Source organism: Oncorhynchus gorbuscha, linkage group LG04, assembly GCF_021184085.1.
Source record: "Oncorhynchus gorbuscha isolate QuinsamMale2020 ecotype Even-year linkage group LG04, OgorEven_v1.0, whole genome shotgun sequence".
In the NCBI taxonomy this organism is placed as follows: domain Eukaryota; kingdom Metazoa; phylum Chordata; class Actinopteri; order Salmoniformes; family Salmonidae; genus Oncorhynchus; species Oncorhynchus gorbuscha.
Genome location: NC_060176.1, coordinates 5217753 through 5279206, shown reverse-complemented (window position 1 = coordinate 5279206; position 61454 = coordinate 5217753). Strand labels below are relative to the sequence as shown.

Here is a 61454-nt window from a genome sequence, read left to right as displayed (position 1 = left end):
AATATATATCCCGACGAAACATAAACAATACAATTCCCACACAGCTTTACTTCAAAGAAGAACTCTGAGAATAAACACATGATGCAGGGAGCTGGAGCCTCCAGCAGTGAAATTGGAAGTTTTTTTTTTTTCTTCTGTTGAAGTACAATAATGCAACACTTGCTGAATCAGTGGAGAGAGAGAGACAGCGAGGGAGAGAGAGAGGGAGAGAGAGCGAGAGTGAGAGAGAGACAGAGTGAGAGAGAGAGACAGAGGGAGAGAGAGTGAGAGAGACATACAGAGGGAGAGAGTGAGAGAGACAGACAGAGGGAGAGAGAGAGCGAGAGAGAGTGAGACAGAGAGACAGAGGGAGATGGAGAGTGAGAAAGAGAGAGAGACAGAGGGAGAGAGAGAGCGAGAGAGAGACAGAGGGAGAGAGTGAGAAAGGGGGAGAGAGAGAGAGACAGAGGGAGAGAGACAGGGGGAGAGAGAGAAGGAGAGAGGGTGAGAAAGAGAGAAAGACAGAGGGAGAGAGCGAGAGAGAGAGAGAGAGAGGGAGAGAGAGAGACAGAGGGAGAGAGAGTGGGAGAGAGAGTGAGAGAGAGACAGAGGGAGAGAGAGTGGGAGAGAGAGTGAGAGAGAGACAGAGGGAGAGAGAGTGAGAGAGACAGACAGAGAGTGAGAGAGAGAGGGAGAGAGACAGACAGAGAGTGAGAGAAAGAGAGGGAGAGAGAGAGGGAGAGAGAGACAGAGGGAGAGAGAGGGAGAGAGAGACAGAGGGAGAGAGAGAGAGAGAGACAGAGGGAGAGAGTGGGAAAGAGAGAGAGACAGAGGGAGAGAGAGAGTGAGAGAGAGTGAGACAGCGAGACAGAGCGAGAGAGAGTGAGACAGCGAGACAGAGCGAGAGAGAGTGAGACAGAGAGACAGAGGGAGAGAGAGTGAGAAAGAGAGAGAGACAGAGGGAGAGAGAGAGCGAGAGAGACAGAGGGAGAGTGAGAAAGAGAGAGAGAGAGAGAGAGAGAGAGAGAGAGAGAGAGAGAGAGAGAGAGAGAGAGAGAGAGAGAGAGACAGAGGGAGAGAGAGAGCAAGAGAGAGAGAGAGAGAGAGGGAGAGAGACAGGGGGAGAGAGAGAGGGAGACAGGGTGAGAAAGAGAGAGAGACAGAGGGAGAGAGAGAGCGAGAGAGAGGAGAGAGAGTGAGAAAGAGAGAGACAGAGAGAGACAGAGGGAGAGAGAGGAGAGAGGGTAAGAAAGAGAGAGAGACAGAGGGAGAGAGAGACATAGGGAGAGAGAGAAGGAGAGAGGGTGAGAAAGAGAGAGAGACAGATGGAGATAGAGTGAGAGAGAGAAATGTATGTATCTGCTCCCTTCCAGAAGAAGAATCCCCTTTCCCTCATCAGAGAGCTCCAAACATCCCCCTTTCTGGTTCATTTATTATCTAAGCCCCATGCATTCATCCTTTGGCTACTGTACAGTCTACCTTCTCTAACACAACACAATGGACCGGGAATTCAATTCCATTCACAGAAGCTTATTATCCCATTCTTCCAACAATAAATCAATGCTTACACCCCCATCTGTGTGTGTAGAATAACTCTTTATTATAATAGTGTGCATATTTTGACTTCTTCATAGATAGTTGTCACTCACGTTCAACAGGACTTTTGTATTGTACACAGTGTTCTGTAAACGTAGCTCAGGTAATGCCAGGGTTCTACATTCACGTTGCAAAGTTACCCCGGTTACACTGGAGAACACATCTGTAAATAGATTCATCTTACCTACATCAAACACAATGATATAACAGTAACAGTGGACAGTTACGTTTAAAATACTTTACATTCACGTTTCGTTTATAAACAATTTGATAAATACAAGATTAGATATATAACAAAAGAATATATTTATATATTTTTCCATGTCTTATACTCCACATACAATATAATTTTTGTGTGTGGCTTGCTTCCTGCCATTAATGTTATTTCACAATAAGAAAATTTAAATTACATTTCAACTCCATTTGAATAAATAAAGAAACAGAAAAGAGAAACAGAACAAAACAAAAACGAAAGACAAAAACATCTCTAAAAAAGGGGTGAACAGTTTGGCACTTCCTTGGTGGTGAATTGTCAAGCTTGACAAAAAATAAGCTTCGACAGATGACAATGTAACATATAAATACACCATAAATGATTTAACACAACAATCATTGTACAATGAATGAGGCATTTCAAACTTAAAATACACTAGCTATCCTTACACACACACACACGTACACACACACACACACACACACACACACTCACACACACACACACACACACACACACACACACACACACACACACACACACACACACACACACACACACACACATACACACACACACACACGTACACACACACACACACACACACACACACACACACACACACACACACACACACACACACACACACACACACACACACACACACACACACACACACACACACACACACACACACACACACACACACACACACACACACACACACTTTGAAGGAGAAGCTCCTGATTTCCCTCACCCATATGTACCACAAAACAATGAATTGGAAAGATGCAACATAACAAAGAGAACATTGTATAAAAAGTAAAGAAATCACTTGTTTTGTTGAGTCTACCTGTGTTAGTGCTGTTAGTCAGTTAAGCTTTTGATAAAACAGGGCATTTCTTGCATGCCTGAAAACATTCCCTAAAACACTAAGAGTGCTTACCTCTCCATAGAAAACTGAAACAAGTACTTCTGTTAAAGACTTCTTTCAAGTGCTGGATTCAACTTAATTTAATCAAAGCCTCCCTTTGTGTCTCTTCCCCACTGTTTAATACTACTGTTTATCCACCAGCACGGCGAAGGCAAATCATTGGATCAAGGGCACAAGCCTCTCTGAAGAGGATGCTAGTACTATGCAACACATTAAAGTTGGTACACACAGTACCATTAGTAACCATAGCAGGACAATGTAGACCACTGCTCTGTGTAAAGGCCATGTGTAAAGCATAAGGACGACCACTTGCAAGACAAAACACTTCTGAGTCTCAACATAAATTGTTCCCTTTTCTGTGAGACAGGTGACAAAAGCTTCAGATCTGTTTCAGGTAGGTTTCAAAAGATGGAGAAGGCAACTGGGAAAAACCTCTACTGCTGTAAGATGAATATCTAAAGGACATTGTCATTCGAACTGAATTAATAATGTATGTTGGTAACCATGAAGTGTATCTATCATCCACGAGCTCTGATCTGCAGGAGGATTCCTGAGTCGTCGGGCAAAACCTTTCTGTATGGACCAATGAAAACATTTACCATTCTGTATGGACCAATGAAAACATTGACAGGTTGGGAAGTGTCTAGCTCGATAAGGCACTGACACAGTTGAGCTGCTGTTATCTTGAGTAGTGACTAGGGACCTACTCAGTCAGACATACAAAGATGACAATGAATGAAACAAGATGTCTTCCCTTTCTCATTCACCTAAAAGCTTGAGGGGCCTCTTTGAAAAGAATCAAGAAGATAAAAAGCAATGTGAGTCATGTTTGTCTCCCCCTGCCTAGAGCATACATGATGACAGAAGTGGTCATTTGGTACTTTTTGACTTGGTTTAAGTGTCTAACCCATGTATAACTAATGAACACAGAACAGTCATCGTAAAAAAAATGATATGAAAAACAATAACTGTGTCCATGAACACAGAAAACACCTGTACATGCTCTGCATGGAAGGTCTCCATCTTATGAGTTGTATTCACGTTTAAAAAATGACGACGATGACGATGTCACATGGTAAAAAGTTGTCAATAAAAAGATACTTCAAAAGCAAAAACATGGAGGATACTGAGTTGACCCTGTAGGCAGAGGTTGGTGAGAGAATCTGTAGTCACTCGACAGAGAGAGAGGGAGATGAGGGGCCGAGTGGGAAAGAGGGGATGGCAGGTCGCAGGTTGGGTCAGAACCAACAGAACACAGAGAGAGAGGGAGATGAGGGGCCGAGTGGGAAAGAGGGGATGGCAGGTCACAGGTTGGGTCAGAACCAACAGAACACAGAGAGGCAGTAAGGAGCATGGCGTTATCCCTGTCCATCCTCCAGTAGCAGGAGGCTCAGCAGCAGGAACATCTGCCGTCGAAACACAATGACTCCATCACCCCGGAATTGTGAGTAGTGGGGAAGGTTGGGTGACATCAGGTTGTCAGATAGCCAACCAGTGCTTGAGCTGAAATATAAAAGGGTGAATTTGATAAAGCTTCATTGCCAATGCAGTATGGAGCATCATTAGAGGTCACATGCATTCATAGTTTTCCATTCTGGTCATCACTCTGTCTACCTCCACTATGCCTTTATGTTTTACAGCCCTTACAGATGTAGAACCTTAAACACACTACAAGTTTGCATTTCCTGCTGTGCAAGAAAATAGTCAGCAACAAAAGAGCGATCAAAATTTCAGACTTAATTTGCCATAATAAAAGATATATCAACCCCTACGAAAATGTCCATTCATTATAATACACATAATAATTCAAATGTCCTGTTGCTGCAGGACTATTTTCCTGCTCTAGCACACTGGCTCAAATTAAGATCCAACATCTGTACTCACCGTGAACTGTCTGATGGTAGCTCCCTCCGCCACCAGATGATGTTCGTGTTCTGGTGTGATGCAGTAGGCGATCCTCTGAAAAATAAACCATTACAGTACATAACTCATACCTTACAATAAACACAGTCTTACACTGCATAAAACAGAATCCAAAGAGTTTAGATGCACATTGTCCCAAGCACAAGAGACATGATCTTAAAGCTTGTAATAAACTAGCACTTTAATCTATGGTCACAGTTTATTCTATAGATACACCATTTCCTCTATAGATTAGGAACTTCGAGATAGCTCAAATATGTCAAACAGCATTCTGATTCTGATGTGATCAGGCTGGACTGGATGTACACTGTACTGTAGTGTGTACTGCATGACCTCTGATGTCTCTTCCAGATTGCCCCCATCCTCATATCTGACTGAGTGCACTTGGTGTGATAACAGTATGATAGACTGTGATCTCAGCTGGAGGAAAAGCATGGGAGATAGTCATGGAAGGAGTCTAAACACTGCCAGGATATCAGAAGGAAATGCCACGAGGAGTGAGTAGGAAAACACAAGGTAACACTGTTTACTGCTCAGGATGATAATCAAAGCTGTGGAATGTTGTTTTTATGATTGTACTGTACACTGTTCAGTCTTTGAACCCTCAAGATCTCTAACCAGCGTCCCAAAAGTACTGACATCATCAACCATCAACCATTGAAAAGGAAGAAGTCCGTTTATGAGTCAGTTCAATGTCAAGCCGTGAAGACTCCAAGCTAAATGCTTTCCATTGATCTAAGATTATCTTTGCATAAAATAAACACATACTATACCAGGGGGGCAACCCTGGTTGAAATGACGTCATAATCTGGTTATAAGGATGGCATTTCAACCAGTTTTGACCGCTGGGATACAGATAAGAGGTTGCTATTTACCACAGCATTCAAGCTACATGACTTCAAGCTACAGTACATACCGTACCTGCCAACATTAACACACTACATGTTAAAAAAAATTCATGTATGTCAATTGTAAAGTCTTTTGTCTGTAATGTCTTTTATGTTATATGTCGGACCCCAGTAAGACTAGCTGTCGCCATTGGCGTTGGCTAATGGGTATCCTAATAAATCAATCTAAGGTTATCTTTACATTACATAAACAACAACTATGCAGATGAGAGGGATTTGTTTTTCCACTGACCTGTTTGAATGTCCCTGGCATACTGAGGAACTTGTAGATGGCGTAGATGGGCACAAACATCATGGAGGACAGAGCTACGCCCCAGCCAATCACATTGGACCATGAAGGAAAGACATAGTCATCATAACTCAGGCCCGTGGATGTCACGATGCTGGCTATCACCACGACCTGGTGAGAGGAGAGAAACAACAGAACGGATAGCTAGGTCATCATATAAACTGGGGACAGGAGAAACAACAGAACAGATAGCTAGGTCAGCATATAAACTGGGGACAGGAGAAACAACAGAACAGATAGCTAGGTCATCATATAAACTGGGGACAGGAGAAACAACAGAACGGTTAGCTAGGTCACCATATAAACTGAGGACAGGAGAAACAACAGAACTGTTAGCTAGGTCACCATATAAACTGAGGACAGGTGAAACAACAGAACAGATAGCTACGTCACCATATAAACTGAGGACAGGAGAAACAACAGAACAGATAGCTACGTCACCATATAAACTTAGGACAGGAGAAACAACAGAACAGATAGCTACGTCACCATATAAACTGAGGACAGGAGAAACAACAGAACAGATAGCTACGTCACCATATAAACTGAGGACAGGAGAAACAACAGAACAGATAGCTACGTCACCATATAAACTGAGGACAGGAGAAACAACAGAAATGTTAGCTAGGTCAGCATATAAACTGAGGACAGGAGAAACAACAGAAATGTTAGCTAGGTCAGCATATAAACTGAGGACAGGAGAAACAACAGAAATGTTAGCTAGGTCAGCATATAAACTGAGGACAGGAGAAACAACAGAAATGTTAGCTAGGTCAGCATATAAACTGAGGACAGGAGAAACAACAGAACAGATAGCTTCGTCACCATATAAACTGAGGACAGGAGAAACAACAGAACAGATAGCTACGTCACCATATAAACTAAGGACAGGTGAAACAACAGAACAGATAAACCATGAGGACAGGAGAAACAACAGAACGGTTAACATATAAACTGAGGACAGAATAAACAACATAATGGTTAGCTAGGTCAGCATATAAACTGAGGACAGGAGAAACAACATAATGGTTAGCTAGGTCACCATATAAACTAAGGACAGGAGAAACAACATAATGGTTAGCTAGGTCACCATATAAACTGAGGACAGGAGAAACAACAGAACGGTTAGCTGGGTCACCATATAAACTGAGGACAGGAGAAACAACATAATGGTTAGCTAGGTCAGCATATAAACTGAGGTCAGGAGAAACAACATAATGGTTAGCTAGGTCACCATATAAACTAAGGACAGGAGAAACAACATAATGGTTAGCTAGGTCAGCATACAAACTAAGGACAGGAGAACAACAGAACGGTTAGCTTGGTCACTATATAAACTGAGGACAGGAGAAACAACATAACGGTTAGCTAGGTCACCATATAAACTGAGGACAGGAGAAACAACAGAACGGCTAGCTAGGTCAGCATATAAACTGAGGACAGGAGAAACAACATAATGGTTAGCTAGGTCACCATATAAACAGAGGACAGGAGAAACAACAGAACGGTTAGCTAGGTCACCATATAAACTGAGGACAGGAGAAACAACATAATGGTTAGCTAGGTCACCATATAAACTGAGGACAGGTGAAACAACAGAACTGTTAGCTACGTCACCATATAAACTGGGGACAGGAGAAACAACAGAACAGATAGCTAGGTCAGCATATAAACTGAGGACAGGAGAAACAACAGAACAGATAGCTACGTCACCATATAAACTGAGGACAGGTGAAACAACAGAACAGATAGCTATGTCAGCATATAAACTGGGGACAGGAGAAACAACAGAACAGATAGCTACGTCACCATATAAACTGAGGACAGGAGAAACAACAGAACTGTTAGCTAGGTCACCATATCAACAGAGGACAGGAGAAACAACAGAACTGTTAGCTAGGTCACCATATAAACAGAGGACAGGAGAAACAACAGAACTGTTAGCTAGGTCACCATATCAACAGAGGACAGGAGAAACAACAGAACCCTTAGCTAGGTCACCATATCAACAGAGGACAGGAGAAACAACAGAACCGTTAGCTAGGTCACCATATCAACAGAGGACAGGAGAAACAACAGAACCGTTAGCTAGGTCACCATATAAACTGAGGACAGGAGAAACAACAGAACTGTTAGCTAGGTCACCATATAAACTGAGGACAGGAGAAACAACAGAACTGTTAGCTAGGTCACCATATAAACTGAGGACAGGAGAAACAACAGAACTGTTAGCTAGGTCACCATATAAACTGAGGACAGGAGAAACAACAGAACTGTTAGCTAGGTCACCATATAAACTGAGGACAGGAGAAACAACAGAACTGTTAGCTAGGTCACCATATAAACTGATGACAGGAGGAACAACAGAACTGTTAGCTAGGTCACCATATAAACTGAGGACAGGAGGAACAACAGAACTGTTAGCTAGGTCACCATATAAACTGAGGACAGGAGAAACAACAGAACTGTTAGCTAGGTCACCATATAAACTGAGGACAGGAGGAACAACAGAACTGTTAGCTAGGTCACCATATCAACTGAGGACAGGAGAAACAACAGAACTGTTAGCTAGGTCACCATATAAACTGAGGACAGGAGGAACAACAGAACTGTTAGCTAGGTCACCATATAAACTGAGGACAGGAGGAACAACAGAACTGTTAGCTAGGTCACCATATAAACAGAGGACAGGAGGAACAACAGAACTGTTAGCTAGGTCACCATATAAACTGAGGACAGGAGGAACAACAGAACCGTTAGCTAGGTCACCATATAAACAGAGGACAGGAGAAACAACAGAACTGTTAGCTAGGTCACCATATAAACAGAGGACAGGAGGAACAACAGATCCGCTAGGTCTTGATGCTGACTATCTCCACAAAGTATGAAGAGGAGAAAAAACAACAGAGTGGTTATAATATTCCCAACGAGACATCAAACAGAGCTTCTGTAGAAATAACGAATACTCCTCCTCCACTCCGCCACTGTTCATTTTGACAAAACAATGAAAGCATTGCAGAGATGAAATTGAGTTGAATAGAACAGACTAGGGCATGGTCGCTCCCTCTGGGGTTTGAACATACTATAATAGACTTTCACTGTAAGTACTCTGGTTCACCAGGCTGCTGTAGACCAGAGACTGGAGGCCCATCACCACTGAACTGTAGCTCTGTAGCTTTGTAACTGTTGCCCCAGAGAGCAGAAAACATCACTAGTAGTTATAATACAACACTGGAAGGTCAGGGAAGTGTCTCTTCCTCGTCTCCGACTTAATATCAAAGGCCAACAACATTCTTCCATGTCCTTCTTCTACAAATGCCATCTATGCAACAGCCAAAGATGCGTGCTATCTTCCTGACATCTGCTGTTTCTGCCTTGCTTCTGGAGGTAAGGCTAGCAGAACCATGGTAGCATACACTACACGTTAAAACTAAACAATGATAGCTCCCCTCAGACATAAGGTTTAAAGATCATGGTGATATAGTGGCTTACAATCTAATCTACCTCTTGTCCTGGCTTTCAATCTTCCTCTGCTCTTTTTATTTCCTGTTTGCCATATAAAACATATACACTTCCCATCTGGAAGGAAGAATATTGACTTATGACTGATCATAATCAATAGAAAAGCATTAAGGGAATAGCATCATTTCCCACCAAGACAGATAATTTGCTTTTGACCTATCTATACAAGCCCATACAGTATCTGTGCTTCATTGACATAGCATATTTCTAATATTATAAAATATAGAGACCTACACATCCTTAACTAATTCCTAGAGCACTGAACATTATGTAAATCAATATGTTCAGTAAGTTGTAGTTCAATCAATCAAGCAAATGTATTTATAAAGCCCTTTTAACATCAGCCGATGTCACAAAGTGCTATACAGAAACCCAGCCTAAAACCCCAAACAGCAAGCAAAGCAGATGTAGAAGCACTGTGGCTAGGAAAAACTCCCTAGAAAGGCAGGAACCTAGGAAGAAACCTACAGAGGAACCAGGCTCTGAGGGGGCCCAGTCCTCTTCTGGCTGTGCTCTGGATAAGAGCGTCTGCTAAATGACTTAAATGTAATGTAATGTAATGCTTGGTTGAGATTATAACAGTATGGCCAAGATGTTCAAATGTAGTTATATTGTATTTTAATCCATTTTCATGCAGAGTTCATGTGATGCTAATCTATTCTTGGAGATACAGTACTTCTAACATGGAGGCGAACAACCTTTATAAAAACATAACAGGAAAACATATTTCCTGTGGCAAATTCCAAATTGCTGGCACATAATAGGAGTTCAAAAATACTATAGTACAGTATATAGCAGCCAGTAACAATTAAGAAACCTCTGTTGTGAATTTCCTCATTTCCTCCTTCAAGCACAATTACATACCATAGATCATGATTCCTATAATTTGTTTAATACCTTAGGCTTGTGTCAGGTACTTTTCCCTCCCATCCCTACTCCCAGCACCATGCCAAAGGCTTCCACCCCACCCCAGTCCCCCAACCAGCCCTTTCTTGCCCCCCCCCCCCCGGGGGTCTCACCAGTAGGAAGGTGGGGCTGACAAACTTCCAGCACAGCCTCCAGTAGAGACCTGGCTTGAAGCCCATCATGCGCTCGATATCCTCACTGAAGCGGTCTACGCCTGGAGAGGAAACACAGGGCAGAAGACCAGGGCTTGAACTCACGCACACAGAACCAGACCCATAAACCCACTGCAGATCTGGGTTCAAATAGTACTTGTTTTCTTACAAACACTAAAGCTGAGCTTGATTGATTGAGCTTGCCCGGTGCAATACAACCAATAGTCCCGAAAGTATAACCCATGTCCATCTGGTACTATGGGAAGGTTGAATCAAACACTCAACGTACTTGAAAGAAAACAAATACTATTTTCACCCAGGTCAGACCCACAGTCCGCTTTGCTTCTGATGTCTCAAGTTCACAGGAGACCTAACGCTCCTCTCATCAATTTCCATACATAACAGGTGGAGCATTGGCTGAGAAAGAGCTTCATGGCACACAACTCCAATTTCTTCTATAGTTATGAGTTCACACAGTAGTAAAAATGCAGCTCAATGATATCTGTTTCATAAAAGTCTCTGAGCCTTCCAAGTATGTTATAATATAATTTCACACAGGGTTAAGTCTGCCTATAAGGAGATGGACTGTGTCCCAAACGGCACTATATAGTGCACTACTTTTGACCAAAAGTAGTACACTATATAGGGAATATGGTGCCATTCGCTACACAACCATGATGTTTCTATAGCTTGGACATAATGTTTCTTTATCAGAGCAGCCCAGGCCTGTTAACATCTACAAGAAGACCCTCTCCTTTTATCTCCTCCCTAGAACAGCTCAGCATCTGGCGTGCTCTGCCTGTCTCACCTCCTCTTGAGGTTCAGTTTCAACAGTTAATGCTGACTATAAATCATGGTGTACATTGAGGGGCTGTAGTTTAAAGATAAAGCACAAGTCATCTTGTCGAAGTACAGTATTATCTCTGTGCAATACATAAAACACTAAGCAGACTGCATACAACTGTTCACACACCATATAATCATTCACTACTCTCCCTCACACAGAGAGATGGAGATCTATGAGTGAAGAGAGGCAGTCTAGAAGATAAGAGGAGGGAGGGAGTGTATGGAGAAATGGAAAGAGGAGTATTGGGAGAGATGGAGATCTATTAGTGAAGAGAGGCAGTCTAGAAGATAAGAGGAGGGAGGCAGTGTATGGAGAAATGGAAGGAGGAGTATTGGGAGAGATGGAGATCTATTAGTGAAGAGAGGCAGTCTAGAAGATAAGAGGAGGGAGGGAGTGTATGGAGAAATGGAAAGAGGAGTATTGGGAGAGATGGAGATCTATTAGTGAAGAGAGGCAGTCTAGAAGATAAGAGGAGGGAGGGAGTGTATGGAGAAATGGAAAGAGGAGTACTGGGAGAGATGGAGAAAGGGGATTAACAGAGGAGGTCTAGGGAAGGGAAGCACGGTGTCTCTACACTGCCAGTAAATGTCAGGTGTAGCTGCAGGGCCTGGGTAGTGAAGATGGCAGGGAGTTAGGGAGGTTGAGAAAGCCCAGCAGAGGAGAGGGCAGGCCAGGAGAGGGCAGCTGTGGGCAGGGGGTGATGGAGGGTGGGGTGATGGAGGGATGGACAGAACAAAGGGCTGGGCTCTAATGAACAACAGAAGAGGATGAGGAAAGGTACAGTAGATAAGCAGGTTCACCACAGTAAGAAGTCAGAATTAGTATGTGCCTCTGTACTAGGCTAAGGGGGACCGATTATACATACCGTAGAACCAGGACACCCCAATGGCCTCAATCAGCACCCCAAACAAGATGGAGGTCCCCGCCGCGTAGTTATCCAACAAAGTCAGCACATATATACCTCCCTGACAGACAGACAGACAGACAGACAGACAGACAGACAGACAGACAGACAGACAGACAGACAGACAGACAGACAGACAGACAGACAGACAGACAGACAGACAGACAGACAGACAGACAGACAGACAGACAGACAGACAGACAGACAGACAGACAGACAGACAGACAGACAGACAGACAGACAGACAGACAGAGAGAGACAGATACAGAGACATAATGTCCAAAGGTTGTTGCAGATGTTACTGAGGGCAACCTGGCACAGAGCTTATCCAGTCAGTCAATAACAACACTTCACATGGTTGGACAGGGGTTTCCCTTTTCTGTCTTTCCTGTGACTGATCCACCTAAATCACAGAGGCACACTCTATCTTGTGTCTCTTTGGTTTGATTTATGCAATCATATGACAACTATGGAAATCATATGTGACTCAGAGGAACAGGAAGTGACCTCACATTAGTGATGCAGAAGAGCGCGACAAGGAAGGTTCCGAATGCCGTGGCGAAGGTGAACAGCTTCCTGTTCCTCTTCAGGATCTTGAAGTCGTCTGACAGTCCTGTGATGACTGCCTCCATACCGCCCATCTAGACAGACAGACAGACAGACAGACAGACAGACAGACAGACAGACAGACAGACAGACAGACAGACAGACAGACAGACAGACAGACAGACAGACAGACAGACAGACAGACAGACAGACAGACAGACAGACAGACAGACAGACAGACAGACAGACAGACAGACAGACAGACAGACAGACAGACAGACAGACAGACAGACAGACAGACAGACAGACAGACAGACAGGGGATGATGACAGAGGATGATTCAGTGACACACACACATAAACCGTAGTGCCTACAGCAGCAATGTAACAGAATCACACAGTCTTCGTACCCAAACAGAATACCTTTGGCCTAGAATATAAATCATCAGACCTAGCTTTCTTAGTACGGTGCCACATTGGGCATGACTACTACTGTAAAAGAAAATGTTCCCCTGCTGTGGAATTTCCTTTCTCTCTTCATTTACAGTAAATGATCACCTTGTGTAACTGAGAAATTGAATGAGGAAAAATGTAAATCTCTGTGAACAAAGTTTTCCTGTGTTTCAGGTTGCGGTTCATGTGATTTTCCACCTCATGCTTCATGGTTAGTGGGTAACAGTCAAAACAACTGCCTTCCCACACTGCTGCTAGTCTAGACATTACCTGGAGCACTCACTGCAACCATGGGAAAGTAGAATAATGCAGAGAGAGACAGAGCGAGGAACAGCAAGAGGGACAGAGAGAGAGACAGAGAAAGAGAGACAGAGAGAGAAAGAGAGAGAAATAGAGAGAGAGACCGAGAGAGAGCGAGACAGGGAGAGACAGAGAGAGAGAGAGACAGAGAGTGAGCGAGACAGGGAGAGACAGAGAAAGAGGGAGACAGAGACAGAGTAAGACAGAAGATGGAGAGAGAAGAGAGAGAGATAGAGAGACAGATATAGATAGATAGACTGGAGGAGATTACATAGTATTCTAATTTTCACATACTATAAACCCGCTAGATGCGGGAGCGGTATAGTCTTTTGACCATACAGACGTACAGACAGATCATATTATGTATTTCCATATCAAGTAATATATGCTTAAAGTTGATTGGAGAATAATTTTTTTGTTAGATATAAGAAGAATAAACATTTTTGTTGCACGATATCCCTGAATCTCATTGAATGTTTAGCCGTTTGAAAACCTTGAGTGTGGACTGTATGCGTACCAAACAACCCCGCTTCAGGCTTGGGCAGTGGCTATGATAAAGAGGAAAGGAAGCCACTACACCCACCATAAGATAGAAACAAAAGGTCAGTGCCCTGTGGTGGGACATAGCATGCAGTCATTCAACCCTGAGAAGGTCAGTAACTCACAGAGCTGTCGATGCCCAGAGTCAGCAGCATGATGAAGAATACTATGGCCCAGAAGGTAGATCCAGGCAGGGTGGAGATGGCCTCAGGATAGATGATGAACACCAGTCCTGCACCTGCACTCACACAAAGATACACAGATAGAGACAGTTGTGATAGGACATACCAGAGCCAACTGATTACCATCAGTCTATAAAATGGTGCCTTGTTTAGTGGGATGCTGAAATAAAACAGTATATTGTTGGGTGGGATGTTGATATATAACTTCCTTGTCCTGAGCTTGACCCTGTACACAAGGTCATTTTAGAGGAAATACGAGATGATTTATCAATGGAAAGGAAAGTGAAAGAAGGAGGAGGGGATGGAGAAAGACAGAAGTGAGGACACAAGATGACAAAGAAATGACAGACAGCTAGAGACAGTGGAAAGTAGAAAACAGAAGAACTAGAAAGCAAAGCAGATTTTTAACAGATCCCATTCTTTTTGTATGTCTGCCAACCCCTCTCCACAGCAGGCCAGTATTTATGTGACTTCTTGGAAACTGTTTCCCTTAAAAAAAAACAGTTTGAAATGTTCTCTGGTATTTCAATTCCATCTGAACCCCATAGCCTTTCAGCTTCTGTTGCAATCAATTATATTGAAAGCGTTGCACGTTGCTGCTCATTCTTAAAGGGATGATTCACCCATTTTGAATGTTATATCATTTTTGTGAGCGATGTTTGATCGATTCCTGGGATCATTTCATGCTTTCATGTGTATCTGAGCTATTGCCGTACAAGCAGGAAGAAATACAGCCGGTATGACGACTTTAGTATCACTTATAATAATAATATAATACTGGCTGTATATCTGCCTGCTTGAATGGCAGTAGCTCAGATACACATGAAAACATGAAATCGCTGATAGATGCACAAAAACGATTTAACATTCAAAATGGGTGAATATTTTCTTTAAGTTGTTTGATTTAGTGAGCAGTAACTGTAAGCTTGAGGAATGTTTAGTTCTATGATTCATTTATATGTTTCGACTGGGTTTGAAACTCTCTAAATGGTGTGTAGATGACTGACTGTTGGGTGTTTTTAGAATCATGTCCTCCCTTAGAGCAGGTGACTCCCCTCACTCTTCTCAGGGTCAGACAGGGACTGTTCATGTGTTGAGTCTATGCTAGCTGAGTCATAGCCTGGGTGGATCCACCATACAAACACAGCATTCTCTGGGGGCTGGCCAGGGAAAAGAGAATACTGTGGGTAGCCTGCAATATAGCCTCATACTGTATGTTTCCTAATAAGGCATGTCTATATTCCTATCTTTTTCTTTGTGTTTTATGAGGAATCTATGCTGTGGAAAGTTTGGTCATCAATCTGGGTCTAAATGAAGTTGGATGTGTTGTTGGAGTGTGTGGTCTGGGTGTGTTATGTATGTCATCCTCCGCACCACTTACTTTGTGTGTGTGTGTGTGTGTGTGTGTGTGTGTGTGTGTGTGTGTGTGTGTGTGTGTGTGTGTGTGTGTGTGTGTGTGTGTGTGTGTGTGTGTGTGTGTGTGTGTGTGTGTGTGTGTGTGTGTGTGTGTGTGTGTGTGTGTGTGTGTGTGTGTGTGCGTGCGTGCGTGCGTGCATGCATGTCTAGTAGGTTTCCTTTCACCTTCAGTGGCCACGTCCTCTATCCTAACTCCGTGTTTGTAGGCCATGTAGCCGAGCACAGAGAAAATGGCGAAACCTGAAAAAAAGCTGGTGACACAGTTCACTGTACTGGTCAGGATAGCATCCCTGTTGGGAAGAGAACACACACACATAAAACATGTTTAGAAAAATAAAGCTACCATGATAGTACCAGGACAGGTTTTAGAACAATAATAAACCCACCATATTAACACTGACTATTGGACTTCCTGTTGCTTCCTTGAACCATAGTCAATCTAAACCAACATTTTTATTGGAATCATATCTTGGGTCTTGTCTTGAGGGTCTTGTCAAGGTATTAGAAGACAGAATACCGAAGGGGCCGTAACCCCCCACCCCACCACCAAGCCCTGGGTCCAACCTCACCACAACACAGCAAGCTTCTGCCACAACATGGACCCAGCAGAGATCTCCCAGATCCGGAATGTGGAAACCCACCAAGGAACACTGTTAGGAAGGCAGCAAGAGCAGCTCTCCCAAATCCACAGGAACCTTCGGGCTGAGTCCCTCCAACCATGGCACGCCCCCATCCCAGGAGGAGCCAATGCCCAGGTCTCATCGCCCAGTGCTACAGACGTCATTGTGGTTCCTCCAGGGAACCTGCACCCCTGAGCGGTATGACGGTCACCCGGGAGGATGCAAGGGGTTTCTCACTCAGTGTACTCTGTTGTTCGGGCTACAGCGGGAATCGCTGAAGGCAGGTTTCAATCGCCCCCCTGCTGGTGGAAGTAAGAAGAATGGAGGCCTGCATCACTGCATCGAGATGGCTGAACCAGATTACAATCAGGAACTACCCTCTATCCCTGATGTCCTCCGCATTGAAGTTGGTCAAAGGGGCCCAATTCTTCACCAAACTGGACCTCCGCAAAGCTTATAATCTGGTGAGAATCAGGGAGGGAGATGAATGGAAGACTGCTTTTAACACCCCTAGTGGCCACTATGAGTATTTAGTCATGCCCTTCAGATTATAGAATTCACTGTCAGTCTTTCAAGCATTGGTCAATGACACCCTGAGGGATATGTTGAATCGGTTCGTCTTTGTTAACATCAACGACATCTTGATTTTCTCCAAGACCCTTCCGGAACACATACTGCACGTCTGCCAAGTCCTGGGACACCTCCTGCAGAGTCAACTATATGTCAAGATAGAGACGTGTGAGTTCCACGTATCCCAGGATTCCTTCCTGGGTCACATTATGTCTACCACAGGCATCCAAATGAACCCCGTAAAGATTGAGGCGATCGCAAACTGGCCCCGTCCCACCTCACTCAAGCAGGTTCAGGGGTTCCTTGGGTTTTCCAAGTTTTACAGGCGTTTTACATACAACTTTGATGCGGGTGTAGAGCCTCTCACGGTCCTAACCCGCATGTCCCTGACCGGTTTTTGCTGGACCCCGAGGATGACAGGCCATTCATGGAGCTCAAGGGACGTTTCACCTCTGGATCCATCCTCCTTCATCCTGATCCGACTCGTCACTTTGTGGTGGAGGTGGACGTCTCAGACACAGGAGCAGGGTCGGCCATTTCACAGTGGAACAAGTAGGACAAGAAACTGCACCTATGCCCCTTTTTCTCCAAACGGTTTCTCCAAACGCAACTACGATGTAGGCAACTGGGAGCTCTTGGCAGTTAAGTGGGCTCTTGAGGGGTGGAGACACTGGTTGGAGAGGGCACCTCATCCTTTCGTGCTCTGGACGGACCATCTAAACTTGGTCTCCATTCAAGAAGCCAAGAGGTTGAACACTCGTCAGGCTAGGTGGGCTCTGTTTTTTAATAGGTTTTTAATAGGTGTGATTTTACACAAGCCTATCGCCCGGGATCCAAGAATCAGAAGGCCGATGCCCTGTCGCTCCAACATGATGTCTCCAACGAGTTGAGGGATCCCGAGCCCATCATCCCCAGCTCACGCATTGTGGCCCCTGTGATATGGAGTATTGAGACCACGGTCCGACAAGTCCAGACCTGAGTACTACAATGGGGACACTCCTCTAAATGAACTGGGCATCCAAGGGTTAATCGGACACAGGAGTTCCTGAGGCGGAATTTCTGGTGGCCCCCATGATGGAGGATGTGAGATCCTTTGTTGCGGCCTGTTCCATCTGTGCCCAAAGCAAGTCTTCACATCAGCGACCGGCCGGGTTGCTCCAAGCTCTACCCATCCCCAGCCGGCTCTGGTCACATCTGTCTGTAGATTTTATCACAGGGTTAACTCCATCTCAAAGGCTTACCACTATCCTGGTGGTGGTCGATCGGTTCTCCAAGGCAGCCCATTTGATCGCCTTACCCAAGATGCCTTCAGTGAAGGAGACCGCTGATCTCGTGATTATCCATGTCTTTCGACTACATGGAGTTCCCCCGAATATCGTCTCAGATCGTGGGCCCCAGTTTGTTGTATGGTATTGTAAGGCCTTTGGCGAGTCTCTCCTTGGGCTTCCACCCTCAGTCGACTAGGCAAACTGAGCGGGCCAACCAGGAGCTGGAGAAGTTCCTCCGCTGCTTTGTCTCCACTCAGGCCAGCAACTGGAGAAAGTTCCTCATCTGCGCAGAGTATGCTCATAACACACTGCTGAACTCGACATTTGAGTGTCAGTACGCATTCGACCTCCCCCTATTTTATGAACAAGAGTGAAGCGGAGGTGCCATCAGCTGAGGCGTTCATTTGACGATGTCATCACATCTGGCTCAGAGCGTGATCCTCCTTGCTCCACTCTGCCTGACACCAACATCAGGCAAACCGGCACTGAAGAACTCTTCGACTCCTCCGACCGGTTCAATGGGTGTGGCTGTCCACCTGTGATTTTCCCTTAAAGTTGGACTTGCGGAAGCTCGCTCCACGCTACATAGGACCATTCAATATCTTGAGTCGCATCAACCCGGTCACCTATCATTTCCAACTTCTCAGGTCCATGAGAGTCTGTCCGTACTTTCATGTCTCCCGTCTCAAGCTGGTAAGGACCAGTCCATTCTCTTCCCTGACACCTGCTCCTCTGCCCCCTCGACTTGTGGATGGCTGCCCGCCTTACATGGTCCAGTGTCTGTTGGAGGCTCGTTGAGTCCGAGGGACTCTGCAGCAGAGGTGTGGACACGGGTTACATGACTTGGACTCGAGTCAGACTCGAATCACAAATGTGATGACTTGGAACTCGACTTTGACTTTAACACCGATGACTCGTGACTTGCCTTGGACTTTAGCCTTTTGACTTGACCTGACTTGGTACCATCCCCAATCCCAAATATTAAAAATTATGCTATTAAAAAAAGTGTGCAGCGCATCAACTCTTCATTTAACGGATTACAGTTTGAATCGGACAGCAGCCAATCAGATTGTGCCAACTGAGAAAAGGTTGTGCGAGGCAGTGCAGAGGAACGTCAGTGGGTGAATTCAGATGGAGCCCTTGGAAGGATGATACACAAAATCATTATTTTCGGATATAAAGACGACGCTGTATCAACAAAAAACGGATTGCAACTTGCAAAACGTGCGTGAAGAAAATGACAGACGGAGGCGCAACAATTTCCAACTTTGTTCAACATTTGAAGCTGCACAAAGAACGGTAAGTCGTGGCTAATATAGCCGACAGCTATATCATTCATAACTTTGCCAGTGTAGCATGTTGGCTAACGTAACATTAAATCAATGATCCTCCACACAGTCAGTCAGTGTGGGAATGTGATCATTGCACCCAAGATTGATCTACAGCTCGTTAGGCAGTTGGTAGCCTAAATCCTGCCTGATGTTACTGCTGTTCCTAAAACCATTGACATACGTTAGCCTACTGTAACCACACAGAGAGAGAGTGTGTGTGTGTGTGTGTTTAGGTTGGGCGATTTTGTACAAGCCTACATCGCCCGATTGCGCCCCATAGTGAGCCTCAATCACTATTTGGGGGGTCTTTCACACGTCTACCCATGTATTTCCATGAAAATATCAAGTTTATTTAGAAAGTAATAAATATATAGATATTTTTCAAAGCATTCATGATTTCCGTAAATGTAATATACTAACTATTACTCCTGGTACTCCAGTATTACATTTGGTGAAGAGCACATTATGACTTGTTTCGGACTCGAAACTCAAAGTTTAGGACTTGAGACTTGACTTGACACTTGACTTGATACATGACGGTCTTGACTTGGGACTTGACTTGGGGCTTGAGTGCTAAGACTTGTGACTTGTAAAACAATGACTTGGTCCCAACTCTGCCCTGTAGTACCTGGTGGACTGGGAGGTATCGAGTATCGAGGAGCGGGCGTGGGTGCCCGGTCTTATTAGAGACTTCAAACAACTACGTGGTGGTCGTCATGGCTCCGCGGCTGGAGCCACTGCTAGAGGGAGGGTACTGTCATGGTTCCTCCTGGCACCAGAGGGCAGCAGAGACCGCTCTAGAGACTTTTATTGGACTCGGGTGTGTCTTATTATTTCATGGTTGTGTCCCTGTTAAAAGAGGTGTGTTTTCTATGGTTTCTTTGCAGACGCTTGGATTTTTTACTGTGTGCGTTTATTTATTGTGTGATTTTGAGACTTAGTGTACTGTGATCCACCACTGTTTTGGTAAGAAGCTGTGGGATGGGGCTGGAGAAATGTAACCTCTCTCAAATTCATAGACAGGCTATGGATTCAAGGACTGGCCAACCATGATATCAAATGTATAGTGTAAACCATGCTTTGAGGCTATATAGTATTTGTTTACATTTATTTTGTTTACAAACTTTGGAGTAAAACAAAGCTTATATTTTGGGTTCTGTTGGAGTAAGACAGTTGAACTAAGCTCATGAGGCATTTATAAGTTATATTCTTCAAGAATCAATGAGTACATATCATCAATTAATATGTCCAAAAATGGATGCATCAACTGCTGATTACCCCTTTAAAGAGATTAATTTTGTGTTGGTTTTAATGAACCATTTTCATGCCAGAGGGACTGGATGTTGTTTGAGAGCCTTTGAGGCCCATCTGGAAATCAAACTAGGTGAAAGCGTGAAGACTTTTTGTGGACAGTAACCCTCAATCAGTCAGCAGACATCAACTCACGTTCAGTCAGCAGACATCAACTCACGATCAGTCAGCAGACATCAACCCACGTTCAGTCAGCAGACATCAACTCACGAGCACTCAGCAGACATCAACCCACGTTCAGTCAGCAGGCATCAACTCACGATCAGTCAGCAGACATCAACCCACGTTCAGTCAGCAGACATCAACCCACGTTCAGTCAGCAGACATCAACCCACGATCACTCAGCAGACATCAACTCACGATCAGTCAACAGACATCAACCCACGTTCAGTCAGCAGACATCAACTCACGATCAGTCAGCAGACATCAACCCACGTTCAGTCAGCAGACATCAACTCACGATCAGTCAGCAGACATCAACCCACGTTCAGTCAGCAGACATCAACCCACGTTCAGTCAGCAGACATCAACCCACGTTCAGTCAGCAGACATCAACCCACGTTCAGTCAGCAGACATCAACCCACGATCACTCAGCAGACATCAACTCACGATCAGTCAACAGACCGACAGAGAGAACATGGACCACAGTCTGACCTCAACCGTCCCATCTGTGTACAATATGGAGAATAATACAACCAGCTGCTAGCCATTCAGATGTCCTTTGAGAATATCTACGGATGTAACAGCCAACTTTCACAAGTCCTCATTCAGCCTCTCAGCTCCCAAATATGGCCCAGCTGAGCACACATGAGGCCTTCAGCTGTGTTGGGGGGGTGTTTAGATCAGGACAAGTAATCTATAAGAGTGGGAAATTCAATTGGCTGTACAGCGTCACACTACATATAATAACACTACCCAGCTAACACATAACATTCTGAGAACCATATGTTTCCTAGAGCTTGGTGAGGGCATGCTTGTCCTATAGTAATTTTGCATACAACCTTCCCACAATGTTCTGTGAATGATGCAGGACACCCAGTTAGCACATACTGTTCTGAGAACCATGTTTCTTAGGTGGGAAATTCATAACGTTTGCTACAGATTTGTAGCAGATAGCTATACAGATAGCTATACACCTTGACAAACTTAGCAGTGAGTGAGTGATGACCATAAAAACACACATGACTGATGGCTATAGCTAATTAGCTGTGTTCAACAAGTACATTATTCTTCTCTTTATCTAGCTCTATTTGTGATATTTTACCTTGCCTTGCTGGCATGATAGTTTGCTACATAATCAATGCTCTGATGACATCTGTGATGTTGTAGATGATAACCATCTGAATACATGAGCTCCGTCTGAAGTTGGATGTGGTCATATTCACTTCAATGAAAACAAGCCCATTATCTGGTGTGAACCTGAGCATGCAACTTTTCATGATGCGGCCGGGAAATTGGTCTACAGAATGGGTGGACAATGGTCCATGGACAAACATTACTGTACTGTTACCACAGCAGCCAGGGAAACACCTACTGACCTATACATACACAAACACAACTGGAATACAAAAGAGACCATATATCTACACACTTTAAAAAAAAAAAAAAAGCAGAATAGGTCTGATACTGGCACCCACCTCTCTACTTTCACAGGAACCTATTAGTGATGACAAGGATCAGCAGACCCCACAGTCTAATGTCTGTTTCTCTGTGAGGGGTTTAGAGGAAGACAGAATGGCAGGGAAGGTAACACTGCCTATGGCTATAGCCATCATCTGGCCTAGCATGGCCTGCACTTATCCTGTTAGCTCCAAGCCAGAAGGTCCACTGGCCTGATACACATCACCTTTCTGTCCAGTTAAAACAGGAAAGACAAACCTAAAGAGAACTAAACCAAGCACAGGATCTCGTTGCCTGGTTATGGGTTATAGAAGGTCATGTAAGCCTTGTAAGGTCATGATAGAGAAGCACTGAGGACAGTACAGTGATATCAACACAGTGATACGTCTTACCTGTAACAGTTGTTATCAAATTTATTGTAGCTGGCAAATGCAATGAGCACTCCAAAGCCAGCTCCCAATGAGTAGAAGATCTGGGTAGCAGCATCAATCCACACCTACAGCAGGAACATAGAAAGATACTTTATGTGTTGCTCTCAAAGATTTGTCCTCGTGGCCTGTGTGAACCAGCGGGGACAGCCTCTGACCCCAGCCCACTGCCCTTTGACTCACCCTTCCCCTTTCCCCCCATCTTTCTAACACTTTACTATCTCTTCAATCAAGCGAAGAAATTAAGAAACTGCCCCAATCCTTAAAAAATTATTCAATATTTGTCCTCAAAGAGCCCATGGCATTACAATACGATACAGAGAAGAGCACTACATTTGACTATCTACTGACTATTGGCTCTAAATAATCTCGTCTCTGATATGATTCCTTGGCCATGTTTAAAAAAAAAGCTCCTTACCATTAATTTACTGTGTTTTATTTACTGTGTGGGGGCTGTGCTTTGGCAAAGTGGGTGGGGTTATATCCTTCCTGTTTGGCCCTGTCCGGGGGTGTCCTCGGATGGGGCCACAGTGTCTCCTGTCCCCTCCTGTCTCAGCCTCCAGTATTTATGCTGCAGTAGTTTGTGTCGGGGGGCTAGGGTCAGTTTGTTATATCTGGAGTACTTCTCCTGTCCTATTCGGTGTCCTGTGTGAATCTAAGTGTGCGTTCTCTAATTCTCTCCTTCTTTCTTTCTCTCTCTCGGAGGACCTGAGCCCTAGGACCATGCCCCAGTCCACCTGGCCATGCTGCTGCTCCAGTTTCAACTGACTACCTGACATGATGACTACCTGACATGATGACTCCTTGCTGTCCCCAGTCCACCTGGCCATGCTGCTGCTCCAGTTTCAACTGTTCTGCCTTACTATTATTCGACCATGCTGGTCATTTATGAACATTTGAACATCTTGGCCATGTTCTGTTATAATCTCCACCCGGCACAGCCAGAAGAGGACGGGCCACCCCACATATGCTCTCTCTAATTCTCTCTTTCTTTCTCTCTCTCGGATGACCTGAGCCCTAGGACCGTGCCCCAGGACTACCTGACATGATGACTCCTTGCTGTCCCTTGTCCACCTGACTGTGCTGCTGCTCCAGTTTCAACTGTTCTGCCTTGTTATTATTCGACCATGCTGGTCATTTATGAACATTTGAACATCTTGGCCATGTTCTCTTATAATCTCCACCCGGCAGAGCCAGAAGAGGACTGGCCACCCCACATAGCCTGGTTCCTCTCTAGGTTTCTTCCTAGGTTTTGGCCTTTCTAGGGAGTTTCTCCTAGCCACCGTGCTTCTACACCTGCATTGCTTGCTGTTTGGGGTTTTAGGCTGGGTTTCTGTACAGCACTTTGAGATATCAGCTGATGTACGAGGGGCTATATAAATACATTTGATTTGATTTGATTTGATTTATATTGAATATGGCATATTTTATTCCTATCTCTTTTCCCTCCACTTTGTTTACAAAAACAGCTAACACATGTTTTGGTTTCTAAATGAGTGAATTACATGTATTGGACGTGACTATGGGAGCTCTAGCAGTAACACTGTCCTGCACTCTGAGGCTGTGTCTCTCAGTAAAAGTGTTTACAAATTCTTGTATCTTTTCCAAAATTCCCAGGTTTTAAGAAATCCTGTTTGGTGGATCCCGGATTTCTAGTTAATTCTCTCTTGATTCCAGGATCCTGGGAATTTTGTAAGTCATTGGAAATATTGCATCCCTAATTTCAGTAACACACTGTATTTATTATACTCTAAAGACTTGTCTGACCTTGGGGTCGTTGAGTTGTTTAAAGTCGATGTGGAGGTAGGCCCGTATGCCGTCCATAGCCCCTGGCAGAGTGATGCCTCTGATCAGCAGGACGAACAGCACCACATAGGGCATGGTGGCCGTGATGTACACCACCTGGACACAACACAACACAACACAGAACATTAGATACATGACAACAGTAGTGTTCAATACACCACCTGGACACAACACAACACAACAACACAGAACATTAGATATATGACAACAGTAGTGTTCAATACAGCACATGGACACAACACAACACAACAACACAGAACATTAGATATATGACAACAGTAGTGTTCAATACAGCACCTGGACACAACACAACACAACAACACAGAACATTAGATATATGACAACAGTAGTGTTCAATACAGCACATGGACACAACACAACACAACACAGAACATTAGATACATGACAACAGTAGTGTTCAATACAGCACCTGGACACAACACAACACAACAACACAGAACATTAGATATATGACAACAGTAGTGTTCAATACACCACCTGGACACAACACAACACAGAACATTAGATACATGACAACAGTAGTGTTCAATACAGCACCTGAACACAACACAACACAACAACACAGAACATTAGATACATGACAACAGTAGTGTTCAATACAGCACCTGGACACAACACAACACAACAACACAGAACATTAGATATATGACAACAGTAGTGTTCAATACAGCACATGGACACAACACAACAACACAGAACATTAGATACATGACAACAGTAGTGTTCAATACAGCACCTGGACACAACACAACACAGAACATTAGATGCATGACAACAGTAGTGTTCAATACAGCACCTGAACACAACACAACAACACAGAACATTAGATACATGACAACAGTAGTGTTCAATACACCACCTGGACACAACACAACAACACAGAACATTAGATACATGACAATAGTAGTGTTCAATACAGCACATGGACACAACACAACACAGAACATTAGATACATGACAACAGTAGTGTTCAATACACCACCTGGACACAACACAACACAGAACATTAGATATATGACAACAGTAGTGTTCAATACAGCACCTGGACACAACACAACAACACAGAACATTAGATACATGACAACAGTAGTGTTCAATACAGCACCTGGACACAACACAACACAGAACATTAGATACATGACAACAGTAGTGTTCAATACAGCACCTGGACACAACACAACAACACAGAACATTAGATACATGACAACAGTAGTGTTCAATACACCACCTGGACACAACACAACACAACACAGAACATTAGATATATGACAACAGTAGTGTTCAATACACCACCTGGACACAACACAACACAGAACATTAGATACATGACAACAGTAGTGTTCAATACACCACCTGGACACAACACAACACAGAACATTAGATACATGACAACAGTAGTGTTCAATACACCACCTGGACACAACACAACAACACAGAACATTAGATACATGACAACAGTACATGACAACAGTAGTGTTCAATACACCACCTGGACACAACACAACACAGAACATTAGATACATGACAACAGTAGTGTTCAATACACCACCTGGACACAACACAACACAGAACATTAGATACATGACAACAGTAGTGTTCAATACAGCACCTGGACACAACACAACACAACAACACAGAACATTAGATACATGACAACAGTAGTGTTCAATACACCACCTGGACACAACACAACAACACAGAACATTAGATACATGACAACAGTAGTGTTCAATACAGCACATGGACACAACACAACACAGAACATTAGATACATGACAACAGTAGTGTTCAATACAGCACCTGAACACAACACAACACAGAACATTAGATATATGACAACAGTAGTGTTCAATACAGCACATGGACACAACACAACAACACAGAACATTAGATACATGACAACAGTAGTGTTCAATACAGCACATGGACACAACACAACACAGAACATTAGATACATGACAACAGTAGTGTTCAATACAGCACCTGAACACAACACAACAACACAGAACATTAGATACATGACAACAGTAGTGTTCAATACACCACCTGGACACAACACAACAACACAGAACATTAGATATATGACAACAGTAATGTTCAATACACCACCTGGACACAACACAACACAGAACATTAGATACATGACAACAGTAGTGTTCAATACACCACCTGGACACAACACAACACAGAACATTAGATACATGACAACAGTAGTGTTCAATACACCACCTGGACACAACACAACAACACAGAACATTAGATACATGACAACAGTAGTGTTCAATACACCACCTGGACACAACACAACACAGAACATTAGATACATGACAACAGTAGTGTTCAATACACCACCTGGACACAACACAACACAGAACATTAGATACATGACAACAGTAGTGTTCAATACAGCACATGGACACAACACAACACAACAACACAGAACATTAGATATATGACAACAGTAGTGTTCAATACAGCACATGGACACAACACAACAACACAGAACATTAGATACATGACAACAGTAGTGTTCAATACAGCACATGGACACAACACAACACAGAACATTAGATACATGACAACAGTAGTGTTCAATACAGCACCTGAACACAACACAACAACACAGAACATTAGATACATGACAACAGTAGTGTTCAATACACCACCTGGACACAACACAACAACACAGAACATTAGATACATGACAATAGTAGTGTTCAATACAGCACATGGACACAACACAACACAGAACATTAGATACATGACAACAGTAGTGTTCAATACACACCTGGACACAACACAACACAGAACATTAGATATATGACAACAGTAGTGTTCAATACAGCACCTGGACACAACACAACAACACAGAACATTAGATACATGACAACAGTAGTGTTCAATACACACATGGACACAACACAACACAGAACATTAGATACATGACAACAGTAGTGTTCAATACACCACCTGAACACAACACAACAACACAGAACATTAGATACATGACAACAGTAGTGTTCAATACACCACCTGGACACAACACAACAACACAGAACATTAGATATATGACAACAGTAGTGTTCAATACACCACCTGGACACAACACAACACAGAACATTAGATACATGACAACAGTAGTGTTCAATACACCACCTGGACACAACACAACACAGAACATTAGATACATGACAACAGTAGTGTTCAATACACCACCTGGACACAACACAACACAGAACATTAGATACATGACAACAGTAGTGTTCAATACACCACCTGGACACAACACAACACAGAACATTAGATATATGACAACAGTAGTGTTCAATATACCACCTGGACAAAATACAACACAGAACATTAGATACATGACAACAGTAGTGTTCAATACAGCACCTGGACACAACACAACAACACAGAACATTAGATACATGACAACAGTAGTGTTCAATACACCACCTGGACACAACACAACACAACAACACAGAACATTAGATACATGACAACAGTAATGTTCAATACAGCACCTGGACACAACACAACACAGAACATTAGATACATGACAACAGTAGTGTTCAATACACCACCTGGACACAACACAACACAGAACATTAGATACATGACAACAGTAGTGTTCAATACACCACCTGGACACAACACAACACAGAACATTAGATACATGACAACAGTAGTGTTCAATACACCACCTGGACACAACACAACACAGAACATTAGATACATGACAACAGTAGTGTTCAATACACCACCTGGACACAACACAACACAGAACATTAGATACATGACAACAGTAGTGTTCAATACACCACCTGGACACAACACAACACAGAACATTAGATACATGACAACAGTAGTGTTCAATACACCACCTGGACACAACACAACACAGAACATTAGATATATGACAACAGTAGTGTTCAATACACCACCTGACACAACACAACAACACAGAACATTAGATACATGACAACAGTACACACACCTGGACACAACACAACAACACAGAACATTAGATACATGACAACAGTAGTGTTCAATACACCACCTGGACACAACAACACAGAACATTAGATACATGACAACAGTAGTGTTCAATACACCACCTGGACACAACACAACACAGAACATTAGATACATGACAACAGTAGTGTTCAATACACCACCTGGACACAACACAACAACACAGAACATTAGATACATGACAACAGTAGTGTTCAATACACCACCTGGACACAACACAACAACACAGAACATTAGATACATGACAACAGTAGTGTTCAATACACCACCTGGACACAACACAACAACACAGAACATTAGATACATGACAACAGTAGTGTTCAATACACCACCTGGACACAACACAACACAGAACATTAGATACATGACAACAGTAGTGTTCAATACACCACCTGGACACAACACAACACAGAACATTAGATACATGACAACAGTAGTGTTCAATACAGCACCTGGACACAACACAACACAACACAGAACATTAGATACATGACAACAGTAGTGTTCAATACACCACCTGGACACAACACAACACAACACAGAACATTAGATACATGACAACAGTAGTGTTCAATACACCACCTGGACACAACACAACACAACACAACACAGAACATTAGATTTGACAACAGTAGTGTTCAATACACCACCTGGACACAACACAACACAGAACATTAGATACATGACAACAGTAGTGTTCAATACAGCACCTGGACACAACACAACAACACAGAACATTAGATACATGACAACAGTAGTGTTCAATACACCACCTGGACACAACACAACACAACACAGAACATTAGATACATGACAACAGTAGTGTTCAATACACCACCTGGACACAACACAACACAGAACATTAGATACATGACAACAGTAGTGTTCAATACACCACCTGGACACAACACAACAACACAGAACATTAGATACATGACAACAGTAGTGTTCAATACACCACCTGGACACAACACAACAACACAGAACATTAGATACATGACAACAGTAGTGTTCAATACACCACCTGGACACAACACAACAACACAGAACATTAGATACATGACAACAGTAGTGTTCAATACACCACCTGGACACAACACAACACAACACAGAACATTAGATACATGACAACAGTAGTGTTCAATACACCACCTGGACACAACACAACAACACAGAACATTAGATACATGACAACAGTAGTGTTCAATACACCACCTGGACACAACACAACAACACAGAACATTAGATACATGACAACAGTAGTGTTCAATACACCACCTGGACACAACACAACACAGAAGATTAGATACATGACAACAGTAGTGTTCAATACACCACCTGGACACAACACAACAACACAGAACATTAGATACATGACAACAGTAGTGTTCAATACACCACCTGGACACAACACAACACAGAACATTAGATACATGACAACAGTAGTGTTCAATACACCACCTGGACACAACACAACAACACAGAACATTAGATACATGACAACAGTAGTGTTCAATACACCACCTGGACACAACACAACACAGAACATTAGATATGACAACAGTAGTGTTCAATACACCACCTGGACACAACACAACACAACAACAGAACATTAGATATATGACAACAGTAGTGTTCAATACACCACCTGGACACAACACAACAACAGAACATTAGATACATGACAACAGTAGTTAAATAAAGGTAAAATTTAAATAAAAACAATCTATGTCGTCGGCACCCAGGGAGCAGTTGTTTTTCGGGGTTAACTGCCTTGCTCAAGGCAGTTAACCCCGAATGTGTTATATTACAGTAGGAGTGTGTGTTATATTACAGTAGGAGTGTGTATTATATTACAGTAGGAGTGTGTGTTATATTACAGTAGGAGTGTGTGTTATATTACAGTAGGAGGGTGTGTTATATTACAGTAGGAAATACACCACCTGGACACACACAACACAGAACATTAGAACACAACAGTAGTGTTCAATACACAACCTGGACACAACACAACACAGAACATTGTGTGTATTATATTACAGTAGGAGTGTGCGTTGTATTACAGTAGGAGTGTGTGTTATATTACAGTAGCAGTGTGTGTTATATTACAGTAGGAGTGTGTGTTATATTACAGTAGGAGTGTGCGTTGTATTACAGTAGGAGTGTGTGTTATATTACAGTAGGAGGGTGTGTTATATTACAGTAGGAGTGTGTGTTATATTACAGTAGGGGTGTGCATTGTATTACAGTAGGAGTGTGTGTTATATTACAGTAGGAGGGTGTGTTATATTACAGTAGGAGTGTGTGTTATATTACAGTAGGAGTGTGTGTTATATTACAGTAGCAGTGTGTGTTATATTACAGTAGGAGTGTGTGTTATATTACAGTAGGAGTGTGCGTTGTATTACAGTAGGAGTGTGTGTTATATTACAGTAGGAGGGTGTGTTATATTACAGTAGGAGTGTGTGTTATATTACAGTAGGAGTGTGCGTTGTATTACAGTAGGAGTGTGTGTTATATTACAGTAGGAGGGTGTGTTATATTACGGTAGGAGTGTGTGTTATATTACAGTAGGAGGGTGTGTTATATTACAGTAGGAGTGTGTGTTATATTACAGTAGGAGTGTGTGTTATATTACAGTAGGAGTGTGTGTTATATTACAGTAGGAGTGTGTGTTATATTACAGTAGGAGGGTGTGTTATATTACAGTAGGAGTGTGTGTTATATTACAGTAGGAGTGTGTGTTATATTACAGTAGGAGGGTGTGTTATATTACAGTAGGAGTGTGTGTTATATTACAGTAGGAGGGTGTGTTATATTACAGTAGGAGTGTGTGTTATATTACAGTAGGAGTGTGTGTTATATTACAGTAGGAGGGTATGTTATATTACAGTAAGAGTGTGTGTTATATTACAGTAGGAGTGTGTGCTGTCCTAAGCGGTAGGGTACAGCACAGTGTGTCAACAGTACCTTGCCGGAGGACTTGACGCCCTTCCAGAGACTAAAGTAGAGTAGAAAGACCACAGCCACCAGACAGAGGACCAGCTCCCAGCGAGGCATGCCCAGGTCCTGGATCCCCCTGCTCTCATGGAGGTGGAGTACGCCACGCCTGGAGAACACACACACACTAAGGCTGAGTCCCGTTTCTACAAGCTTCTACCGTAGTGTCCTTTGCACACTTTCACATGGCCAATGCTTACACCAACCCTATGCTTTTAAATCAATGACGGGAGTCTGAAAGTGTGTACTTCTGGAAAAGGGTGTAGAATCTGGAAGCATCCACATACTTAACAAGACAGTGGTGTGGAGGATGACATGTGTAACACACTCAGACCACACACACACAAACACACACACATATATAGACACAGGCAAGAACACGAACACACACACAGTAAGTGGTGCGGAGGATGACATGTGTAACACACTCAGACCACACACACTCCAACAACACACCTAACTTCATTTAGACCCAGATTGATGACCAAACTGTCCACAGCATAGATACCTCATAAAACACAAAGAAAAAGATAGGAAGATAGACATGCCTTATTAGGAAACATACAGTATGAGGCTATATTGCAGGCTACCCACAGTATTCTCTTTTCCCTGGCCAGCCCACAGAATGCTGTGCTTGTATGGAGGATCCACCCAGGCTATGACTCAGCTAGCATAGACTCAACACATGAACAGTCCCTGTCTGACCCTGAGAAGAGTGAGGGGAGTCACCTGCTCTAAGGGAGGACAGGATTCTAAAAACACCCAACAGTCAATCATCTACACACCATTTACTCCAGTCTGAACTTAAACCACTTCAATTAGGTAGAAAGTGTGTAGAAATGATAATGAACTCAACTTTTTTAAATAATCTCAACCATTTTTCTTCAATCACAGTATTTTCAATAAAGAGCTATCAGCAGCAGTATTTTGGTTGATTTTGTGGTGTCGAGCCAGTGATATTATTAACATGAATTTGGGCAAAATGTAATTATTGACAATGAATGAGGTGGGAATGTTGTTCACTTGTCATATAATTGCTACATTTAATATCAATATAGCATTAAAAATAGTTTTCCAGATTGTATTTTGCCGATTATTTTTCACATTGTGAATATTGGGTCACGACAGAGACAACCTGGTTCAATTTGGTTCCTGAGGTGTTAAAACCCAGTCACAGCATCTATACATTTATCATTGAACCACAAGCTTATTGTTACTGAATGAGAAGCATAGTTCAAAGCTTTTATCTCAACATATTATGATCCCCATTTGTTCTGTATCCATTCAATCATCTCGCTAACAGAATCCCGAGGGAAGAATGAAGGACTCAGGGTTTGAAGTACCTGAGAAAATATTTTCTACTCTTAACATGCACAAAAGCAAGCATGCATGCACACACACACACTCTCTCTCACACTCCTTCAAAGACCTTGGCAGCTAGAGGTTTTAATAGCAGACTTTGTCAACCCTCTTGGGAGCCATTCCCCTCATAACACTCTGACTACTACTCTCAGTTGAAGGGGCGCTCAAAGGTTCAAGTGCTTACCAGAACATATATAAAAGAGGGGAGACAAATGGTGTCTCATCCTTCCCTACAGAAATATTGTTTCCTGCTATCCATCTCCTCATTCCCAGATCATCCTCGGTTCTTCCCAGGACAGACATACTGAGCCACACCTGCTCTGAGTCCCACCGGACTGACCAGACTGACAGCGGATCTGGATCAACTTCCAGCTCAGCGATATTAGGGAGCATCCCGTTCCTGCTCTGTATCACAAGTGGCACCCTATTCCCTTTATAGTGCACTACTTTTGTCCAGGGACCATAGGGATTTGGTCAAAAGCTGTGCACTATATAAGGGAATAGGGTGCCATTTAAAGACACTGCTTTTCTCAAAGGGAAGCAGGGGTCAGAGGTCATAGTGTTCAAATGATCAACGGTATTGACCAATATTGACCTGTAGCGAGAACGGCCATGTGTTTTTCCCCCTCTTCTTCTAAACTGAGTAAGGAGGAAGGAGTAAACGTGAGTCATCACAAGTGGACAGTATTATGGGACATCTGATCTCATTCTAATCGCAGAGGGTGCCCTAAAACTATTTACGTTTACATGGAGATGACAGATGGTTTGTTTCTGCTTTGAAAACACAGCGTTTAAAAAACAGGTAACCATAGCTCCCTGAGGAACGGGTTGATGGCTGCTTGTTTCTTCATCTTCCAGTCTTAGAAACAGGCCTGAGGCTCAGTGTTACAGCCCAGCCGAGGGCTCACCACCATTGGGGAGAGAGATGTGGGACTCCGTAGAGCCGACAACAAAGAGCCAGGCCAGAATTATGCTCACCACGAAGCTCATATCCAAGACAACATGATCTTTAGGGTCTCCTCTGTCTCTCCAAGACCAGATGTTTTGTCTGCTGTCTATTTCTGGAGCGCTCAAGGTTGTTGTCATGTGTTGCTGCCATGCTATGTTGTCGTCTTAGGTCTCTTTGTGTAATGTTGTGGTGTCTCTCTTGTCGTGATGTGTGTTTTGTCCTATATTTGTATTTGTAATCCCAGCCCTGTCCCAGCAGGAGGCCTTATGCCTTTTGTTCGGCCGCCATTGTAAATAAGAATTTGTTTTTAACTGACTAGGTATCCCCTTTCCCTAATACTATGTCCACTTGCCTAGTTAAATAAAGGTCAAATAAAAATACATTAAAAAAACACCCATCCTATTCATCAGAGAAACAGCTGTCTAAGGGCTGCACATCAAAACAATCCATTCTTTAACTTCATTATCTGTTTGTGATTCCTCCTCTCTGTCTGTTTGACCGGTGGGCTAGCGGGGCGATTTCATCCGGCGGCCAGCCTCTCTCTGTGATTATGCTGATAAGTGTAGCTACGAAATGACATGTGGATCTGATGCCCCAGGATGGTTACACAACCCACCGCCTGGCAAGCCAGAAGAGGAAGACACATAAACAAGCCAACTGTCTGCCCAGACTAGACATCAAGGACAAGGGGACTGTCAGATCAGACAGCCCAGTCCTAAATATGTCTAACCGACGTGATTTATATCCTGATGATAATACATTTAAAGCTGTTAGAACACATGTTCAAAATCATTTTGTAAGTCGCTCTGGATAAGAGCGTCTGCTAAATGACTTAAATGTAAATGTAAATGTAATTTTCCACTTCACCAGGTGAAGAGAGATAGAGAAGAGAAGAGAAGAGGAGAGGAGAGGAGAGGAGAGGAGAGGAGAGGAGAGGAGAGGAGAGGAGAGGAGAGGAGAGGAGAGGAGAGGAGAGGAGAGGAGAGGAGAGGAGAGGTAGAGAAGAGAAGAGAAGAGGAGAGGAGAGAGGAGATGAGAGGAGAGATAGAGAAGAGAAGAGAAGAGAAGAGAAGAGAAGAGGAGAGGAGAGGAGGAGAGGAGAGATAGAGGAGAGGAGAAGAGAGAGGAGAGGAGAGGAGAGGAGAGGAGAGGAGAGGAGAGGAGAGGAGAGGAGAGGAGAGGAGAGGAGAGGAGAGGAGAGGAGAGGAGAGAGAGAGGAGAGGGAGGGAGGAGAGGAGAGATAGAGAAGAGAAGAGGAGGAGGAGAGGAGAGGAGAGAGAGGAGAGGAGAGGAGAGGAGAGGAGAGGAGAGGAGAGGAGAGGAGAGGAGAGGAGAGGAGAGGAGAGGAGAGGAGAGGAGAGGAGAGGAGAGGAGAGGAGAGGAGAGGAGAGGAGAGGAGAGGAGAGGAGCTGTCTAAGAAGGACAGAACGGAACAAGAGACAGACACGTTGATATTACTAACTAGTCATGTATAGGCAGGGGGTCTAGGTTTGTTGTGGTGCTTCCAGGCTGTACAGTCCATCTGATATCACACTAACCGTAAATGTTATCAAACATCAATGCATGTTCTTTGGACCAGTTATTCTAAAAACAAACTCTTATCTGCTTTCCCTGAAATGGTCAACACAAAAGTGATCTGAAGCTATTTGGCCAAAGTATATCAATCCCTAAGGCCTCTTTTACAAATTCTGGGCTAAAATGTTCTTTAAGAAGCACATATACACAACAGAGACACACATTTAATATGGTAGTGATATGAACAATATTCTATTAAAAAAGAGAAGGAAAACAATATCTTCCAGGAAAATGTCAAGCAATACTGTATGCTTTATCAAATATTATTGACTAGTATTAATCTCTTTGGGCCATTTTCCCAGACATGTATAGCATGTTCTCCAGAATGAGGTAAACGTCTGACTTGACTTTGAGTAGACACACCAAGCAGGATCACTACTTACTACAAATACCCAGAACCATGCAAGTGGAACTGATGGAAAGTGAGATTGATCAAATAATTATCTCTTATGTAATTGTTCAAGCAATTTCCTCAAAAAACGGTTTCATTGAGCACTTCATCAATCGAGTGACATTGAAGTCAACCATCTAAAAATGCAAATAGCCCTTTTTTATCCTATGGGGACAGCCGAATAAACCTTTAAGGTTCTAGATAGCACTTTTATTTCTAAGAGTGTATCATGTATTGCTGGATCAAATCCCCGAGCTGACAAGGTAAAACTCTGTCATTCTGCCCCTGAGCAAGGCAGTTAACCCACTGTTCCCCGGGCACTGAAGAAGTGTATGTCGATAAAGGCAGCCCCCCGCACCTCTCTGATTCAGAGGGGTTGGGTTAAATGCGGAGGGCATATTTCAGTTGAAGGAATTCAGTTGTACAACTGACTAGGTATCCACCTATTCCTTTCCTTTCCCTTTCCATCAAGTCAAGCTATCCCTGACACTAAATCAAACACAGCTAATTTAGCATGTAAAGGATGTAAAGAATCTATAGAAACCATCTGTTTTTGATGAAACGGTGTGAAAATCGGATGTGTCAACGTTCACACAGGATGTGTATAGCATGTCTGCTGATTTAAATACAGATCATTGTTGAACTGACCAGGCAAGGACCACTGGGACATTCCTACTAAGACCAACGTCCAACCTGAGGATATATCGGACTAGATGTGCCAAGCTTCTAACACATACCTTTACCCTGGTCATACATCTACACACATGACTGATTTTTGATTTATTTTTATTTATTTATTTCCCCTTTATTTAACCAGGAAGGCTAGTTGAGAACAAGTTCTCATTTACAACTGCGACCTGGCCAAGATAAAGCATAGCAGTGTGAACAGACAACAACAAAGAGTTACACATGGAGTAAACAATAAACAAGTCAATAACACAGTAGAAAAAAAGGAAAAAAAGAGTCTATACATTGTGTGCAAAAGGCATGAGGAGGTAGGCGAATAATTACAATTTAGCAGATTAACACTGGAGTGATAAATGATCAGATGGTCATGTGCAGGTAGAGATACTGGTGTGCAAAAGAGAAGAAAAGTATATAAATAAAAACAGTATGGGGATGAGGTAGGTGAAAATGGGTGGGCTATTTACCGAGAGACTATGTACAGCTGCAGCGATCGGTTAGCTGCTCAGAGAGCAGATGTTTAAAGTTGGTGAGGGAGATAAAAGTCTCCAACTTCAGTGATTTTTGCAATTCGTTCCAGTCACAGGCAGCAGGGAACTGGAAGGAAAGGTGGCCAAATGAGGTGTTGGCTTTAGGGATGATCAGTGAGATACACCTGCTGGAGCGTGTGCTACGGGTGGGTGTTGCCATTGTGACCAGTGAACTGAGATAAGGCGGATAATTATTTATCTCAGTGTCTAGGTGATTGGCCAGTAGCTAGGTTGATGTTCTATATGGAGACATATTTGTGCTGGATTTAAGATTGAAGCATTTGACCTTGAGAACTATGGGCACCTGTGGGGTAGACAGGTCATAACCTAACGAGTGTTCATTTTGACCTGTGCCCTGACCCCTGACTTTTAGGGATTAGCCTCTACCATGCAGAGCGCCGAGTGAGCCACCCTGCCACGTGACTCACCTTTAACACTAATTGAACTGTCATGGTAACATAATAAAACTAACTAGGTTATCTAACAACAATAATAAACACACATAGCAATGTGTATCAAATACATGCTGTGTCAAAATGAGTTTAAATCAATGGTCTATAAACAGTCTCCTCTGACCTTCCCAGAGAACATGATAATAAAATATTCCATTAAGGTTCAGCCAACCTCTGGTGGACTTGCAAAGGCTCTTGGATATATCCCACTGAAAGAGGGTGGGCTAGAGAGCCAGCTAGAGTCAGAGGGGGAGAAACATGTCTAAAGAAGGGAGACAGCTAGAGTCAGAGGGGGAGAAACATGTCTAAAGAAGGGAGACACCTAGAGTCAGAGGGGGAGAAACATGTCTAAAGCAGGGAGACAGCTAGAGTCAGAGGGGGAGAAACATGTCTAAAGCAGGGAGACAGCTAGAGTCAGAGGGGGAGAAACATGTCTAAAGCAGGGAGACAGCTAGAGTCAGAGGGGGAGAAACATGTCTAAAGCAGGGAGACAGCTAGAGTCAGAGGGGGAGAAACATGTCTAAAGCAGGGAGACAGCTAGAGTCAGAGGGGGAGAAACATGTCTAAAGCAGGGAGACAGCTAGAGTCAGAGGGGGAGAAACATGTCTAAAGAAGGGAGACAGCTAGAGTCAGAGGGGGAGAAACATGTCTAAAGAAGGGAGACAGCTAGAGTCAGAGGGGGAGAAACATGTCTAAAGAAGGGAGACAGCTAGAGTCAGAGGGGGAGAAACATGTCTAAAGAAGGGAGACAGCTAGAGTCAGAGGGGGAGAAACATGTCTAAAGCAGGGAGACAGCTAGAGTCAGAGGGGGAGAAACATGTCTAAAGAAGGGAGACAGCTAGAGTCAGAGGGGGAGAAACATGTCTAAAGCAGGGAGACAGCTAGAGTCAGAGGGGGAGAAACATGTCTAAAGCAGGGAGACAGCTAGAGTCAGAGGGGGAGAAACATGTCTAAAGCAGGGAGACAGCTAGAGTCAGAGGGGGAGAAACATGTCTAAAGCAGGGAGACAGCTAGAGTCAGAGGGGGAGAAACATGTCTAAAGCAGGGAGACAGCTAGAGTCAGAGGGGGAGAAACATGTCTAAAGAAGGGAGACAGCTAGAGTCAGAGGGGAGAAACATGTCTAAAGCAGGGAGACAGCTAGAGTCAGAGGGGGAGAAACATGTCTAAAGAAGGGAGACAGCTAGAGTCAGAGGGGGAGAAACATGTCTAAAGCAGGGAGACAGCTAGAGTCAGAGGGGGAGAAACATGTCTAAAGAAGGAGACAGCTAGAGTCAGAGGGGAGAAACATGTCTAAAGCAGGGAGACAGCTAGAGTCAGAGGGGGAGAAACATGTCTAAAGCAGGGGGTCAGCTAGAGTCAGAGGGGGAGAAACATGTCTAAAGCAGGGAGACAGCTAGAGTCAGAGGGGGAGAAACATGTCTAAAGAAGGAGACAGCTAGAGTCAGAGGGAGAGAAACATGTCTAAAGCAGGGAGACAGCTAGAGTCAGAGGGGGAGAAACATGTCTAAAGCAGGGAGACAGCTAGAGTCAGAGGGGAGAAACATGTCTAAAGCAGGGAGACAGCTAGAGTCAGAGGGGGAGAAACATGTCTAAAGAAGGGAGACACCTAGAGTCAGAGGGGGAGAAACATGTCTAAAGAAGGGAGACAGCTAGAGTCAGAGGGGGAGAAACATGTCTAAAGCAGGGAGACAGCTAGAGTCAGAGGGGGAGAAACATGTCTAAAGCAGGGAGACAGCTAGAGTCAGAGGGGGAGAAACATGTCTAAAGCAGGGAGACAGCTAGAGTCAGAGGGGGAGAAACATGTCTAAAGCAGGGAGACAGCTAGAGTCAGAGGGGGAGAAACATGTCTAAAGCAGGGAGACAGCTAGAGTCAGAGGGGGTGAAACATGTCTAAAGAAGGGAGACAGCTACAGTCAGAGGGGGAGAAACATGTCTAAAGAAGGGAGACAGCTAGAGTCAGAGGGGGAGAAACATGTCTAAAGAAGGGAGACAGCTAGAGTCAGAGGGAGAGAAACATGTCTAAAGCAGGGAGACAGCTAGAGTCAGAGGGGGAGAAACATGTCTAAAGAAGGGAGACAGCTAGAGTCAGAGGGGGAGAAACATGTCTAAAGAAGGGAGACAGCTAGAGTCAGAGGGGGAGAAACATGTCTAAAGAAGGGAGACAGCTAGAGTCAGAGGGGGAGAAACATGTCTAAAGAAGGGAGACAGCTAGAGTCAGAGGGGGAGAAACATGTCTAAAGCAGGGAGACAGCTAGAGTCAGAGGGGGAGAAACATGTCTAAAGCAGGGAGACAGCTAGAGTCAGAGGGGGAGAAACATGTCTAAAGCAGGGAGACAGCTAGAGTCAGAGGGGGAGAAACATGTCTAAAGAAGGGAGACACCTAGAGTCAGAGGGGAGAAACATGTCTAAAGAAGGGAGACAGCTAGAGTCAGAGGGGGAGAAACATGTCTAAAGCAGGGAGACAGCTAGAGTCAGAGGGGGAGAAACATGTCTAAAGCAGGGAGACAGCTAGAGTCAGAGGGGGAGAAACATGTCTAAAGCAGGAGACAGCTAGAGTCAGAGGGGGAGAAACATGTCTAAAGCAGGGAGACAGCTAGAGTCAGAGGGGGAGAAACATGTCTAAAGCAGGGAGACAGCTAGAGTCAGAGGGGGTGAAACATGTCTAAAGAAGGGAGACAGCTAGAGTCAGAGAGGGAGAAACATGTCTAAAGAAGGGAGACAGCTAGAGTCAGAGGGGGAGAAACATGTCTAAAGAAGGGAGACAGCTAGAGTCAGAGGGAGAGAAACATGTCTAAAGCAGGGAGACAGCTAGAGTCAGAGGGGGAGAAACATGTCTAAAGAAGGGAGACAGCTAGAGTCAGAGGGGGAGAAACATGTCTAAAGAAGGGAGACAGCTAGAGTCAGAGGGGGAGAAACATGTCTAAAGAAGGGAGACAGCTAGAGTCAGAGGGGGAGAAACATGTCTAAAGAAGGGAGACAGCTAGAGTCAGAGGGGGAGAAACATGTCTAAAGCAGGGAGACAGCTAGAGTCAGAGGGGGAGAAACATGTCTAAAGCAGGGAGACAGCTAGAGTCAGAGGGGGAGAAACATGTCTAAAGAAGGGAGACAGCTAGAGTCAGAGGGGGAGAAACATGTCTAAAGAAGGGAGACAGCTAGAGTCAGAGGGGGAGAAACATGTCTAAAGAAGGGAGACAGCTAGAGTCAGAGGAGGAGAAACATGTCTAAAGCAGGGAGACAGCTAGAGTCAGAGGGGGAGAAACATGTCTAAAGAAGGGAGACAGCTAGAGTCTCTGATCCACCTCTACGCAGACGACACCATTCTGTATACCTCTGGCCCTTCTTTGGACACTGTGTTAACTACCCTCCAGATAAGCTTCAATGTGATACAACTCTCCTTCCGTGGCCTCCAACTGCTCTTAAATACAAGTAAAACTAAATATATGCTCTTCAACCGATCGCTGCCCACACCTGCCCGCCCGTCCAGCATCACTACTCTGGACGGTTCTGACTTAGAAAATGTGGACAACTACAAAAACCTAGGTGTCTGGTTAGACTGTAAACGCTCCTTCCAGACTCACATCAAACATCTCCAATCCAAAATTAAATATTGAATCTATTTCGCAACAAAGAATCCTTCACTCATGCTACCAAACATACCCTCATAAAACTGACCATCCTACCGATCCTCGACTTTGGCAATGTAATTTACAAAATAGCCTCCAACACTCTACTCAACAAATTGGATGCAGTCTATCACAGTGCCATCCATTTGTGTCACCAAAGCCCCATATACTACCCACCACTGCGACCTGTATGCTCTCATTGGCTGGCCCTCGCTTCATACTCGTCGCCAAACCCACTGGCTCTCAGCTCACTGGTCAACATAGCAGAACCCACCCGTAGCACGCACTCCAGCAGGTATATCTCACTGGTCACCCCCAAAGCCAATTCTTCATTTGGCCGCCTCTCCTTCCAGTTCTCTGCTGCCATTGACTGGAACGAACTGCAAAAATCTCTGAAGGTGAAGACTCTTACCTCCCTCATTAGCTTTAAGCACCAGCTGTCAGCGCAGCTCACAGATCACTGCACCTGTACATAGCTCATCTGTAAATGGCCTATCCAATCTACCTCATCCCCATACTGTATTTATTTATTTATCTTGCTACTTTGCACCCCAGTATCTCTACTTGCACATTCATCTTCTGCACACCCTGCCATTCCAGTGTTTAATTGCTATATTGTAATTGCTTCGCCACCATGGCCTATTTATTGCCTTACCTCTCTTATCCTACCTCATTTGCACATGCTGAATATAGATTTTTCTACGGTATTATTGATTGTATGTTTGCTTATTCCATGTGTAACTCTGTGTTGTTTTATGTGTTGACCTGCTTTGCTTTATCTTAGCCAGGTCGCAGTTGCAAATGAGAACTTGTTCTCAACTAGCCTACCTGGTTAATTAAAGGTGAAATAAATTTGTTAAACATTTTTAAACTAACACTCTCAGTGAACAACGGGGTGTGCTTAAAAAACAAGGCAGAAAAACTTGGCACAGCACAGCGACGATGGCCTAAAAGCATTTCTAGTTTACACACATTCTCATTACTCAGTGAATGAGAAATCATTTGGAGGTATGGGGAAAGGGACAAATCAGGTTAGGGGTAATATGGGGTCAATGCTTCCTGGAACTGACAAAAGCAATATGTTAGGGGCAGAGGGGTAGAAAGTGTCTACAGTATGTTTGGAGAGAGTATTTGGTTAGGTGGAGTATTTGGTTGGGGCAGTATTTGGTTGGGGAGGAGTATTTGGTTGGGGAGGAGTATTTGGTTGGGGTTGGGGAGGAGTATTTGGTTGGGGGAGTATTTTGGTTTGGGGGGGAGTATTTGGTTGAGAGGAGTATTTGGTTGGGGCAGTATTTGGTTGGGGGAGTGTTTGGTTGGGGCAGTATTTGGTTGGGGAGGAGTATTTGGTTGGGGGAGTATTTGGTTGGGGGAGTATTTGGTTGGGGGAGTATTTGGTTGAGAGGAGTATTTGGTTGGGGCAGCATTTGGTTGGGGGAGTATTTGGATGAGGGAGAATTTGGTTGGGGAATATTTGGATGGGGGAGAATTTGGTTGGGGGGGTATTTGGTTGGGGGAGTATTTGGTAGGATATTTAATTAAAAATATTTGGCAACAATACAATGGTTGTTTCAAGATTTGATGTTTCATTCAAAATAAATCTGTTTTCTTATGGTATTATGTATAATTTAAAAGGCATTTTATCCAAGGCATTGGAAAGAGAAATCTGAGGGTCATGATGTATGTTTCAGATCCCCTGTGAGTGTTCACAATGTCTAGACTTGGAACACATGAGCTATTGACCTCCCAGCAGTGGACTTGTTCAATTAAGAGCGATAAAGGTTGTGTGATACTTCCAACGGAGGTGTTCTGAGTTCTAACCTTTTGATAATCTAATAGCTATTTAATGGATCATCTGAGCTGCTAATGGAATAAAATGGCTCTCAATTTGTGTTGATTTCATTTGGACTGGATTTGCACTCGTCATTTAATTAAGCAATGCTTGCAATTATAACCACCTGCTTCAAACATCCAAATTCACTATCACTATTTTACTATTTCAAGGTTGAAAAATACAGATCATTTGTTGAGTAACAGATTAGTTTGTTATATTAATTAGAGAATGTCATCAATAATATTACGCAAAGTCAATGTATTGAAATATCTGAACATTTTGCAGTGTCCTCAAAATATTCAGATGTTTCATTACATTGACTGCACATAATATTATTGATGGCATTCTCTAATTAATATAACAAACTGATCTGTACTCAAACTGTATAAACTTACATGACTGATTGACCTTTATTGATATAAGCTGAGACAACCCATCAGCATCATCAACACAGAAGGTATATATTTACCCAGCCTCTTGGTAGCTCAGCTTGGTTTCTGTGAATCCTAGTCTGTCATTAGGTGTTGATAGCTATGTTGAGCCTCTGTGATAGCATTGTAACTGACACCTGCTGTGTGTCCGCCCCTGGACGTTGCCATGACACTAATGACTATACTCCGGGGACCTTTGCACTGCAGCACCACAGATTGCAGGGCAGCCGTGATCAATGAAACCAATAATAAAGGCCTAATAGGAGAGGAAATGAGGGCCTAGCACATCCTCAGTCAGCTGAGAAGAGGACAGCAACACATCACACAGCAACACATCAACGTGGCCTGGTGTGAGAACCAGAGCAATGCAGCAGCAAAGGAAAAGTAAGCTCTGTGTGTGTGTGTGTGTGTGTGTGTGTGTGTGTGTGTGTGTGTGTGTGTGTGTGTGTGTGTGTGTGTGTGTGTGTGTGTGTGTGTGTGTGTGTGTGTGTGTGTGTGTGTGTGTGTGTGTGTGCGTGCGTGCGTGTGTGCGTGTGTGTGTGCGTGCGTGCGTGCGTGCGTGCGTGCGTGTGTGTGTGTGTGTGTGTGCGTGCGTGCACCACATGCCCTCAAATCTCTAAAATATCTTGAGAAAATGTCTCCTCTGACCCTGTCCATCTCTAGGGGATACAGGAGGATCAAATCTCCATATCTAAGAACTAAGAACACCTGCAGCTCCTTCAGACGCTCAGAGATCACTGCTCATTACTTAAGGAGGCAAACTGACGTTGGAAAGAAAGAGAAAGAATAGAGAGGGAAAACATGAGGGGAAGAGATAGAGAGAGAGAAATTAAGAGAGAGAAAGAGAGAAAGTAAGAGAGGGAGAAAAATAAAAAGATAAGAAAAGGACAGAAAGAGATAGAAAATGAGAGAGAGAACGAGGGGGAAAAGGAGAGAGAAAGAGAGAATGTAAGAGAGAAAGAGAGGGAGAAAAAGAGAAGGAAAAAAGAGAAAGAGGGAGAGAAAGAGAGGGAGAAACAGAGAATAAAAAAGAGAAAGAGGGAGAGAAAGAGAGGGAGAAACAGAGAATAAAAAAGAGAAAGAGGGAGAGAAAGAGAGGGAGAAACAGAGAAGAAAAAAGAGAAAGGGAGAAAAGGAGAGAAAATGAGGGAAAGAAGGAGAGAGAGAAATATGTTGACTCAGTCACTGTGATCTCTCCCAGACTGTGCAGTGGCAGCATGCAGTGGTCTGATGATCTTGTTCCTGTTCTTGGAGCTCTGTGGGAGCAGGGGGTTTATGTCCCCCACACAAGACCTGACTGAAATATACAATGAGATTACAAGTGTTGTCAGAGAAAAATCACTATCTATTCTAGAGCTCCCACTGCCTGGGTCTCTGTGTTTTTCATTCAGCCTGTCTAGAATCAACTACATTTATACTGGGATATAGTGGCTATCAGGGGAGTATGGACCTAAAGCTCTTTGATAGAACCGTTGTCAATATACCAATGATTATTCAAGGTCTGTGAAGATGGTAGAATACACAAAGAACAACATTTTCTGGTAAATAAATACAGGAAGATATGCTGTAAAAGGAACCAACTTGACTCCATTGACTTCCTATAATGACCAAGAATTGAAGGATCTATGAATAATTTTTACAGTACGGTAGAAGCAGTGGTTAAGTGGAGGGTAAACGCACGTAAACATTGTTCACCTAACTTTTGTTTCCCCCAAAAGTTTCCCCACCTTTTGCACAAAAAGGCATTGAAAGTATCCGGAGAGTAACTTTATTCAGCACAGACGGCGATCAGAGTTTACCCACCAATGTTTTTACCACTACATCACTGGGTCGAAAGAATGAGAGTGCGATTTTATGCTAGAAGAAAGAAAATATGATGCAACGGAAACTGACTGTATTCAAGTTTAGAGGGATTGATGAGAGAAAAACATTGGAGGAAATTCAGAGATGTTGATTACATAAACACACGAGACATCAATGCAGATCAGCATTCTGGTAGAGGGTCTTTCATCTGCTCTTATTGGCCGCCTGTCACGCACTCTTAGGTTGTGTCCCAAATGGCTCACTATTCCTTATATAGTGCACTATTAAAGTTTGGAATGCAAGCTTAGAATCTTTTGTTTGTGCCTCCTTGGCGCTCTACTCTGTACTGTACATCAGCTGCAGGATAAGGATGCTGCAGTATGTCCCAGTCATTTCAGACGACTTCCTTTGGGCTGCAGAAGTAATCTTCACACAGAGCTCTGGAAAGGAATTCTTTGAAGTGCAAACGGATGGGGCTTTTCGTGTCAACTTCAAACGCAGCATCTAAGCTTTTTTTATATGCCTTTCTGTAGAGCAATCGGTATATGGGCGGATGGCTTCAGACATTTTGGGGATACTTCACAAAAGCTTTAATGACAGTGGCCCACTTCACAGTGGAATTGTTTGAGTATGAGTAGGGTTGCAAAATTCCTGAAATGTTCAATAAATTCTCTGGTTTTCCCGAAATTCTGGAAAGGCGGGTTCCTGGAATGAGGAGGGAATAAGCAGGAAATCTGTAATCCTCCAACCAGGATTTCTGGAAAACCGGGGAATTTATTGAAAGCTCCAGGAATTTTGCTAACCTAAAATTAAGTGTCATATACACTGGTACAATGCAGAGATTCAATAATAATAGTCAATAAAAACACTTTTGCCATTAATAATACATTTAAAAACAGTTATTTCCTGTTTATGAAATGCTTAAGTGTACAATTTCCACTTCAAAAAGTGACCAGACTAAATAACCAAGCATCTGAAAGGTTAAGCCTACTTCTAACACATTTAGTCTCTAATGAAAATACTTAATTTGACACAGCTCATATTTGGCACTGTAGGTCAGCTCTATCCCAACGAGAAACATGTTAAAAGGCTGGTTTCTTTAATCTTTTAGATACCGCGACAGAGGGTCAGACTCAAGACACACATCAGAGGCACAGGTCAAGAACAGGACAGGACCCACTGTACTCACTCATAGAACAGGGACATAGTCCACTGTACTCACTCATAGAACAGGGACATAGTCCACTGTACTCACTCATAGAACAGGACAGGACCCACTGTACTCACTCATAGAACAGGACAGGACCCACTGTACTCACTCATAGAACAGGGACATAGTCCACTGTACTCACTCATAGAACAGGACAGGACCCACTGTACTCACTCATAGAACAGGGACATAGTCCACTGTACTCACTCATAGAACAGGGACATAGTCCACTGTACTCACTCATAGAACAGGACAGGACCCACTGTACTCACTCATAGAACAGGGACATAGTACTCCACTGAACAGGACAGAACCCACTGTACTCACTCATAGAACAGGACAGAACCCACTGTACTCACTCATAGAACAGGACAGGTACCACTCATAGAACAGGACAGAACCCACTGTACTCACTACTGTACTCACTCATAGAACAGGGACAGAACCCACTGTACTCACTCATAGAACAGGGACATAGAACCACTGTACTCACTCATAGAACAGGACAGTCCACTGTACTCACTCATAGAACAGGACAGAACCCACTGTACTCACTCATGGACAGAACACACTGTACTCACTCATAGAACAGGAACATAACCACTGTACTCACTCATAGAACAGGACAGAACCCCACTGTACTCACTCATAGAACAGGGACAGAACCCACTGTACTCACTCATAGAACAGGACAGAACCCACTGTACTCACTCATAGAACAGGACAGAACCCACTGTACTCACTCATAGAACAGGACAGAACCCACTGTACTCACTCATAGAACAGGACAGGACAGAACCCACTGTACTCACTCATAGAACAGGACAGAACCCACTGTACTCACTCATAGAACAGGACAGAACCCACTGTACTCACTCATAGAACAGGACAGAACCCACTGTACTCACTCATAGAACAGGACAGAACCCACTGTACTCACTCATAGAACAGGACAGAACCCACTGTACTCACTCATAGAACAGGACAGAACCCACTGTACTCACTCATAGAACAGGACAGAACCCACTGTACTCACTCATAGAACAGGACAGGACAGAACCCACTGTACTCCTCATAGAACAGGAACAGAACCCACTGTACTCACTCATAGAACAGGACAGAACCCACTGTACTCACTCATAGAACAGGACAGAACCCACTGTACTCAGTAGAACAGAACCCACTGTACTCACTCAGGACAGAACCCACTGTACTCAGAACAGGACAGAACCCACTGTGTACTCACTCATAGAACAGGACAGAACCCACTGTACTCACTCATAGAACAGGACAGAACCCACAGAACCCACTGAACAGGACAGAACCCACTACTCACTCATAGAACAGGACAGAACCCACTGTACTCACTCATAGAACAGGACAGAACCCACTGTACTCACTCATAGAACAGGACAGAACCCACTGTACTCACTCATAGAACAGGACAGAACCCACTGTACTCACTCATAGAACAGGAAGAACCCACTGTACTCACTCATAGAACAGGACAGAACCCACTGTACTCACTCATAGAACAGGACAGAACCCACTGTACTCACTCATAGAACAGGACAGAACCCACTGTACTCACTCATAGAACAGGACAGAACCCACTGTACTCACTCATAGAACAGGACAGAACCCACTGTACTCACTCATAACAACAGGACAGAACCCACTGTACTCACTCATAGAACAGGACAGAACCCACTGTACTCACTCATAGAACAGGACAGAACCCACTGTACTCACTCATAGAACAGGACAGAACCCACTGTAGAACAGGACAGAACCCACTGTACTCACTCATAACAGGAACAGGACAGGAAGAACCCACTGTACTCACTCATAGAACAGGACAGAACCCACTGTACTCACTCATAGAACAGGACAGAACCCACTGTACTCACTCATAGAACACTGTACTCACTCATAGAACAGAACCCACTGTACTCACTCATAGAACAGGACAGAACCCACTGTACTCACTCATAGAACAGGACAGAACCCACTGTACTCACTCATAGAACAGGACAGAACCCACTGTACTCACTCATAGAACAGGACAGAACCCACTGTACTCACTCATAGAACAGGACAGAACCCACTGTACTCACTCATAGAACAGGACAGAACCCACTGTACTCACTCATAGAACAGGACAGAACCCACTGTACTCACTCATAGAACAGGACAGAACCCACTGTACTCACTCATAGAAGAACAGGACAGGACACCCACTGTACTCACTCATAGAACAGGACAGAACCCACTGTACTCACTCATAGAACAGGAACAGAACCCACTGTACTCACTCATAGAACAGGACAGAACCCACTGTACTCACTCATAGAACAGGACAGAACCCACTGTACTCTCACAGGACAGAACCCACTGTACTCACTAGAACAGGACAGAACCCACTGTACTCACTCATAGAACAGGACAGAACCCACTGTACTCACTCATAGAACAGGACAGAACCCACTGTACTCACTCATAGAACAGGACAGGACAGAACCCACTGTACTCACAGGACAGAACCCACTGTACTCACTCATAGAACAGGACAGAACCCACTGTACTCACTCATAGAACAGGACAGAACCCACTGTACTCACTCATAGAACTCTGCAGCCGGCGTCATCTTGTACTTGGCATAAGACGTCCCATTGCCCAGGAAGGATCCGTTTAGTAGCTTGGGGTCTGTGCAGTTCGGACTGTTCCAGGCGTTGCCACAATGGAGCCAGGGCAGCTCACTGGTCATAGAGGAGAACAGGTAGTACAGGGACCAGGCTATGATGACGTTGTAGTAGAAACCCACATACAACGCTATGATGATCACAGTGTAGCCCACACCTGAGGGAGGGAGGGAGGGATATGGATGAGAGAAACAGAGAGAGAAACAGAGAGCAGAGAGAGAGAGAGATGGTTACATACTGTAGGTTACATAGGGTTACAGAAGGTGGAATCCTGCTACTCCTGTCTAATGCCAATCATAAATGTGTATGTGTGAGGGAACACAAATATCAAACAAAACTCTGCAGTGTGTATCCACAAGACCTTGGACAGCAGAGACTACTGAAAAACGAGCACAGCAGTGGAATACCAGCTAGTATTATGTTTTTTTTAAAGAACTTGAGGAAATTTGAGGATTCAACTACTTATTTTGCCTGATTCAATGTATTATTTGAGCAGAATGTGATGTGCTATAACTTTACCATCAGAACAAGCAGCAGATGAACTTAACAATGTCAGTTTAACATGGTCTTTTTTTTACTTTTACCCCTTTTCTCCCCAATTTCGTGGCATCCAATTGGTAGTTACAGTCTTGTCTCTGCAACTCCCGTACGACACAGAGCCATGCATCCTCCGAAACACAACACAACCAATCCACACTGCTTCTGGACACAATGCCCGCTTAACCCGGAAGCCAGCCACACCAATGTGTCAGAGGAAACACCGTACACCCGGCAACTGTGTCAGCGTGCATGCGCCCGGCCTGCCACAGGAGTTGCTAGAGAGCAATGGGACAAGGACAACCCTGCCGGCCAAACAACAATATACCATAAACTTAATGTGTAACATACTGTAAATCACAACACTGCCTGTAAACTTCTGGTGAAGCTTTCAGGTTCAACAGTTCAGATGTCATGGTGTGCGTGGTATCAGTATGCCATGGTGTGCGTGGTATCAGTATGCCATGGTGTGCGTGGTATCAGTATGCCATGGTGATAAGACTGTCAGTAGTAAAACTAATCAACAAACAGCCTTTATGTGTCCCTCTTCATTACAATGCATATCTATGTTTCTACAGTATATCTACTGTATGTTTATTGTTGTACAGTGTCTTGAGATTTACTGGATACTTCTAAAAGACCACATCTCTCCTTCCTCTCTCCTCTGATCAAGGCCTTTGGAAAAGTGGACAGGGAGAGCTGAAGACGGGAAAATGAAAAAGAGAGGTACTGTATATAGGAGAAAGGAGAGATGAACGAAGGAGATTAGAGGAGAAACCCAGTGGGTACAAACTGGTTGAATCAACGCTGTTTCAATGTAATTTGTCAACGTATTGTGTGTAAAATACAATGGATTTGCTAAAGCTGTTGTTTTGAGGGTGAAATTTCAACCAAAGGATCATGCAATTTTCAGCATAGACAAAGCTTGAATAAAATATGTTGAATTTTTATGTTGAGTTGTATCCACTAGCATGAAAAAAGAATAGGCTGGGCAGCACCTCTTACTGGAGAATGTATCTATCTACAGCTATCTCTTTGGTCTCCCAACCAGGGTTTTAAAAAACCACAGCCGTGCTTTGATTTGAAATTGATCACTGACACCATTGTGCTATCGTGAGAATGAGAGATCTCCACTTAAAAACTAAATAGATTCACTGTTGCTATTAAAGTCATTTCCAAAGGGTAGGTTTAAGTTTAAAATAGGTTTAACATGTAGCATTAATGATACTATTTAGGCCTATATAGCCTTTGCATCAACAGCTATTGTTTCAATTCAACTTAAAAATACACAATAAATAGGGTTAGGGTTTCAAGTTTAGCTTGATTTCAAATTGAATCTACAAGTTAATAATGAATATGTTGGATTCATCGGCTCCATCTCAACCAAAAATCTAAGTTATAGAATAGGACAAAATGAAATACAACTTTATTTCAAGTGCATTTAAAGTTTGATTTGATTTGATTTTGTCCTATTCTATAACTTAGATTTTTGGTTGAGATGGAGCCGATGAATCCAACATATTCATTATTAACTTGTAGATTCAATTTGAAATCAAGCCAATTTGGAATTAAAGCCAGACTCAGTGGCACAGAGGAAACTTTCCAAGCAGAAGATACATCTGCTTCAAATGGTGACACTGTAACTATAAATGTCTTCTTATGTAATCATATAAAGCAGACGTGTTGAAGATCGCAGGTCTGTGGAGATCTTCACAATTTCTATAATAATCTGCCCGGAATCTCCAACAGCATTGATCACTTGCATCATGCATATACTTTTAATGTAATCCTTTACAGTAATTCAGGTCATTTGGTTGTGCTATTACATGAAGCACTGTGATAACACATTAAGTTGTTGTATTAATCAGCAAAATCACTGTCATTGTGTTCCCATTTCAACTTTGTTGTGCTTTTAAATGGCTTAAAGCGCATTGATACACATTTAGGTGCCAACTAAACCAAAATCATTCATTGTTTTTCCATTGGAATTTGGTTTTGCTTTTAGATGGTTGAATGCATACTGACCACATTAATTTACAACAATTTAAATTACGTTTCTGCTTATAATTTCCGATATTTGGGAGGCCAAATTATAATTTCCGATATTTGGGAGGCCAAATTATAATTTCCGATATTTGGGAGGCCAAATTATAATTTCCGATATTTGGGAGGCCAAATTAAAATTTCCAGCATTTGCCATTTGTTTGTCAACTAAAGATTGATACATGCAGCTTCTCTTCTGTCACAACTTCTGTCTAGTTACATGTTCTGCCGAGTTACATCTTCTGCCTAGTTACATGTTCTGCCTAGTTACATGTTCTGCCTAGTTACATGTTCTGCCTAATTAAATAAAGGTTATATAAAAATTAAAATAAATGACTTGTTGTCCCAGAAGACTAAATAAAGTAGTGCTCATCAGAATAATGTCTTCCATGGATAAAATGAATGCATTAGTAATCTAGTTAACACTGGTAAATTTGTCTGTCCAAATATCATCAGTTTGACCTGTTTTAAGGAAATTAAAAGCTGAGAAAACAAAGAAACACATTTCAGAGAAGACTTTAGTTCGTCTTGGGTGCATATTTTTTGTGGTTGAAATACTGTCTGCTTGCATAACAGTGTGAAAGATAACACATTACACAAACATTTGCATTTTCTCAAGAGATGCTGAAAGAAAGAAATAATATTTCTTAACTACTGTTCCCCAGACAAAATTAACATTTGTTGTATAATTTCACTGCAAGAAATGCATAATTCTGCAAGAGTTAATATGATATGTGAGAGGTTATAGGCCTACAGGCAATGTCCATAGTTCAGTTACTATTTCATTTAACCCAAATGAACTTCAATTAGAAGTATTCATTTTATTCATGCATACAGGGATACTCATGAGTGGGATATATCATCTACATTACGGAAGTCATTTTTGCTGGACCCCAGGAAGAGTAGTTTCTGCCTTGGCAGCAGCTAATGGGGATCCATAATACTGACAACATATGAAAGGTGCATGTAAACAGCTTATACCGAATAAGACCTGAAGCGGGATATGAGCTACCGTCCGGAATACTGTGCACCTTTAAACATGGTCACTGATAACACATTGGTAATTCAACACACTTTTGGCTGTCTTTTTGACTGGGTTGCAATCTCATTCATCAACGTCTTGTCCACATTGAAATGATGTGGTGTGCCCACTGGGAAGGAACATTAAAAGAGCAGGGAAAGGACAAGAGGTGAGTGAAAAAAGAGAGAGATGTTCAAAGATAGAGAAGAAAAGAGAGGCCAGGAGCCTTGAGAAGGTGAGAGGTGGGGGATGAGGCAGAGGTCAGGGAAGAGATGGTATACAGAGATGGAGAGAGAGACAGCTCACCTTTAAAGACAGGGCAGATCTTCCAGACTGTAGCAGCTCCTTCCCTATTGTACTGTCCCAGGGCTAGTTCCATATAGAACAGAGGCATCCCAGCAATCACCAGGAACAGAATGTAGGGGATTAGAAAGGCACCTGAAATCACCACAAAACCCCACAAAACAACGTTTTTGAACGTGAACCTTTTGGCATTTGTGTTGCAGCCAAGACAACATATTTAGCATTTTGTGGGTGTTTTCGCCCTGGCAATTTGTGTTGATAATGATATCTAAAGAAAAATCACATGAAACAGACATCAACATGGACTCTCCAGGCACAGACAGTGAATTGTCCATGCTTGGTAGCTTTTTATGTTCCAGTGAATTTGAGGAAGAATAAAATTCCCTTCATCTAGTATAATTAAAAATATCTTGTATGCAACATTTTAACAAAAAGCTGAGCATTGGGCTGCATTACATACAGCCTTTCAGAGAGCGCCAAATGAACATGACCCACAGCTGAAGAGTTGGCACCACAGGACACAACACTGCAACACTCAGTTCACCAGATGAAGATACACATGTCTATTTTCACCACGTGAAGTGTAATGCTGCCAAAGGGGACAGGAAATCTAGTAAACACTAGTAAACACTGTTATTACAACAAGCTACTGAAGGTCTGTGGTGGCAAACCCAAAATGTCACTTTGTAATTAACAACGACCTTTGGTTTCTTAACATTCACTCGGCTCGATTATAGATATATTCAGGTGCAGTTTTTATGTTTTGTCTTGTTGTGGTCATTTGATTTGGTCATTGTTGGCAGTCAATCATCTCTGTAGTTAGCCTTTGCTTTGTTGTTCATTCTTCAGATCAGTGATAACCCTGACTGGCACTTCTAACAGATGTTATCTGAAACTCTTCTTATCAAACCAATGCAGCACACATATTACAAGTGATTTGCTTACTTGTTCCACCACCACTACTGAGCCACTGAAATATATATGCCTAAGCCATTATTATTTGCTCTCAACCTGGTCTCAGAGCATTTTGTATTACTCTGTATGTAAATCCGAGACATTACATTTTGTATATGTTAAGAATCACAATTCGTATTATATGTTACAAATTAGCAAAACGTACAATATGTTACGAATTTGCAGAACTTATGATATGTTACGAATTCTAGCTAGGTGGCTAGGTGGCTAATGTTAGCTATCGGGCAAATGTTATCTAGGCTAAGGGTTAGGGTTACGGTTAGGAGTTAGGTTAAAGGGTTAGGGGAAGGGTTAGCTAAAAGGGATACGGTTTGGGAAAGGTTAGCTAACATGCTAAGTATTTGCAAAGTAGCAAGTATTTGAAAAGTTGCAAATGAGCTAAAGTTGTCTGTCATGAGATTTGAATTCGCAACCTTTGGATTGCTAGAAGTTAGCATTCCATGCCCACCCACCCCAACCATCTGTAACCATACCAAAGTAACATGTCATACTAATTTGAGTGTCAGGGATACATTTTTACTATGTTAAGTCTAGATTATGAGACCAGGCTCTTAATGGTCTAGACCACATGTCGAGGCCTGCAGGCTGGATCTGGCCCTCGAGCCCATTTAAAATACCAAAACCACCTAGTTAAAGGACAATTGCTTAGCAGATTTTGACTGCAAGGAAATATAATACATTTTAAGTGTGGCCCCCCAGACCCCGGTGAAGACCGAATGCAACCCGCAGGAAAAATGGGTTAGACACCTCTGATCTAGACACATTTAAATTAAGTTATTAATTATTAACATATTTGCATAGCTATCTGTTCAACTGTGAGTATTTAAATATTTCCCATCAGCAATAAAGCACTTATGAGCCAGCAACTGGTTTGAATGGGTTATGAGTGAAATCTTTACAGTAAGATACAGTAGCACCCAGATACAGTGAGTGTATTTGCAGTTGAGTCAACCACACTGACCTGAATGAATTTATGCAGTGAGGTATTTCCGTTTTCCTCTTAATACACTGACCTGAATGAATTTATGCAGTGAGGTATTTCCGTTTTCCTCTTAAACTACACTGACCTGAATGAATTTATGCAGTGAGGTATTTCCGTTTCCCTCTTACCAGCAAAGCCTCTTGGCTCAAGAAAGCCTGCGCAAAGCTATTTGGGGATTTCAAAAACTCACTGACGAGTGACTGGTACGTATGGTAGCATTCAAACTAACAGATTGGCACATTTTATTATAAACTTGCGAAGAAAGTTATTACACAACAGTAAAACAAACTTGATATTAGTTCCAAAGCAGTCTCGCGTTGCCATACCAAGCCTGGTTCTCTACGAGGATAGTTCCAAAGGAACCTGGGAAAGTCTTAACAGAAGATTTTACAGAAGTTATAACAGTTCACTCACCACCTCCATTCTTGTAGCAGAGGTAAGGGAATCTCCAGACATTGGCCAAGTCCACTGCGAAGCCTATGACGGATAGGAGAAAGTCTATTTTCTTTCCCCATGTTTCCCTCTCCTCCAGCTCCTCAGCGGTGCAGGGGGTGCCGTGCGTGCTGGGGGTGGGCATGATGGTCGAACTGGTATACTGGACCCCATTTTGGTCCTTCACCAATATCAGTTCCACCTCCTTCTTCTCCACATTGCAGGGTTTCAGCGGGGCCACTGATGACAGCTTGTGGTCTGGCAGGACCTGGATGTTCATTTTTTTCTCCGGTGTCGGTGTGCAGCTCGCCGACGGCCTTGTGCTTTCACGGCACGGAGGAAGTATCCGTGGCGGAGGTGATGCTCGCGCAGCAGTGGACCGTGACGACGATGGGAGTCCCGCTAGCGTGGAAAGGCAAACTCTGCATAAGTTAATATTTTCTCCACGAACTACAGTGGACTCCACCGCATTCATCGGCTAGATATGTTTAAAAAAATACATTCATAAGTTTGCAGAGCTGGAATAGTTATGATAAGTTTTATAGCTACACTGGCGCACAGAGAGGAATAGTTATGATAAGTTTTATAGCTACACTGGCGCACAGAGAGGAATAGTTATGATAAGTTTTATAGCTACACTGGCGCACAGAGAGGAATAGTTATGATAAGTTTTATAGCTACACTGGCGCACAGAGAGGAATAGTTATGATAAGTTGTATAGCTACACTGGCGCACAGAGAGGAATAGTTATGATAAGTTTTATAGCTACACTGGCGCACAGAGAGGAATAGTTATGATAAGTTTTATAGCTACACTGGCGCACAGAGAGGAATAGTTATGATAAGTTTTATAGCTACACTGGCGCACAGAGAGGAATAGCCAAAATATGGGTGATAGGAAAGGATTTCCTTGTTTCAGAAACCTCAGTCATGTTTTACAAATACATTGTCTTATATGATATTAAATCATATAAACTACTAGTCATGCTATTGGAAACATATTTCAAAATGTTCAAAAAAACGTAAATAGCTGGTGAACGTTGTAGAATAGGTTTAGGCTATCCCATTGCTCCTGCGTATTTATCATAATCCCCGTGCGCATTTGTTGAACGGAGCTAAGCAACATTGGTTAATCAATCAAATTTATACAAACTAGCAGCAATACACCATAAAATATCAACTAAAAGTACAATACTATAGTCAGTGATGTATAGTATCGTTATTAAAGCACATTAAAGCCCATATAAATAGAAGAGGAGCGACGGTTGGTCCGTACTTGTGAAGCTACGGACACCTCTCCATGATCCGTTGCTGCTGTCGTCCTGCTGCGTCTGAGGAGAGACTGCCCATTCTGATGGAACTTTAAGACTCGCCTTCTCATGAGAGATAGACGATATACATTCAGAGCTTTTAAATCAGGTCCTCTCTCTCTCTCTCCACGTGATTTTTTATAATTGAACATGTTCTTTCTGCTCCTCCCTCCCTCACTTCATGTTGGATCTTTCTTGGCACGCCGTTGTCACTGTTGTGAAGTGCGTGCCAACATGCGCCCGTGGTCTCACCTCGCCAAACCAATCCTAAAGGAATATACCTCGCAGCACCAGTCCTAAAGGAATATCCACTACGTGACCAAAAGTATGTGGACACCTGCTCATCAAACATCTTACTCCAAAATCATGGGCATTAATATGGAGTTGGTCCCAGTTTTGCTGCTATGACAGCCTCCACTCTTCTGGGAAGGCTTTCCACTAAATGTTGGGACATTGCTGCAGGGACTTGCTTCCATTCAGCCACAAGAGCATTAGTAAGGTCAGGCACTGATGTTGGGCGATTAGGCTTGGCTCGCAGTCGGTGTTCCAATTCATCCCAAAGGTGTTTGATGAGATTCATTTTAGGGCTTCTGTGCAAGCCAGTCAAGTTCTTCCACACTGATCTCGACAAACTATTTCTGTATGAACCTCACTTTGTGCACAGGGGCATTGTCATGCTGAAACAGGAAAGGGCTTTCCCCAAACTGTTGCCACAAAGCTGGAAGCACAGAACCATCTGAATGTCATTGTATGCTGTCGTGTTAAGATTTCCCTTTAATGCAACTAAGGGGCCTACTGCGAACCATGAAAACATGTTTTTTCCATTATTCCTTCCCCACCAAACTTTACTACGCATTGGGGTAGGTAGCGTTCTCCTGGCATCTGCCAAACCCAGATTCAACCGTTGGACTGCCATATGGTGAAGTGTGATTCATCACTCCAGAGAACGTGTTTCCACTGCTCCAGAGTCCAATGGCGGTGAGCTTTACACCGTTTCGACTTCAAATAACAGCACTTACAGTTGACTAGGGCAGCTCTAGCAGGGCAGACATTTGACAAACTGACTTGTTGAAAAGGTGGCATCCTATGACGGTGCTACGTTGAAAGTCACTGAGCTGTTCATTAAGGCCATTCTACTGCCAATGTTTGTCTATGGAAATTGCAAGGCTGTGTGTTTGATTTTATACACCTGTCAGCAATGGGTGTGGCTAAAATAGCCGAATCCACTAATTCCACTAATTGTCAAACGTACTTTTGTATATACAGTGCATTCGGAAAGTATTCAGACCCCTTGACTTATTCCACATTTTGTTACATTACAGCCTTATTCTAAAATTGATTAAAAGAAAATTTTCCTCGTCAATCTACACACAATACCCCATAATGACAAAAACAAAACAGGATTATTGTTTTTTTTGCAAATGTAAAATAAATACTGAAAAATCACATTTGCATAAGTATTCAGACCCTTTACCCTTTTTGTTGAAGCACCTTTGGTAGCGATTACAGCCTTGAGTCTTCTTGGGTAGGACGCTACAAGCTTGGCACACCTGTATTTGGGGAGTTTCTCCCATTCTTCTCTGCAGATCCTCTCAAGCTCTGTCAGGTTGGATGGGGAGCGTCGCTGCACAGCTATTTTCTGGTCTCTCCAGAGATTTTTGATCGGGTTCAAGTCTGCGCTCTGTGTGGGCCACTCAAGGACATTCAGAGACTTGTCCTGAAGCCAGTCCTACGCTGTCTAGGCTGTGTGCTTAGGGTCATTGTCCTTTTGGAAGGTGAACCATCGCCCCAGTCTGAGGTCCTAGAGCGCTGTGGAGAAGGTTTTCATCAAGGATCTCTCAGTACTTTGTTCCGTTCATCTTTCCCTTGAACCTGACTAGTCTCTCAGTCCCTGCCGCTGAAAAACATCAACACATGATGATGCTACCACCCGCACGCTTCACCATAGGGATGGTGCCAGGTTTCCTCCAGACGTGACGCTTGACATTCAGGCTAAAGAGTTCAATCTTGGTTTCATCAAACCAGAGAATCTTCTTTCTCATGGTCTGAGAATCATTTAGGTGTCTTTTGGCAAACTCCAAGCAGACTGTAATGTGCCTTTTACTGAGGAGCGGCTTCCGTCTGGCGTGATTGGTGGAGTGCTGGAGAGATGGTTGTCCTTCTGGAAGGTTCTCCCATTTCCACAGAGGAACTCTGGAGCTCTGTCAGAGTGACCATCGGGTTCTTGGTCACCTCCCTGACCAAGGCCCTTCTCCCCTGATTGCTCAGTTTGGCTGAGCGTCCAGCTCTAGGAAGAGTCTTGGTGGGTCCAAACTTCTTACATTGATGGAGGCCACTGTGTTCTTGGGGACCACTGTGTTCTTGGGGACCGTCAATTGCTTGCAGAGTTGTTTTGGTACCCTTCCCCAGATATGTGCCTCGACACAATCCTGTCTCAGAACTCTACGGACAATTCCTTCGACCTCATGGCTTGGTTTTTGCTCTGATATGCACTGCCAACTGTCGGACCTTATATAGACATGTGTGAGCCTTTCCAAATCATGTCCAAACAATTGAATTTACCACAGGTGGACTCAAATCAAGTTGTAGAAACATCTCAAAGATGATCAATGGAAACAGAATGCACCTGAGCTCAATTTTGAGTCACATAGCAAAGGGTCTGAATACTTATGTAATTAAAGTATTTCAGTCATTTTTACATTGTTTTTCTGCAACAACAAAAAAATTCTAAACTGTTTTAGCCTTTTCATTATGGTGTATTGTGTGTTAATTGATGAAGCGAAAACATAATTGTATATATTTAAGAATAAGGCTGTAACGTAACAAAATGTGGAAAAAGGGAAGGGGTGTGAATACTTTCCAAATACACATGTGTACATACACATTGAGTTGAATCCGTGGTAAATGCAGCATAGGATACAGAGAATGCAATAGGCCTTCTTCTCACGCAAGTAGATTTGGATGACTTATTATAGGACATTTTCAATAGGATATTTAAAGTGTTGACAGACTTAATGTTATGCATTTTTTTTGCATATTGGAGCTATTACATTTTTTGAAAGTATGAACAGTTAAAAATGACAGTTCTATTTTTGTTGTATTTTGATATTTTCTCAAATAGTTTTTTCTTTTACCAAAAGCAAGAAAATAAAACTTATTTCAGAAATGTTTTAATTTGGACTTTATTTATCTGTTTCTTCTCTCAACTAAATATATTGAATTACAGTTTTCTAAGAAGCGGTAAAAGCACTGTGTTCCATAAGTAATTAAATAACACACCAGCTTTTGCCATGGGCAATGATTTCTATTAGATATGGTTGATCAGTTCATCCCATTAAAGTCAATGAATGTCCCCTTAAAGCTCTCCAGTGCTTTCCAGGCTTCTCTTATAAAACCTTAAAAGGACTGTTTGGGGGCGTTTTGTTTGTAAAGATGAAATAATTGAAGTGATAGAGAAGGAAAGAGCGAGGTGAGGCCTATATGGATGGGTTATATGTTATTAGTGGTGTTTTCCTCTGGCATCTTGGATTTATTTCCTCCCATTTAACAGAGTTGTGAAGGTAGGCTAGATTTGAATAGGTGAACCCAGGGCAAACAGATGGCAAACAATACCTACAAAATCTGTCTAAAGTTCATGTTTTAATTCATTTGAAGGACTATTCATGTTAAAGAATAAATGGCAATAGAAAAACATGCACTAACCAAGGACTGAATCTTAACATACATAATGTGAATTTTCCATACACATCTTCCATTGATATCAATGTATTAATAGGATAGCCGGGAATACAAACTTGTGAAACAAATCTGTTTAGTTTCCAGGCTAGTATTACGCAACAGTTGGAGTGACGTCTCAGGAAAGATTTTCGGCCACTTCGATGGATAGGCTATCCAGCGTTGTGCCTGGCTGTCGTCCTAGACGATGACCTGTGACTGGAGATGGATAGGCTGTCCAGCGTTGTGCCTGGCTGTCGTCCTAGACGATGACCTGTGACTGGAGATGGATAGGCTGTCCAGCGTTGTGCCTGGCTGTCGTCCTAGACGATGACCTGTGACTGGAGATGGATAGGCTGTCCAGCGTTGTGCCTGGCTGTCGTCCTAGACGATGACCTGTGACTGGAGATGGATAGGCTGTCCAGCGTTGTGCCTGGCTGTCGTCCTAGACGATGACCTGTGACTGGAGATGAATAGGCTGTCCAGCGTTGTGCCTGGCTGTCGTCCGAGACGATGACCTGTGACTGGAGATGGATAGGCTGTCCAGCGTTGTGCCTGGCTGTCGTCCTAGACGATGACCTGTGACTGGAGATGGATAGGCTGTCCAGCGTTGTGCCTGGCTGTCGTTCTAGACGATGACCTGTGACTGGAGATGGATAGGCTGTCCAGCGTTGTGCCTGGCTGTCGTCCTTGACGATGACCTGTGACTGGAGATGGATAGGCTGTCCAGCGTTGTGCCTGGCTGTCGTCCTAGACGATGACCTGTGACTGGAGATGGATAGGCTGTCCAGCGTTGTGTCTGGCTGTCGTCCTAGACGATGACCTGTGACTGGAGATGGATAGGCTGTCCAGCGTTGTGCCTGGCTGTCGTCCTAGACGATGACCTGTGACTGGAGATGGATAGGCTGTCCAGCGTTGTGCCTGGCTGTCGTCCGAGACGATGACCTGTGACTGGAGATGGATAGGCTAT

The 61454-nt window shown here is 43.2% G+C and overlaps 1 protein-coding gene across 1 annotated transcript; it reads right to left on the bottom strand.

Annotated features, from left to right (window-relative positions):
* Positions 1–2397: 2397 nt before the first annotated feature.
* LOC124033572 (sodium-dependent noradrenaline transporter-like) lies at positions 2398–56852 on the bottom strand. The gene is made up of 15 exons (XM_046345627.1): positions 56737–56852; positions 55444–55863; positions 53076–53207; positions 49088–49325; positions 31595–31733; positions 24527–24661; positions 22724–22827; positions 15776–15900; positions 14138–14250; positions 12687–12815; positions 12136–12235; positions 10385–10485; positions 5787–5954; positions 4608–4682; positions 2398–4226 (listed from the first exon to the last, which is right to left on the bottom strand). Exons 2-15 carry the CDS (start codon positions 55739–55741, stop codon positions 4203–4205), a joined length of 1881 nt encoding a protein of 626 aa, XP_046201583.1. The 5' UTR covers positions 55742–55863; positions 56737–56852; the 3' UTR covers positions 2398–4202.
* Between the last annotated feature and the right edge of the window lie 4602 nt (positions 56853–61454).

Excerpts from the sequence above, each read along its gene's own strand:
- LOC124033572 (XM_046345627.1), bottom strand. The coding sequence starts at position 55,741 with ATGAACATCCAGGTCCTGCCAGACCACAAGCTGTCATCAGTGGCCCCG. Across the intron at positions 10,486-12,135 it reads TGGGGTGTCCTGGTTCTACG|GCGTAGACCGCTTCAGTGAG; the intron begins GTATGTATAATC and ends TTTCCTCTCCAG. Across the intron at positions 5,955-10,384 it reads TCAGCCCCACCTTCCTACTG|GTCGTGGTGATAGCCAGCAT; the intron begins GTGAGACCCCCG and ends TCCTCTCACCAG.